Source organism: Papio anubis, chromosome 5 (genome assembly GCF_008728515.1).
Source record: "Papio anubis isolate 15944 chromosome 5, Panubis1.0, whole genome shotgun sequence".
Classification (NCBI taxonomy): Eukaryota; Metazoa; Chordata; class Mammalia; order Primates; family Cercopithecidae; genus Papio; species Papio anubis.
In genome coordinates, this window is record NC_044980.1 from 126,455,781 (window position 1) to 126,527,869 (window position 72,089).

Genomic DNA, 72,089 nt, shown 5'->3' on the forward strand with positions numbered 1-72,089 from the left:
TATTGCCCTGGGCTCAGAGTGGGCCCCATCTGTGAGTGCCACAAAAGCCTGGATATACCTGAGGGCCTAAGGCCGAGTTTGCCTGGGTGATCTGCCATGCACCTCCTCCGCACCTACACTCCACAGAAATTCTTTAGTCTCCTCCTCTCAATCAACAACATTCATCCACAAAACATTAACTTAGCATGTGCTATGTGCCAAGCACTTTGCTGGGTGCTGGGGCACTGGGGACTGTGAAACTCAGCATAGTTCCTGTTCTCCTGGAGTTCACAGCCTAGCCTGGGAAACAGAAGCTGATCTGCACGCTCCCACATAAACACAAAAGCATGAGCTCTGTGTGGGAGCACACAGTACCCTCCTAGTGCTCCAGGTGCTCCAGGTTCCTACTTCCAGCACCTGTGACCATTCATCTTATGTCTTAGTTTCTTCAGGCTGCCACAACAAAAATACCATAGACTGGGTGGCTTAAACCACAGAAATTTATCTCTCATGGTTCTGGAGGCTGTGAAGACTTAGGTGTCAGTAAATCTGGTGTCTAGCAAAGGTCCTCTTCCTGGTTTGCAGATGGCCATCTTCTTCTGTGTCCTCACATGGCAGAGAGCAGAGAGAGCAGGAAGCAAACTCGCTTGTCTCTTTTATAAGGGCACTAATCCCATTATGAGGGCTCTGCCTCCCAAAGTCCCCACTTCCTAATATCGTCAGCTTGGGGGTTAGGGTTTCAACATATGAATTTGGACTGAATACAAACATTCAGTCCATAACACCTTGTTTTGAGCCACTGTGTTGTGGCATCAGATGAGGGCTAGGACCCTCAGGTCCCTCCCATCCCAGAGGCTTTCCAGCAGATACAGGGAGTGAAACAACAGACCTGCCAGGCCTGCCATGATGCTGCAGTTGACTGCAACCCTCTTTGTTAGCCACTTCTTCCCCATGATCATCATCAAGAATGCCATCATAGCTACCAGCTTCTGAGCACCCACCAGCAATGAAGCTTTGCTAGCACATTCTCAACTTCCCCTCTTGGTTGCAAACTGTTACCCTCACTCTGCATACCAGGTTCTGGCTCACATTCGTGATCTCTGGTCCCAGGCACCCAGCACAACAGCAAGCACCCTCACTCACACTATAAGCTTAAAGAGAACTCCACATGTCAAATGTCAGAAGGAAGGGCAGGTTTCCCTTCTCAAATGTCAAAGTAAGCAGAACATTTATTCTCCTTAAACCATCATTTTCTTCCAAGGGATTTGTACATAAACATAGTTCCCACTCAAGCAGTCCTCTCCCCTAGGACCAAAGAGGTCATAGCTGGAGACCTTACTCCACTGACCTAACGCGGACAGCAGCTACAGTAAGGAAGATGCCCGGGATGCCACTGAACCGAACATTCAAGTCCAGCTCCTGCTTCAGCCAAGCTCTTTCAACCTGTCATCATCAGGATCCTGAGGCTAAGCTCAGAGCCAGGTACTGCTCCTGTCCTCAGGGGGCCCCAGACAAAGCCAGGACAGCTAGAGACCAAAGACAACCCCCTTCCCTCCCTGCACACCAGGAGTATGTAAGAATGTGAGAAGGGGAGATGGGACAATATGGAAGTAAAGATGTGAGTGGCCTCCATGGAGGCCAGCCTTAGCAAGGTCTATGCTGCCCCTGAAATGGGACTCAGGTTCCAATGCCTACTTCTGCTGGCTCTGTTCCTGATCAGACCAGCCCACCTTCCTCATTCCTTCTGTTCTGAGATAAAGCCACACTTCTCCCAGCACTCCATCTCCATTTAAACTCTGGGACAGAGTCTATGCTCAGTATTTTCTATATATTACTTAATGTAATCTTCACACACACAAACCCTGTGAGGTGGCTCTTATTCCCACTGTGTCATCTAAAGAAGTTGCAGAGTAGCCTTTTCCCATGGCTGGTCCATGGAAGTCTGCAGGGAGAAGACAGGGCTGCCTGGCTCTGAAGCCTACGCTCCTGACTTCCATATTGACCTCTCTCCTCCTTCTTTGCTCACTCCTGGTTTTCAGGGCATGCAAGTGACTGGGGGGTGTCTTTGGTCTTCAGCTGTCCTGGCTTTTTCTGGGGCTCTGAGCTTTGCCTCAATATCCTGCTGAAGTCCTGTGACTGTCCTCTGGGCATCTGCCCCATCCACTGGCCTTCCTGCAGGCCCCTGGGGCCCACCCCAGGCCTGTGCCCTGTGCCTCTGCTCATGCTAACCCTACCGTAGAATTCCCCTGCCTGATCTCCCTGTCCTCGAAGCGCCAGAGCCCTTTATCTGGGCTCACCTCTGGCATGTTGTACTCCTCATTTTAATGAGTCATGTCTCTCTCCCCTATCAAAAGGTCACCTCTGATCATTTCTGCATTGCACACTTCTCTGACATGTGGCTGGCCTTCACAAAAGTATCTGTTGAGTGAATAACTACACGTGGATAAGTGAACAGATGGACAGATAGACAGATTCCCCAGGTGGCTCCAGTTCATCTGGGTTAGGCAAGAAGGGCTGTGGGGAAGGAGGAGGGGGAAGCCCCAGCTATGCAGCCCCCATGAAGACACCCACAGCCTCTGCGTTAGGTGTGGGAGTGGGTGCAGGGATGTGTGCATGCTCTCATGTAGATAGGAGTCTGAAAATTATGCTGTGAAATCATCAAAGTGTGAGGCTGAGAAGTTGTCCTTTCTGAGCCATGGCCTGGGGGCCCTGAAACCCAAATGGACGCCAAGCTTGCCTGTGGGAGAGGAGCCCCAACACCCTAGCATGAGGTCCTTGAACCAGACAATGCAGCTACCTCAGCCGCAGTGCCCAAAACACAGGGCGATTAGGAGGAATTAGTGGAGGGCAGGGGGAGGGCTTGGAAACCACCATGGCAACTGTGGGCACATCTTTTGTGTGGCACTCCTCTTTGTCTCTGCCAGTGACTAGCAGGGATATTATATAAGCAGCAAATGTGCTCTCTGTTGGTACTGAGCCCACACCGCTGGCAGACCAAGGGCTGGGAGGCACCACATGAGAATCCTGCTCTTCCCCTCTACCACCCTGAGGAAGGACTCGGTGGGGCTAGCCAGGGTCAACTCAGGCAACCCCAGGTGAAACATGGCCCTGCCCAATTCAGCACCCACTCTCCAGACGCAGCCTCTCCACCAGCCACACTGGGCAGCCAGCGTACGGGATCAGCAGGTTCCTCCCCCTGCCCCATACCATGCTGACATCTCCCCGATGACAAATAAACACACTCATCCTCTCTGTCTTGGAAGCAATGGAAAAGACCGTCTCCACCCCACCTTCTCCATTTGCATGAATTTCCCAAGAAAACCCAAGGCACATCAACAGCTAACGAGGAGTGAAAACTGAAGCCCCACTTGTCAGAACCTCTTTATTTTTAAGAGGCTGAATTTATAAACTCAATCTGAAATGGGCCCCTTGTGGCATGACAGAGAGCTCCGTGTAGATGGCAGGCTTCAGCAGTCCCCTCTGCAGGCTCTGGCCCTCAGAGGCAGGGGAAAGTGAGGGCCCGTTGCCCATGGCCCAAGGAAGGGTCGCCACCTTCCCAACCTCGCATGAGACAATCCACCAACATGGCCTGGCAAAATCAGCAAGGTGCCAGGACCAGCTGTGATTCTCAACAGATAATTTCCTGCTGGAGGACACATGTCCACTGTACTCCCCCAGTGTCTGTCCCTGTCACCAGGGGAAGTACTCCCAAAAAGATAGCTCCCATAGGGGAGGGCTTATCTCCAAGTCTTTATCCTCAATAGGACAGCTTTATTTCCACTTGGGTTCTAGCATTTTCTGGAGGGCAGATTCTTTTTTCCCAATTAAATTCCATAAGGATTTATTAAGCACCACTGTGTGTGGCTTTCATAAAAGAAACCAAACAGAGCGAGCTTTCTCTGACCCCTGACTATCAAAGTCAAAGCGACGGAGAGGAAGCAACTACTTCATACCCTTGCTTACAACCCACACCCTGCTCACATCGAAAAATCATTCAGGCAGCAGCAAGCAGCACCCTCCAGAGACAGGAGAACAGGATCCAGAATCCAGGGGCCGCCAGAAGCTTCCAGAGACGGCAGGAGAGCATCCGTACTGAGGGCTGAGCCTCCCCAGACAGACTCCAGGGAAAGTAGGAAGGACAGACAGAAAGGGACAGTCATTGTGGCAATGAAGAGTACAGTGTGAATCACAGACCTGAGTCCAAATCCCAGCTCTGCCACTTATCAGTCAGGTGACCTTGGCGGGGGGCACTGTCTCCCTCAGCCTCCATTAGCTCTTCTGTCAAACTGTGATGGAGCCGTTGTGACTATAACATGCGATAATGCGTGATTATTATGCACAATAATGTGTGACTATTATATGAGATCATGCATGACCATTACATGCAATAATGCATGACTATTACAAGTGATAATGCATGCCAACATGCTTGGCATAGCACCTGCAAAGATACAGGGCTCCATATATGGGAGATGATTTCCCTGTTAGGTAAGTGAGGAGATCTCAGGACTGTCCTAAAAGGCTCCTTGAGAATCTGGAGCTCTCAAGCATCTCACATCAATGGCCAAAGTCCCCTCTGGGCTGGAAGGACTGACAGCTACAAAATACAATGAGACCTCGGGAGGCCAGGCAGTGGTTCTGTGAGACCTGGTGGGTTTCCCTCAAAGGAGACAGACCCACCACACTCAGGTACACCACCTTTGTTTTCTATTCAGAGAAGCAAATTTATTCCTGCAGCCACAGTATGAACTGCTCTGACCTGTCGCTTATAGGATGACAGTGACAAGCCAATGCCTTGAGGGACAGCATCTCAATACAGCCAGAAGGAGAGGCAGTCAATGGTGTCCTGGAGGTCAGGGCCCCCTATAGCCCAGGCCTCTGGACCCCAGCCCTCTCACCAGTCCCTCCTTTCTGAGGGCAGAGTGTGACATTTAAAAGAGCTAAGAGGAAGGAAGGTGCCCTCAACATGACAGTTGGCATGATGTCACTTAGGCTCACCAGTGTCCACGCAGGGCCTGAGGAATCCATACTAGATTCTACTTGCTTCAGCCAGTCAGGCCATTTGGAGCTGGGAAGCCAGGAGGAAACAAAACTTGCGAGAATCAGCCTCTGCCTAAAAGCCAGACACTTCCCCTCTGCTATAAGGACCATTTGCATCAAAAAGCACCCCAAGGAAACTCCGCCTGCTCAGAAATGAGTACTTACTACACACCAAAAACTGTGCTTACCTCAGCTAACCCTCGCAACTGCTCTACGAGGTTGGTATTAGTGTTTTGATTTTATTCATAAAGAAATGGAGGCTCAGAAGAGTTAGGTACTTCCCCAAGGAGTAGTGCTAGTCTGCTTTCACTGTATAGCCAACAGCTTCAAAAACCCCAGTGCCTTAACACAACATTCATTCTTCCAGGTCTGCAGGTTGGCTACAATTTAGGTAATCTAGCCTGGGCTCGGTTGTACCAGACTGAACTCCAGACTTCTTGTTGGATTCACATCTGCCCATGGTCTTCATTCAGGCCTCTGCTGCAGGATCAACAGCCACATGGGGTGAGCTTCCTTCACACCAAACACCATGCCAAATCACCACACCAAACCATCACACCAAACACCACACCAAACCACCACACCAAAACACCACACCAAACCACCACACCAAACCTTCACACCAAACACCATGCCAAACCATCACACCAAACCACCACACCAAGACACCACACCAAAAGCTTCTGCTCATGACAGGTCTGCTCATCTTCCAACAGGCAAGGTGAGTGTGCCTGATGGGGCAGGTGCTCTGCCTATGCCAAGGGTACAGATGTATCACTGTATTCCAGGACGGAGTACAGCCCCAGGAATGATACCCAAACCTACTGCAAACAGCCCCCAAGGGGCAGAGGCAAAAGAGGTGAACTCAGGCAGCTCATTCTCATTACTACTCTGCCATCCCAGCCACCATGTGACCTCTCAAGGCCTCAGGTTTCTCATCCACACAGGGGGTAACACATGACCTACCTCACTGGGCTTTCTAAAGCTTAAATGGAGTCTGAAGATGAGTCTTTGAAGGGACCCAGGCCTGCATTTAGAAAGAAGTTATTCCCAGCCTTCATTTGGAAGTCCCATAGGACTCCAACTCTTTCACGCACAGATGTCAGAATGACAAAAAGGCAGAACTGCCCCACAGAGTCGAGAAGGACAGGCCTCTCTCTGCTCATTCAGACACAGGCTGATCTTTAGGTACATTTTGTGTGGATAAGAAATGTCAGTGTCTCTATCATAATTATGATAACTGTCCAGGGTTGACCAGGTTGACTGCCCCGGGGGGACATTCCATATTGAATAGGAAAAGCAGGTGAGAGCCAGTCATGGTGGCTTATGCCTGTAAACCCAGCATTTTGGGAGGCCAAGGAGGGCAGATCACTTGAGGTCAGGAGTTCAAGACCAGCCTGGCCAACATAGTGAAACCCCATCTCTACTAAAAATACAAAAATTAGCCAGGCATGGTGGCAGGTGCCTGTAATCCCAGCTACTCCAGAGGCTGAGGCAGGAGAATCACTTGAACCCAAGAGTTGGAGGTTGCAGTGAGCCAAGATCATGTCACTGTACTCCAGCCTGGGCAATAGAGCAAGAGGCAGTCTCAAAAAAAAAAAAAAAAGAAAGAAAGAAAAGAAAAAACAGGTGAGAACCTGGTCAGAAAGACACACACACACACACACACACACACACACACACACACCCCACAGGCCAGCCTCAGGTTCCCTGAATGGCATTGCTGAGGAATGCAGGTGACTATGGTTGGAGGACACAGCTCGGTACTGCACAATAATCTGTTACTCTTCATTGCTGGTTCTTAGTTCCTCTGTACACACCTTCTGATTGGTACCTTTTGATATTTCATTTTCAGATCAAAGTAGCAGCAGGGGTCAAGCTTAGAAATGGTAGCAGGAACGCAAAAAGCATAGGGTTCTTTATAAAATGCACATAGTAGAACATGTTTGCATATTTTCCCCAATAAAACACATGAGTGTGTGCCCCGTGCAAATGCCTGAGCTCATCCCACTCAGTTCCACAGAGAAAAGCCAAGAGAACAAGTCCTGTAATATCCCTGCCTGGGTTCAACTGATGCTGTGAGCACTCCATAAGGAAACCTATGAAGAGCACGTAGCTCATGTCCTGGCGCCCAGGAAATCCTCAGTAAACTCCACCACTATCATGAATACCAATCTGCTGCTTTGACAGGCAGCCCCTGAAACCATCCCCCACCCCAGATTTCTCTCCAGCTTTTGTACAGATTCTGGGAACCAGATATCCACATGTCCCTAAGGAACACATTTTAGTACTGAGCACACATCACTGCAATCTGATTTGAGGCATCGCTGTGTAAACATACGACCCTTTAATTCTATTTCAATTCAATTATGCAAATCTCATCACACATTCGGCATCAAACCATTTTTCTTTCCTCTCAAAATCTGTCCACCAATAGCCAACTGAACCTAGTATCAAACCCAGACTCAGAGTGAGCAGAGTCCCAGCATCTTAAGCTTAAGCACTAGAGAAGGCTATGGCTCCTCGGTCTGTGCACAGGGCCAGGCCAGCGGCAGGTGCTGGAACCTCAGAGTGTTGGGGCAAGAGGCAGGACCAAGAATACCCCTCCAGGCCCATTCACACTATGCTCCATGGGGCCCTCAGAGTCCAGGGGCCTGGGGACCTCTCTGTGTTGGGGAGCAAGAGGGCTGAGTGGGAACAGGCAGGAATACAGGGCCCATCCTCCATCGTCCTTCAACACCACTTACCACTTGCCTGTCCTCTAGACTGGGGCTCCAGGGAAACTTTGGTTTGGAAGAAGTATGCTTTTATAGATATAAAAGAAGTGGTTAATTAGCCTTATTCTAGAATCCTTCTTCTAGAAGTGGAGAACTGAGGACTGAGTTCCAGGGAAGGAAAGGAGTTAGGTAAAATCTTGGAGAGTCTAGGAGCCAGAGCTGAGAGCAGACTCCAGGGCAGGGCTGTTAGTGCGCAGAGCCCGGCACTCACTGAAGAGGCGGGTCACTGGAGCTTCCTCCACAGGTGCCAGGCACACAGCTGCCACAGGCCAGCACGTGCCCATGGCTCTGTCTTCTCCCTACATGGGGACAGGAGTGGAAGGTGCTGTGGACAAGGCCCCTGACACAGTCACAATGCTGCCCCACCATGCTCTGTCGGTTCCCATGACAGGGAGGCCCTGTGGGCAGGAGAGTCGCGCCACCTACTATGGGGAGACAAGAGGCCTGCAAAGTCTTAATATGACCTGTCTTAGCTTATTAACTGGAGATGGATAATATCTGACAAATGACAGGAGATAAATTGTTAAGCAATATGCAAATATGTCTGCAGCAGGAATGGAAAATTACTATACAGTAAAAAGCTTTTATGGCTGCAAGAAAATTCAGAGGTAATTTGTCTCTGCGTCTCCTCCAATTCCAATCTCGCTGTTAGCTGTGGCAGAATGCTACATCCGTTACCATTCCAATTAGATCATTTTAAAGGGGCTCCTGCATAGCCATCAACTTTGAAGGGCTGGGAGGAGAGGGCATTTTCAAAGCCAGAGTCCGCCCCTCCCAGGGCTCTATCTCTCTATGGACTGTCACTTAGACAAGAGTCCAGATTAGATACTAGGACTATCTCTGCCAAATACATACCCATCTGGGCCATTAACAATCACTGCAGCAGGCCCCACTGACGGTTCTTTGCCAGACACTTCTGTAGAATGTCAGATAGGTTGTACCCTGGCTGAAGAGAGGGGCCAGCCAGGATGGAAAGGTCTTTGTACCTGAGGAAACTTCCAGAGAGGAAATGGAGCCATCTGTGAAAGAAGCACCTGCAAGAATGCCCAGGCTCAGCCTGCTGCAGAAACAGAAAATGAGACGAGGCTCTGCAGGGTCCCAGGCAGGAAGAGAAGGCCAGGAACTCACTGAGGGCACAAAAGTAGGCCCCTGAACTGCAAAGCCCAGTGAACTTCCAGAGAGAAATGCCTCAGAGAGAGGAGGGGACTCCAGGGCCGAGCAAGGGATGCTGCTCCTGCCACTCCAGGACACGCAGCTAGCACAGGCGGCAAAGCTTGAACTTCACTCTGCTCAGGCCCCTTGATTTTCCTTTGAGAGGCAATACAGGAGAAAAGCCTCTGAAGGAAAATTGCGTGTTCAAAACACACTTGTGGACACCTGCTACTCACCACACCAATGTGAGGCTGGGCTGTCCTAGGGGTGGAAGGGTGGAGGGACAGGGAACACGACTGGGCATAGGAAGAGGCCATCATCTCCACACCATCAGAGACAAGATCTTGACTGGCGGCAGAGGACCCTCTCTGGAGTGCTGCAAACAGCTCTGTCTATGTGATGGAGGAGGAAACTGGGAAATTCAGCTCCATAACGAATTTGTTTCAGGGCTTGATTCCGCTTTAGGATTTGATTATTTTGGCTAATTGTTCTAAGAAATTGTTTTAGCAAATAACTTCATGGAATTGACTGGCAATTGTGAGAACCTGTGGGCACAGCCCTGGTGAAGGATCTAGAGCAATAAGCAGAGATCTAAGAGACCAACTTTATGGTTCCCGTGTCTCCCTACAGGCCAAGGCTGGGGTCAGTGACCCAAGGGTTCAGGCCCCCAGGTAGAAGGCAGATTCACAGACATTCAGCTCAGATTGAACCAGGAAGTGGAATGCCAGTCCTAAATCCTAGATCCCCATCAAAGCGGCTCAAAGGTACCAGGCTGCCCTTGTTCTTACAAGGCAAAATGCACCCAGGTGACACCTGGATATGGCCAGGGGCATGTCTTGATCCAAATTCACAGCAGTTCAAAGGTTCCTTTCCTCTGTGAGGCTCCCCAGCCTGGGCATGATAAGGTGTCATCCCCAGTGTGGGCTTCACTCTACCCTCTGGGATGTACCCAATGCTTGTCCCCACTACTTCAGGTGACTGCCTGAGGAAGAGGCCAGTTCTGCCAGTACTAACCTCTGCTATGTTCAGGCGTGGTGTCAGCCGGGTCACATACCACATCCTAATGGCACACCCACTACTGTCCTAAGATGCGACACCAGCAGAATCAAGGTTCATCTGTGATATGCAAACATGAAAACTCATTTGCCTGTTCCCTGGGAATTATGACTTCAGGTGACAAGACATTTCTTCCATGGGGCTGAATGGCACAGGCATTTGGATACTGGCTAAGTGCCTCATGCCTGTGGTGGGTTGTGAAGGTTAGTGGAATATATGTTTTTGTTGTTGTTTTGAGATGGAGTCTCGCTCTGTCGTCCAGGCTGGAGTGCAGTGGCACAATCTCGGTTCACTGCAACCTCTGCCTCCCAGGTTCAATCAGTTCTCTGCCTCAGCCTCCCAAGTAGCTGGGATTACTGGTACCTGCCATCACGCCCAGCTAATTTTTATATTTTTAGTAGAGATGGGGTTTCACCATCTTGGCCAGGCTGGTCTTGAGCTCCTGACCTCATGATCTACCTGCCTCTGCCTCCCAAAGTGCTAGGATTACAGGCGTGAGCTACTGCGCCCAGTTGGAATATATGTTTTACAGATTAATTCTAGCCATAGTCAGGGAAATGGCACAGAGCCTGCCTGCAGGCTCCACACACCTCCTTCTGGAATGGTGGGACCCTGGCTCTCCTCTGCTCTGGCCGCCACCAGGCCTCTGTGCAGGTTCCTGCTCACCTCCTGGCTCTGAGGCTGCCTCAGTTGGGCCATAAATCCTTCTCACAGGACCCCTGACAACCACCACAAGACCCAGGATCCCCTTGTGTGTTCCTGTGATCCTGCAGGGATCTTCCTAGGGGATTCATCAGGGACAACCCAGCAGACTAGGTGTATGGGACTTGGCAACAACAGAACCCCAGTACCTGTGTGAGCAGCATCTTCAAATCTCTCCATCCCTGTGATGGGTCCTCTGAGTTCCCAGCCCAAGCCCTTTCCCCTCTACTCATCATCTCCCTCACATTATTCAGGATCCAAATCAAGTTGCTTCTCTTCCAGAAAGCCTCCTGCAACACATACACACACACACACACATAGTCTCTCTCTCTCACACACACACAGACACACACAAACACTCTGTGACTCTAGCACTTCTCAGCTATTTGAATCATGTGAATGGCAAGGAACCTTAAGCACCTTGTTTGCATTTCCTTTCTCCTCTGTGTTTGGCCATCTCCCCAACTACACTAGAATGCACGGGCTGAGTGCGCCCCTGCCAATGCTCCCATAAAGTCTGGCAACAGCATAGGTGTCCAATAGCACCATAATAGGAAGGAGGTGAGCACAGAAATGGAATCAAGCCTATCCCTATCCCTTGGTCTGTATGGTCTTGGATGCATTATTTAATCTTTCCAAACCCTATCTGCCAATTACAGGCAATAATACCTACTTAATAGGGTCATTGGAACAACTAAACAAAATTCATATCAATTATTTAGCACACAGGGCCTAGTTTATAGTTAGCATTCAAAAAATGATATCTATCATTATGCTTTAATTACTTGTATATCACCATTATGATCAATACTGGAAAATAGATGGATGATACCTTTTACCAAGCATGGTTAGCAAAAGGATGTTCTGGTTCATTAAACATCTTAGTTAAAAGAAAATTACCAGAGCTGCTTAACGAGAATTACCAATTTTTTCAAGGAGTAAAATAAAATACACTACAACTTAATAATTGATGAGACTGAAGGCGTTTAAGACTCTCAGAAGGCTTTTAGTCATCATGGTGAACGCTGACCATCTTTTGTACTGGGAAATTTCATAAATGCCATGTGACAGAGTTTTCCAACTGCTAGAAGGACGTTTTATCCACCCTTTACTGTGCAAATTACAGACTTGCATATTCATAAACACTCACAAGCGTGTACTTCTGGCCAGCCCACTTCCACGAGGCTCTTCCACTTCCAACCAACACAACGGAAACAGGATGGTTTCATCCCATCCCTCCCTCCTGCTATACCAGAGCCCTTGAATTTGGAAACCATGCAATATTGCTCCGGGACAGGATGACCTGGAGGAGGAGTTGTAAGGCAGTGCAGATGGGCCCCACCCAGTAGCAGCTTCCATGATTCTCTGGCAGCTCATCATGTCTCCACTGGGCTCTCGGGAGGCCACAGCCCACACCCATGCAGATGGGGAAGGAAAGGCACTTTCTCTCATCGCATCTTCATGAGGTCATAAGCACAATGTCATTCCTTTTATCAGGAGCTAAGCATCCATGAGAATCTAAGGCTTAGGTGAGTTTCCCTCTTCTACAAAGAGGAGTGGTCAGAGGACCAAACTAGTGCCTGGCTAAGGAGCACTGGGCAGCTCCCTGACTCACCTCTTCCCTGCTGCTGCTCTCCCAGTCCCTAACAATCCTCTGGCAGGGTTTGTTTATATTATAGGTATGATTTCATGCCCCTCTTCCTCCAGGATCCTGCCCACCAGCAGTTGCCAAGTTCCACGGTCTTTGAATGCTCCCCTCTCACTGATGTCTTGCCTATCACATGGTCTAGGAGGCTGATGAGGCCCACAAAATCCTCTGGAGCCAGCCAGCGGCTGTTGACATTTCAAAAGGTCAATCAATCACTCCATTTCATGGAACATAATCATCTTCCGGGACCTAAATGCAACAAAAAAATCAAATAGCGCCAAACAATTGTGGAAAATGAATGATGCACACGAAGGAGGAAGGCTGTCGCTGGCTTGGAACGCATCCCTGTAGCCTGGGTCAGGAACAGGAGCCTGGGGCCCAGAGCTCCGCACCTGAATCCCACTCCTTCCATTAGCCCTGAGAAAGCCCTTTCCTTTTCTCGGCCTCAAGGAGGAAGTGAATTGGTTTTGGGATGCTGTGCTCTGAGGACTAAACAAACCTTTCTTCAGAGGAGGAAGTATAGGAAGCTGGTAAAGTTCATAAGAGCCCACAGGGTACTCTGTGGGGTGGGAGCCACCAGGCTAGAGCAGCTCTCCAGAGGCTGCAGCCATCCATTTGGGTTGCAAAATGGGCCCCTCTCACGCCCGCCTGGAGCCCTTTCTGCACAGTGCTTCCCTTAATTCCAGGCTTCAGGTGTTGCTTGAGGCCCAGGCACGGGGGAGGCTTCCTTGCATTTCAGGGCCCTCCCATCTGTACTCTTAGGAGGCATGTTCAATTATCAGGTTAGAAATTCATCTATGGATTCCTCGAAAGCTGGGAATGTGTAACTCCAATGCCTGGAACAGAGCCTAGTACATGATATTGTCAGTAACTAGCTGTGGGGTAGAAAGAAAAGAGGGAAGGAGAGAAAGGGGGTAGGAAGGGGGAAGAGAGGGAAAGGGGAGAGAAAGAGAAGGGGGAGGGAGAGGGCAAGGAAGGAAGGAAGGGAGGGAAGGAGGGAAGGAGTCAGGGGTGGGGAGGGGAGGGGAAGGAAGAAAAGAGGAAAGGACTCAGTTCATTAAAGACGTCCAGTTGCCTCCTCCTCTCTAGAATGAGGTGGCTTGCATGTATTTGGCTCTGGCTACACAGCTTCCAAGGTAGGTTTCCTGGCAATGCCCTTTTCATCTCCTCCAGGACCCCCTGTGGGTGGGTCTCTGCCCTATTTTGTCATGGTTGAGGCTGCTATACTAGGGCTACTCCCCAGGTGGTCTCTGCCCTTCACTATGTGACCTGATTACTCTCACTGCTGGGCCTGAGTCATGAACCAGACCCACTGGACCTGACTGCTCCTCCTCCCAGACCCTGGCTTGTCCTGCTTCATTGGAGCAGACACAACCTGCCTCACAGGCTGTGTATGGCCCCAGTGGCACATGGAAATCCACAGAGGAGGGGACAGTCACAACCCTGGCCATGTGTTCCCTAGACACAGAGCCAAAGGAGCTACAACTCTCTCTCCTGACATTACCTCCCTCTCTGGTTATTCTCTCCTTTTAAAAATTTGAGAACTAACCAGTCAATGTGGCCCAAATGTAGGCAGGCCCAAGGAGTCACCTATGATGTGGGGGCTATTGCCTTGGTCTAGGTCTTCCTGAGATGGGGTTGGGAGAGAAACATAGCGGGCCTTAATTTACAGGGAATAGGAGAGCCGGTGAAGTTTCTCTCCTCCACCAGAAAACCAATTCCAGGAGAGCAAGGGCCTTGATGGCTGTATTCACCACTATATTCACCCCAGGCAGTCTCTGGCAATAGTAGGCACTCAATAAATATCACCTATTATGATTGATTATAATAACAATCCATAACAAACTTCCCCAGGGCATTAAAAAGAGATCTGAGTTATACATTATTTTATACACAAAACTGTAGACACATGGACTGTGTCAAAGTGAAGCACAGCTGTCACATACAGGCAGGAAGGCCATCTCTCCAGATTACAGACCACCCGGGGTCACACCCATTTTGATCACTTTAGAAGGAACTAAGAAGACGGGGAGGAAATGAAGGATTTTTATAGTGACTGGACCAAACATTCCCCAATCAAGAGCCCATCTATTCACTGGAATCAGCTCCAATCTTGAGACACCAGCTGGCAGTTTTGTCAGATAAACCACATTCTCTCTCATATGTGCAAACTCCACATTTGACTTCTATAATACTTGAGAGATGAGCTCTACAAGGACTGGCTTCACTTACTCTGAAAACACTGGCTCCTTCAGTATATTTTCTTCAGTCTATTTTTCCTGCCTTGGCAGCAGGAAGAGCACTTTCAGAGATGTTTATTTTCCCTAATGAAAAACAGCCAGCAGTTGCTCTTGGCATGCTGAGTGGCTCGGGCCCCTCTGGAGCATTTCAGAGCAGGCTGCAACTCCTATGTCCACCTTCCTGGAGCAGTGACTTGTCCTAATCATGCCATCTTTTCCTTCTTCTCCTCCCTCACTGCCAAGATGACCAGAAAAATGATGGTTCCATCTCAAGCCACCTGAAGGGCCAGAGACTCCACTGTAAATATTAATAGTTTCCAGACATAGCATAAGGCTCATCCATAATGCTCATGCCCCCAGTCAGTTCTAAAGGAGGTATCTGTGAGGATAGATCTCACTTTTATGTAGGTGATTAATATTATTTCTATTGGCTTGGAGATGAAGGGGCTCTGATACATCTCTGTATATTTGCAGAAGCCCAATATGCTCTCCCTGGGGCACACTGGGCAAGAGACCAGAAAGACACTGAGTTTAGGAAACTACCCCTGCAGAGCCTGAGATGTGTCTTTCCACGCTCTGCAATCCAGAAAGATCTGCATCCAGAGGATCTCAGTCAGAACTGACACTGGCATGGATGGACTCAGGGAGGAGTGCCATGAGGCAGGGGTCAGCCCACTGCACGGGAAGATGGTGCTTCTCTCTGCCCTCGACATGAGCTATCAGCTCTCAGCCATCAGCCCTCCACAATGCCTATTCCTTGGATAGAGGAAAAATGGACTCTCCAATATGCTCACCATGACAATGGTTGGTTGCACCTGACCAGACCATCCCTTCCTGGGGATTTACAATCTGAATACAAGTTGGGTCCTCCACCAGGCTCAGCCCAAGAGCACCTATCTTCATGAAGCCTTCTCTTGGCTCAAGTGAACCAAGCATCCCATTTGCCAGGGGCAGCCTGGGTTTACACTTACTGTCCATTCTATTTATCAATAGTGCCCCCTGTCACTCAGGCATCCCGGTTTGAATAACTGGGATGAGTGTCCTTTTACTTTCTTACCCCAAATCCTCAGATGCATGCACCCATCAGATTCACACTGCTTCATGGGGCACAAACCCACCTTCCTGGGATTTGGCAGTTACCCAGGGAATGGAGGCCACATCTCCTTTCTTTTCTCCTGGGTACTCCACAGCTCTTGGCCCCAGCCTGGCCATGCAGAGGTACCACTAGAGCTGGTTAAAAAGCATGACCCTGGCCTAGGTACTTGGCCGTGCAACCTGGTTGTTGTATAAAACCGGTCAAATCATAAGTAAATTGGCAAAGAACCAACGTTTGAGGACAGTTTCAGCATCTGCGGGTTGGGAGACAGTGGAATGGCTCAGAACATCCTCATCATGTGAGAAAAGAGTAACCAAATAAATGTTCACACAGTACCACCACCGTGCCGCCTTTGTCCCAAGACTTAAAATAAATACTGTCAGGAACAGTAAAATTTGCAGGATGAATGAATGAACAAATATACGTACAAATGAGCAACTGAACAGGGGAAACCTTTGTCTCTAGTTGCACTCTGTGCTCACAGAACCTCTCTCTTCTGAGCCTCACAGCTTCCCAGATTCTGGTTGGATGTGCACCTGGTCATGTTCTCAGTCAGAGAATTTAAGTACCAAAGAGCAGTAAACCCCTGTTGGGTCCCAGTGCTGGGAAAATGGAGGCCCAGGTTCCCAGGGAGCTCCGTCTCTGGAGGAAGGAAGACAGCATTTGGGATGGGATGTAGCTTGAAGACCAACCAGTTTCTCTGGTTGGACACTTCATTCCATGGACTTTGGGCACATTGGGCAGTTTCTAACGCACTGTGTGAGGCAGAGGCTAGATGGAAACCCAGCCCTCATGACTCAGGAGGCTGCAGTGCAGAAGGAAAGGCACTGACTGGAAATCCAGAGGGGAGGGAAGGAGAGCCAGGAGCTCTCACCCGGTGGCTGCTGAAAAGGCCAGTGATGGAGGGTGCGAGGGGCCCCACCAGCCCAACAGACTTGCTAGCTAGCACCCGGCCTCTTCCCATGGGAAAAGGCCACTGTTCCTACCATATGTAGGAGCACGCAGTGCTCAGAACTCCAGAAAGAAAGGACTGTTCCTTTGTACTCTGCCAACGTACTGGTGACAGACACAGAGTTGAGCACCATGGCTATAGAGAAGAAACAACTGTCATTGGGAACTTCCTGATCTGATCTAGTTTTCTAGGTCATGGACTCTTTGGGAAAACTCACAAAAACCATGATTGCTGCCCCCTCCAAAATATTTTTGTGTGATACAAACCCCTTCCTGCATACCATTTCACAGACCAACCTTCCAAGACCCAACCATGGGTGCTGGGTGAAGAACCCTTGGGCTGAGAGGAAAAATAGTGGACGAACAGGAGTGCTGCCATGTTCTGGGCTCAGGGCTTTAACTCTTCTCACAACAGCACACAGAGATGTTGGCTTCATTTCACGGATGGGAAAACTGATGACAGCTCAGAGAGGTGACATAACTTACCCAAGGTCACACAGCTATAAAATACCCTGCCCAGGGCTTTGCACTATTCTCATCACCCCCAGGTCACCCAAGAACAAGTGCAATACAAGGGGCTGTGTGATAACCAGAAGGATGAGCTATCCTATTCAGAGCAGGCAGTTAAAGTCCACTGAGGCCAACTCAGAGCTGTAACTCCCCATCACCATGCAATTTATGCAGACGTTTCCCATTAGCTCTAATGGATGTAGGGAGCATAAATTCCAGGGCACAACTCCAGACAGGCTCTTGTGATCTGAATGCCACTAAAATCAATGGCATCATCCGGTATTAATGTGGCAATTGTGGCGCTTCATAAATAGGCCTGTGGGCTTGGAAGGAGAAGAGCGTGGGCCCTGTTGCTGCAGCCTGCTTCCGTGGTGCCCCATCTGGTGGGAATGGTGCCCCTAGATAGGCAGTCTGGCAGAGTGGGCTGAGAGCTGATTTCAGAGCTGGGTTGACTGGGTTCAAATCCTGGCCCCAACTCTTTCCACCCATGTGATTTGGCAAGCTATTGAAGTGCTCTGAAACTCAGTCTCAACATCTGTAAAGTGGGGATTAATGAGTTAACATGGGTAATCCCCGAGAACAGTGCCTGGCTCCAAGGTAAAATTTCACTTCGAGAAACACAAAAGGCTTGCGAAGGCCATTCCCAAGGGAACCTCCCCACTGGGTTACAAACCCAAGCTGAGGCTAGAGCTATCAGGTTGCTCGTGGATTTGTCCTGGAGCCCTTCTAAGCAGATGTCAGCACTGAAGTTCAGTTGGCATAAGGGCCAGGATTCCCAAGGGGGCCACTTTGAAGGCCAACGCCCATGAGGCTGTGTGGCATCTGGAGGGTCAGGTGGGAGAGTGAATGGCCGCCCAGCTCAGTCCCTGCAGGAGGTCCAGGTCATGTGTGATTCTTGTAACCATCCCACTTCTTTCTCTCCCCCACCACGGGACAGATGAGCATGTAAGAAGCTGGTGCCAAGACCCACTAGAAGGCCAGAATTCCATCCTACTCTTGACATCAGAACCAAACCAACATTTCAATCAATATTTTGAAAACTAAATATACAAAGTGATCCTGTTATCCCAGGATAACAGGTACCAGAAACAGAGCCACAGCAAATCCACACAAAACAGGTACAAAACCCATAGTGAAGGGTGAAGAAAAGTTTTATTGAGACTTTATCTTAAAAATTAAGATAAATTTATAATGATATGTTTACTTTTATCTTATATTTTAAAATCTATGTGATAATTGCAACTCTTCTAATTATTAGAATGAACAAAGAATAAATTATGAGTTGGCATAAGCATCTAACATTTGCTTTAGACAAACCCATAAAAAAGCAAAGCAAATTGCATGATCTGATAGGAAGGAAATAGCTCAGGACCTGCCTTGCCTGGCTTTAGCTGCCCTAAGGCTGCCAGGCTAACCCTTGCTGCAAGATCCAGATCTGACTGATGCTACCTTTGCACTGTAGAAAGCAAGCACCCAGTGGTGATGCAGATAACTTGAGATTGAAAGAGAAACAATAAAAGTTCCCAGGATTCCCAAAAGGCAGGATAGATGCACTGAATCAAGAAGTCATGAGCTCAAGCTAGCTACCAGACAGCTTTTGGAGGATCCTTCCATCTTCCCAGGATACTCTCTGTTTGGGCCAGTCCAACTCCCAACTAGGGAGCTTCATCTGGCTATACAAACCAAGCCACTGAATCCCGGGTGGGAGAGGATGGGAAGTGTTGAGTCTTTGATCTCTCTGTCTGAGCAAGATCTGAGAACTTTGGAGAAGAGACATGACCAGACTAGAAGAGATGGGATAGCTTGTTTTCTTCCAATGTTGAAACTCAGGAAGCAGCAAGAGTGAAGTCATTTCAATCCATCATACGCTGTAGTGGTGGGCAATGTACATCCACACATCGGCTCTCCCATAAACCAGGCCACAAAGGGCGCGTGGACGCTGAGCCCCTCTTACAGCTAGAACCCTGGAGACACAGAGCTGTAGCCAGGGTTTTTCTCAAGCAACAGGGCACGCTCCAGGAGGGACTTGCTTTTCACAGACCCTTGTCCACTGACCCACAGAAGAGATGAGAAACTGGACACAGCACCAGGGGCCTGTCCGGGCTCTGGGTTTGAGTTACACAATAATGATCTGGGCAGAGGCCACTCCACAAAGACATGCCTCCAGCTCAGCCCAGCCAAGACACACATGGAGAGAGAAAAAAATGAAATACCAGATGTGACTGTTGTCCAACATGGTCCCCCCTCTCTGGCAACATAAAATAACCTTCGCTTATCAAGCCTTTTCTACAAACCAGGACCTGGGCTCCATTTAATCTTCTCAACAACTCTATGACTCACTTACTCATTTGACAAATGTGAGAGCTAAAATGCACGCCTGGACAGTGGTGTAGCCCCAGATTCTAACTTATGCAAAGCCCATGCTCTTAACCCCGAAGCCTGGCGATCTCACCAGGAAGCTGAGAGCTCCGCAGATCAGATGCCTGAACAGTGTCTAGTACAGAGGAGGTGCTCAAAAATACTCGACGCCTCTTGGCTGTGTCTATACTTTACAACAACCTGGAGAATTGAAAAATCTTGGCAGATAATTTAAGCTTTGTAAAACTTCTGCCAAGCTGTGACGTGAGTAAATCTTGACTGTAGGCTCTTGAAGGTAGGAACTGAGTCAGATCCTTTACTCTCCCAGAACACCATATGCCTCCCCTACTTTGCATGGAAGTGTGGTCTTGTGATTCATTAAGTAATGCCTGTCTCCTCCACTGGAATATGTGTTACCCCAGCGTCATTTCATGATTGGTACATAGTGGGCAACAATGCATATTCCTTGAATGAGGAGGCTAATAACCGGCAAGGAGGCTGGCGTGGCTGGAGCTTGGCCAGGAAGACAGTGAGCTCCAGAACTGAGACTTATGCACCAGCTGGGTCTCCCAGACATCCCTTATGCCCTTGAGTTTTCTCATCTCTTCAGGATCTCTCCATGGGATCAGGGCAGCCTTGGCTTCCTGGTTCAGCCACCTTCAGCATAGACATTACTCAGTCAAATCTTCAAAATATTCCTCAGTCATTTAAATATGAAAATTTTGTCCTGAACTGAAGAAAATGCTCTGAAAAATTGTGTTGTCTTTCAAATGAGCAGATTCCTTAAATTATGAGAGCAAACAAATTAGGATAGAAGATCTCCAAATAATTGCATAAACTCCAATTTCCTATGTTTTAACATAAACATCAAAATAATAAACTCACGCATATACAGGGAGAAAAAAAAATCCAGCCTGAAGATGTTGCAGTCTTTAGAAGCTGAAACCTAAATGACTAAATTGGCAGTTTATTAACAGGAAAATTATGCTAAGTAGCTTCATGTTGATGTCAAGAATTTTATGCAGCGAGTTATGGCGTGGTACCCTGAGTGCTTCATTTGCATTTTCTCATTTAGAGAGAACAATGGCTCCAAATGAGTGCATCATGTTCACATTACAAACCCAAGAACATTTGCACAGACAGAAAGGCATATCTTGATACCATAGTGATTAAGCCTTTTGTTCATTATGCTTCAGCATAGACTTAGGGGAAAGAGGGCAGATTAACTTCACTTAGGCTGGTAATGAAGGGACCTGGGCCAGAGCTCTTAAACTTCTCAAAGTACAAGCAGTTACAGCCCACAGGACTCCTTATTTTTCAGGACTCCCCTGTTTGATTTTGCTCAATGAGAACTGGGATCTGTGTAATAGGTAAGTAAATACACACCCTACTTCACATCGTGGAATGCCTTGCGAAATCCCAAACATTGTGAAGAATAGGAAGGAGACTCTCATATAGCCCACATCTGCTAAACCTGGGCTGCTTTGCTTTCCCCACTCAGCTCCACAGAGTGGGTACTTCCCAGCCCCTGGCTTGTTCAATCGATGCTTATTGAAAACACACATTTACTGAGTATCCTCATTGTGCTTAGTCCTCAGCTGAGTGAAGGAGCAAAAGAAAGCACCATGCCAACTCTTTAAGAGTTCAAGAAAGAATTCTTAGATGTGTAGCACTGCTAGAAACCATGTGGTCATCGATAAGCAAGTGCTGGTTCAAGTGCCATTAAAGTGTCCAAATGTATGTGCAGTTAATCAGGCCATGTACCATGGATGAATCGTTAGAAGAAGTAACACTTGACTGAGTGTCTAAGAATGGATCCAATTTTTAGCTCATCCAGCAAGAAAATGGAAGGCATTCCAGATGGAAGAAACTGCACAAGCAAAAGAATAAAAGCAAAAGTGAGCACAGAATCTGATGTAGACCATCAGGAAGAGTCGTGTTCATTCATGCAGGCTCATTTCTCAAAACCACAGGCTATCAGCAGAGATGTGCCTCATCAGTTTATACACTTTATATAAGAATATATAGATATTCTTATATAAACTTAACCTATTCAAGACTTAACATGGCAGAAATAATGCTATGTGTTTGCCAAATCTCATTTCATACCCCTCCTTAACTGGGAACATGTTAAACTGTGTTTTAAGCTTCCCTACAGTCAGGCAGGACCATGGAACTACTTCTGTGTAAAAGATACTAACTTTTGTCATTTAATCACACAGAGATTTGGAGGGTGTTTGTCACTGTGGTATAACTTATTTTATCTTGACTAATACATTGGAAAAACCATATTCATTACTTGAATCCTGACTTCATAAATTTATACAATCATTCCAAAAATATTTAAGAGCCCACTGTGTGCCAGGTACGTTAGGCATCGGGAACACAGGAGTGAGCAAAACAATAGTCTCTTATAGTTAAATGGAAATCATTCCCAAATATTAGCTTTTATGAATCACAGAAACAAATTCCATTTTTAAAAGAGGGAAACTTTACACAGAACATTTCTTAAATTACAGAATTGGAATAATAGCCTCCAATCCAGTATTTCATTCAATCTAAGTATCTATCCCTTGGCCAAAAGCCAGTTGGACTTTTGGCAAATCCCTTATCTGGTTCCTAAAAATCAGGAGTCTGCCCTGAACCAGAATGACCCATCAGGCAGCACCTCTTTGGCCTGTAAATGGTTTCTCCTAACTCCCATCACAGAGCAAAAATCTGGAGGTTCATCATCACACACAACTATTCAAACTAGTTAAAGGTTGGAAACAATCCAAATATGAATTGACTATTTCCGACCTTTAACTAGTTTGAACAGTTAAAGTTCCAGCAGTTGAGTGGATAAGCAGACTGGTATATCCATACAATGGAATACTATGTAGCAGTGAAAGGAGCCCTTATACTCCTTATAGGGTCCTAATTTTAGAACTTCGAAAGAGGCCTGTGAGAAAAACATTTATTTTCTCCAGGACAATACTAGTATTTCATTAGGATGGCAGAAATATGCTGATTGTTTTAAATTTGATTGGTACTATTTTGTTTTTTAGAAGTTCTTTATTTGGGGATAATTTACACAGAGTAAAATGCACATATTTTAAGCATAATGTTGATGGATTTTGATAAATTTCCACTCTCGAGTAACCAGCAACTGCAATCAAAATATAGAAAGTCTCCATCACAGCCAAATGTCCCCTAGTGCCCCATTCCAATCCCACCAACCCTGGAGCAAACAATAATCTGCTTTCTGTGGCCATAGATTTGTCTTTCCCAGAGGTTCAGATAAATAAAACATTACAGTACCTATTCTTTTATGTCTAGCTTCTTTCATTCAGTATAATGTTCTTAAGCGTCATCTACGTCATTACATCCATCAGTAGTTCATTCCTTTTTATCGCTGAGTAGTACTGTATCATGTGGATACACCATACTGTCTATTCATTTATCTGTGCATGGACATTTGGATTGATGCCAGTTTTTAACTATTATGAATAAAGCTGCTATGAACTTTCATGCATACCTTTTAGGGTAAACATGTGTTCATTTCACTTAGGTAACTACCTAGAAGTGAAACTGATGTGTATTTTTAACTTTATAAGAAACTGCCCAACTGTTTTACAAAGTGGTCATATCATTGTACATTCTCACCAACAAGGTATGAGAATTCCGGTTGCTCCATATCCTCTCCAATGTTTAGTTTGTTTGTTTGTTTGTTTTTTGGTTTTTTTGAGATGGAGTCTCTCTGTCACCCAGGCTGGAGTGCAGTGGCACAATCTTGGCTCACTACAACCTCTGCCTCCCAGGTTCAAGTGATTCTCTTACCTCAGCCTCCCGAGTGGTGTGTGCCGCCATGCCCGGCCAATTTTTGGCGTTTTTAGTAGAGACAAGGTTTCACTGTGTTGGCCAGGGTGGTCTCAAACTCCTGACCTTGTGATCCTCCTGCTTCAGACTCCCAAAATGCTGGGATTACAGGCATGAGACACTGTGCTTAGCTAGTATTCTTTTCGTTGTAGCTACTCTAAAGAATATGCAGTGGTCTCTCCTCGCGGCTTTATTTTTATTCATGCATAGATCTTCACACACCATACACATATAATTTATTGTATAATGTCTGAATGTTCCAAACTTTAGAGTTTAAATACATATACTCATGCAAGTTTATTTTCTAATGTCTTATTTTGATGTAGAAAATTTATTCTTGATTGACAAATAAAGAGAAAGCATTTAATTATCTGACAGGGAGAAAAGGGAAAAAGAAAATAGAGAAAGGGAAATATGATGATGTCATAACATCATTTTCATTAATTGTCTTCAACCACATTTTGATTTTACAGATTTGGCCTTTGAGTGATTGTGGATTTCTATGTGACAGCCCTAATGGTCACAGATATTCACATAATTAGCAAGCATTTACTCTTTTGACTTGATTATTATCTCCTATTCAAGTAAATGTATTACTGCCATTGAAACCATGTACTTGCCAATAAGCTATTTGCTGTTCAGTTTTAGTTCTTTTTAATTGCTAAATGTAAAGAATAAGCAAGATATATTTTACAAGCTATATTAGTTCAAAATACATAAATAAAATGTAATCCAAAATAAGTCATTTAACTTTATGATAGACATAAAAATATTTTGGAGGGAAAATCTGGATGACTGCCTCACTTTTGAATTTTTGGTTTTATAGATATAGTGAAAGTAATCTTCTGTTTTTGAGTATCTCTTATGCTTTGGCTACATTTACAAGTCAGAGTAGTAACTATTCTTACTTACAAATCCAATCTGACAATGCTAAGAGTTGGACCTCAGAAAAAGCTGCTAAATTACATGCTTAGTACACACATTTGAAGTAAAACGTTTCAGTGATTCCATAAAGGATCCCTTAAAGTTCTTTAAATGAGTTCTTACTTGAACTGTACACAGAATATTAAATACATAGAAAAATAAATCTTTAAGGGATCTACAGTCTGCTATGACCAATAATAATACATTATAAAAGTCCATTTGAGGCCAGGCACGGTGGTTCATGTCTGTAATCCCAGCACTTTGGGAGGCCGAGGCGGGTGGATCACCTGAGGTCGAGAGGTCGAAACCAGAGTGACCAATATGGAGAAACCCCATCTCTACTAAAAATATTTTAAAAATTAGCCAGTTGTGGTAGCACATGCCTGTAATCCCAGCTACTCGGGAGGCTGAGGCAGGAGAATTGCTTGAACCCGGGAGACGGAGGTTGCGGTGAGCCAAGATCGTGCCATTACCCTCTGACCTGGGCAACAGGAGTGAAAAAAACAAAAGTCTAAAAAAAACAAAAGTCCATTTGAATATATTAGTGATGAAATAGTTCCTTATTTATAAATATAGGCATTAATACTATATCTTAATACTCTGAAAAAGAAAAGTAGTATGCCAATTTTCAATTATTTTTATAAAGCTCCCATGTCCTATATTACATTTAAAGTTGAAGATGGCAGTATTTAGGAGCTTTGGAAATACAGGATAAGATTGGAGTCAAGTCTTCTGACTCTAAAGCTGTTTTTCTTTCTAGAGTTGCTACTTCACTTTCTTTATTAACTTTGAAGTAACCTCATGGATATCCATATTCAAGCTTCATTATGGGAGAACTGGCTTCACATGTATCCACAAAGATTCTAATTTAAGTTTAATGACCATAGAATTTGAGATAGGTGTATAACAGGCCTATAATTTAGCAGCAAGAAATATCATCTGTTAGATCAGAAACTTAGTAACCATAAAGGAATGCAATGATACTGTTACCCATTAAAAAAGGAGATGCTTATATTAGAAAAAGAAAATTCTCATTTTGTATCAAGGAGAAAATGAAATAATAAAGTCCTTTGGAATACACTAAATATAATTTGTAATTCAAGTTCTTTTTGTGGCAACCTGTAAATACAAACTCTCAATACATGTAAACAAATAAATTAGTTTTCTATTAATCTGAGGTGGACTTTGCTTGATAATCATATTTTCATTGAAAATGATAGGACTAACAAAAATAGAATCTATTCCCTTGAATGGACACAGGTCAAATGGCCTTTCCTCACCATGTCCAAGTACACAGGACAAGGATTCCAAGTAGTGAAGAATTTTACCAATAATGAAGAAGTTCTATAAATAGCGAACATATATCACAAGAAAATAGATTAACTTCTTCTGCTTCATCCTTGGAAACACTGTGTTTTCTACCACATTGGCAACTTGGGGAAAAAGAGTCATCATCATTTTTCCAAGACAGTTTTTCAAGATATCCTTGAGCATCTACTGGCTCCATGTATCTTAGATCATCTTCATGCCACTGAGAGTCATACTCTTTTTTTTCTCTTCATTCCCTAGAATTTTCCATGCCTGATCAATTTCAATGAATTTCTGTATACAGTCCTCCACTATTCCTGCTGGCACATCTGTACTTTGTTAATATGAATGATACATTAATATAAGTTTTTTATACTTTTGTTTTAGGTTTGACACATTTTGGTCTGTCCCCCAAAATGCTATATCAATTATTTTCTGGCATCAGCTCAAATGCCATTATCCACTGAATAAGAACTGGGCCTTCTCAGATGAGCAAACTTCATATAGCAGTCACCAGTGCCCACTCTTTGCCTGCCACTGGCTGGAACTTAAAACCAGCTTCTCTTCCTTGTGGTTTTAATTTGCATTTTCCCAGTGATTAATCCTGTTGAACATCTTTTTATGTGCTTATTAGCCACTCACATAGTTATTGTGTGTGAAACAATTGCTCAAATATCTTTTGCCCATCTTTTTTATCCTCTACCCACAACAACTTGTTTTTGATGTCACAACTTACATATTTTTATATTGTATATTTTTTAACAACTCATTGTAGCTTTATTTTTGATGACTTTTTGGCTTTTAACTTTCATAATAGAAATTTATATGATTTATACACCAGTGGTATTACAGTTTTCTGGATCTGGCTACATATTTACCTCTACCAGTGAGTTTTATACTTCCATATATATTCATGATGGTAATTATTGTCCTTTTATTCCCACTTTAAGAACTCTCTTAAGCATTTCTTGTAGGGCAGTACTAGTGGTGATGAATTCCTTCAGCTTTTCTTTATTTGGGAAAGACTTTACTTCTACTTCATTTCTGAAGGACAGCTTTGTTGGGTATAGTGTTCTTGACTGACAGTCTTTTTTCCTTTTAGCACTTTGAATATATCATTCCATTCTATACTGGCCTGTAAGGTTTCTGCTGATAAGTACACTGATACTGTAATGTAGGTTCCCTTATATGTAACTTGGTGCTTTCCTCTTGCTGCTTTTAAAATTCTCCCTTTGTCCTAAACTTTTGACAATTTGATTTTGTGTCTTGGAGAGGACCTCTTTGGGTTGTATCCATCTGGGAACCTTTGAGCATCATGAATTTGGATGTCCATATCTCTCTGAACACCTGAGAAGTTTTCAGCAATTATTTTATTAAATAAGTTTTGTGTCCCTTTCTCTGTCTCTTCTCCTTCTGTAACTCCCATAATGCAAATACTTGTTTGCTTAATGGTAGCTCATAAGTCCCATAGACTGTCTTCACTGTTTTTCATTCTTTTTTCTTCTCTGACTCAGTGATTTCAAAAGACCTATCTTCAGGTTCACAGATTATTTCTTCTGCTTGATCTAATCTGCTGTTGAAGTTCTCTATCGCAGGGGTCTCCAAACCCTGGGCCATAGACCGGTACCAGTCCATGGCCTATTAGGAACCCGGCCACATAGCAGGAGGTGAGTGAGTAGTACTTCCTGAGCTCCACCTCCTGTCAGATCAGCAGGGGCATTAGATTCTCATAAGAGTGCGAACCCTATAGTGAACTGCACGTGAGGGATCTATGAGAATCTAACCATGTCTGATGATCTGAGGTGGAAATGTCATCACAACGCCATCACCCCACCACCCAGTCTGTGGAAGAATTCTCTTCCATGAAACTGGTCCCTGGTGTCAAAAAGATTGGCGACCACTGCTCTATTGTACATTTTTTGCTTTATCAATTGAATTCTTCAGCACCATGATTTCTGTTTGGTTCTTTTTAATAATATCTCTTTGTTGAATTTCTCATTCAGACCATGAATTGTTTTCCTGATTTCATTAAGTTGTCTATTTATATTCCCTTATATCTCACTGAGTCTCCTTAAGATCATTATGTGAAATTCTCTTTCAGACAACTCATAAATTTTCATTTATTTGGGGTCAGTTAGTAGAGAGTTACTGTTTTCCTTTGGTAGTGTCATGTTTCCTTGCTTTTTAATGTTTCTTGTGTCCCTGCATAGGTGTCTGCACATCTGGTGGTATAATCGGCTCTCTCAAACTTTATAGAGTGGCTTTCAGAGGGGAAGACTTTCATCTGCAGATGGGCCTGGGGGTTTTGGCTGAGCAGACTCTGGTGGCTCTTGTTTCGTGTGGGTGAAGGGATGTAGACTCCATGCAGCTTCTTCAGTTATGATAAATATCAGTGATGAATGCAAGTGCCTCAGTGGTCTGGGCTACAGAAGTTTGTGGCCATGATGGTGGCTACATAGGTATTAGGTCAAAGGCTTTAGTGATCCTCCTGTTTTTGTCTTCCCCACAGTTAGGACTCATAAATGAGGTGATTTCTCTCTTGGTGTTGGGTCTTACAGGGTATACTGGCAACTGCAGCAGCACTGGGATCTAATGCACAGGTGCACAAAGCAGCTGTAGAGCCAGGGTCTGGATTTAGCATCTTGTGAAAATACTGTAGCACCTGGGATGTGATGTACAGTTTCACTTTTGAGGCACAAGTAGATACAGTTCTTCCACTAAGCTAAGGTCTTTATTCTGAGTTATAGTCCAGATACTTGGGCCCATGAGGTTGGGATGTGGCTGTGGTTCTGACCCCAGGGCAGGAGGGCAGCAATAGCATGGCTCTGGAAAAGAAGAGGTACTCCAGAGTCTCAGGCCTTGAAGAGCAGAACATAGCTGTAGTTTGGGATGCAGAATCCATATGACACAGTGGGAGCTTGGCCTTTGGGGGATGAGGTACCCCACAGTGGTGACTCTGGGTCCTGGGGTAGTGGGACATGGCAGTAGCCCAGGCTCTGTGAGGCCAGGTGCAGCAGCAGCAAGGACCCAAAAGTGGCAGGCTATCACTATGGCTTATGAACCAGCAGGAAGGAAGCAGCTCAGCAATGACTCCACTCCTCAGCGAGGTGGGATGCCTCAGCAGCTCAGACTATGGGGCTGCTAGTCCAATTCCAGGTAGGCAGGGGATTGTGGCTGTTCAACCTGGAGGGCAGAGTGGCACTGCTCAGCCAAGGCTCTGATTCCCTGAGAAACAGGAGCATGCATCTACTTAGCTCCAGGGAGTGTAGCTACATGGATCAGTGAAGCCTTTTGATCCCTGGGGGATAGGTCATCATGTCAGCTGTGGCACTGGGGAACCCAACTACTCCAGTGTGCTGGAGGCCTAAGGTCCACATTGGCTGGGGAACAACTTCAGCTCATCCCTAAAAGTGTACCAGAAACTGGGCTGGGAGAATGCAGCAGCTCCATGGTAGCTTGGCCCTAGGGGTTAGGGCATAACAGCAGCTCAGCTCAGGGATGGTATACTGCCAGGTGGGCATGTTGCAGTGGCAGCAAAATTGGGCAGGCTGTGCTATCCTCAAGGATGGAGGGGTACAATGGCTACTTGCCCTAGAGCAGGACACACCCCAGCAGTGGCTCCCATTCCAATATGGCACAATGCAGTCACAGCATGGGGCACAGTGGAGGTTGGGGAAACAGTGTCAGCTCCCTCTCTGGGGGTAACTCAGTATGTGGCCTTGGGAGAGATCTTTCAGCTGGGCTTAGAGCCTGTAAGAGTCTTTGGTAGAAAAGACTGCAGGTGTCTGTGGAGGTGACAGAAGCTGCTGGGATCCTCTTGCTTATCTTTTCCCTGCAGAAAGGAGTCCCTCTTGGTTCCAAAATGATCCTAACTAAGGAGATCGGGTGGCAGAGGCAAGGCATTTCCTTCCCTTCCCTATATGACCATCCTGGGTTTCTGTGCTCTACAAGATTTCTGCTGCTGCTTTGCTGTTCTCCAGAGCTCTCCTTTAGTCATTTTGGTTGAAATATAGGTGTTTATTCATTGTTTTGTGTTTTCCTGGTGGGGGACGGGACGAGCACTAGGAGCTTGTAGTCAGTCACCTTGTTGACATCACCCTTTTGCCCATTTTTAAAATGGGGCTGTCTTTGAGTTATTGAGTTTTGAATATTCTACATTCTAAAGGCAAAATATTTGTCAGAAATATGTATTGAAAATACATTCTCTCAATCTGTGGCCTGTTCATTTCATTAACAGTGTCTTTAAAAGAACATAGTTTAATTTCATGAAGTCAAATTTATCAGTTTCATCATTTCTGTTTCTTGGTTTTGTGTCGTAAGAATTTTTGCCTATCCCAAAGTCATGACTATTTTTCTTCATATTTTTCTGGAGGTTTTATAGTTTTAACATTTACATTTAGGTTTATAATCCATTTTGAGTTGACTTTTGTGCATGGCATAAAATAAAAGTTGAGGTTCATTGTTTTCCTTATGAGCATCCAGGCGTTCCAGCACTATTTGTTGAAAAGACTAACCTTTCTCCATCAAATTACCTTGACAACTTCATTGAAAATCAATTGACCACCTATGTAAGGGATGATTTCTGGACCCTATTCCGTTTCACTGATCCATGTGTCCATATTTATGCCAATGCCATGCCATCTTGATTACTGTAGCTTTATAGTAAGACTTTCAATCAGGTAGTGTAAGCCCTCCAACACTGTTCTTCCTTTTTAAAGAAAAAATTGTTTTAGCTCTTCTCAGCTCTTCCCATTTTCATATAAAATTTAGAATACTATCATTAAACGGTATTTAGGAATGTGGTAAGTTTCACTGTGTTGACTGTGGCAGAAAAAAAGCTGAAACTAGATCCAGAGATGAAAACTTAGATGCAAGTTGGAGGTTGGTTAGTTCTGTGCAGTGATGGGGAAAATGGCCTATTACCAGGATGCAGTATTATTCTGTCAGTAAATAACACAGAGATGTGTTCTCCACGAGCCACCCACTCCTCAGATCTGTGATTTGTTTTGTTCAGGAGAGGAATGTCTTTCAGATACACAAGCCACACATTTACATTGTTAACGGTAGAGACAACCAACCTTCAAAGTCCTGCCTCTATTTCACTCCTGTCTTTTACCAGGTCTTCTCACCTCTGGGTGAGTTGGCCTGGACCACATGTGGGTACTCACAGGAATGTGGAGGGTGGTAATAAAACACCATGATGGTTGAGGAGGTTGGAAAAGGATGAAGCCCTACATCAATATAAAGGGTTGTTATTAACAATGCTGTTTGTAATATTTGAAAGAGGGTGGGGTGTGTGTGGAACCAAAGCTGTCTTCATGACTCCAAAACTTCAGTCAGTCACATGAAAAGAGCAGTTTACCTTATGTTTGGCATCAGGTGGATTTCCATTTGTTGAAACTAGGGAGACTCAGTTTAGGAAAAGCAAGAGGGCAGAGTCTGGATCAGGAATTCTGTTAGCACCTTTGTCATTCTTGAGTTAAAGTGTGAAAGGACAGTCACTCCTCACCAGCATTCTTCTGTGGTCTGAAGAGTGCCAGAGTCCAGATCAAGCCAGCTAAGAAGAATGTTACCATCAGACCATCCTTATTATATTTACCTTCTCCAGAATGCTGAGTGATCCTGCTTACTATTAGCTGAGAAAATATCAAGGCATAGCAGATAGCATCTCCTCCATATGGAACGGATACCCATATGAGCAAGTCAGTGTCCTTATGCCTGTCTCCTGTGCCTGAGCCCACCTCACCCACACAGACGAGGGAAGCCAGGCTAGAAAGTGGTTGCATGACTCACCTCAGCCATGCCACATATCAAGACCTTACTGAGAACCCTAGATTAGGCAGCTGTGCTGAACATTTATGTACTTGGTATCCAGAGATGCCATTGACTCTGAGCACAACATGCCCCACAGTCCCTGAAACACTCCTCTTGCAAAAGAAATCCTGAAGCTGGCAGGTCCCCATCCATAAGGAAGGGCAGCTTCCCCATCTGTATCCTTTATGGGGAGTTTTATCTCACCGAAGCACAGCCATCCTCACTCTCCTCCAGAAGATGTTACTGCTACTGAAATTATTCCAGTTTCCTTTATCCCCATGAATGAGCCAGGAGAAGGCACAGAGGGGGGTTTTGTGGCTCTAGGGGCCATTTCTTTCCATTGTAGAGTTTAACATATTTTAGTATTGTGTGCACTGAAAATAACAAAGGGATAAATTCAAGAGGGGCCGGGCAGTTGGCTTCAAATACAGCCCCTTGTGTGGGAAAAGGATCCCAGCTGAATAATGCACCTTCAGCTTCAAAAAAGTATGAAGGGATTTAATTTGTAAAACCAATCAGACTTCAAATAATGAAAATAAAACCAGTTTGAACAATTCTTTCTTATGCCCCCATTCTTTGCTGAATGAAATTAAGAAAGGCATATCACCACTTCACATGCAAGATAAAGCACTGTTTCACATAAAAGCAGTTTCATTTTTTTCAAAGTCTGGATCCTCCTACGTTAATGTTTGAATTATTCCCGAGCTGCAAATTGGAGACCATGGCATGTCGGTGTATTAACTATGCATTGGAAAGCTGGGTGGCAGGTGGGGAACCATCACTTTATTCTCAACCATGTCTTCACATCATACAAACCACATCCCACATCCAGAGCTAACTACGTCCCAGACAAAGAGAAGATGCAGGGACCCAGAGACCAATCAACGTTCAGAAGTAGCAGGACAGAAAATGAAATGGAAAAGCTCCAGCAGGCAGCAAACTTTGCAACAACAAAGGGCATTTTAATGACTATAAGGAGATTTAGCTTGACCCTAGTGCAAGCTGAAATTCAGATGGCTACTTCCTGAAGGGTTAAAGAATCATTGCAGACAGACCAGAACAGTAGTTTAAACTTAAAAAAAAAAAAAAAAAAAAAAAAAAAGGTTTTCCTCTTCCATTGTTGAAGCTGTCATCTTGCTGAAGCTGTATCTATATAATAAATGCATCCTGAAGACCAGCAGGAGAAAATCAACATTCCACCCATCTTCCCACTGGGCAGACCTGGGGACCAGTCACCAAGGGCTGTGGTGTGAGGCTAACTGTAAAGGGACAATTGATGAATAATTTCTCCAAGAGCCCAGGGACTGGAAGAGACTGCCCTACAAGGTTGAGGTAGGACAAGGAGCCTCTTCAGGGTCAAAGAAGTGAAGGACCAGACAATATCTTAGCTTCTAAGTCCAGGAAGACTGCAAAGCAGGACACAGATTTCTGCTCACATCTGAATCCTGGCACCATTCCATGCTAGAGTAAAAAGGAAAGTTCAGTATGAATCAGTGGCCATCCTGTTTCAGACAACTGAAATAAACCCTTGGAACCCAGTGCCATGAAGACAGTGAGGAGACTGGGAACAGGAAAGGATTCCAGGATGCAGCATCGGGGAGCCAAGGGCACGGGGGCTTTTGCTGGCCTGAGGACAATCTATCACCATGCCTTGAAGCCCCATTAGGAACTGAGAGTCTAGTGGAGAAAGGATAGGAAGAGAAGAGCATCAGTAACTTACAGACAGGTTTTGCTGGCCCTTTGTGCATATAAGGAGAGAAGGGTGAGGTGAAAAGGGGCCAAGACGACAGTAGCAGCTGCCCAGCCTGATCCAGCACAAGGACAGGACCTGCAGAACAGGTGGTATTCCAGCCGTTTACAGGGACCTGTGCTTTACAGCCACTCAACAGATTTGTACTGTTTCAAGCCTGGGAGCAGCTATTTGAGAGAAATGGAAACAAAAACAGGGATCATCACTAGCACATAGCAGATTCTGAGCACTCAGCAAATAACTGTTGCATAGCCACATGGTCCCCACTGCTCAAGGACCTACAGTGAGAACCTGCAGAAGCAAAACTCTCCCAGGTACAGGCTCAGAGTTGCCAGGCATCCCCGTCAGTGCCTCTGCAGTTAGTATGCCTGGAGATCTGTGTACCTTCAACCAGGGAAGTAGCCTCCAGAAAACCTTCTCAGAAGGACCCACACTAGCATACGATTTGGAAACTAGGTGCTGGTGTAAATAAGGTCCATCCAGCTTTATCCCTGGAAGCCAGACTTCATGCTTTCTAAGGAAGACACCTCCAAATCAAGGGATAGGACTAAAAAGATGCAACTGGCAGAAGAATATGATTCCTAGATTCCTGAAGGAAAACTCCTTTGTTAAAAGGAACTGGAATCAGTCTGCATGACATATGATAGTCCTCAGTGTGGTACATTTCTCCTTGGAAATTGCAACATGGTATGAAGTGACTTAGGGCCAGAATGGTCTGTAGTCAGACTGGATGTCTAAGCAAATAAAAGAGGTAGGGAGAGTATCAGATAATGTTCTTTAATTGTGAGCAATGTATATCAGAAGGAAGGAAGGAAAAGAAGGAAGGGAGGGTGGGGGAAAAAGAAAAGAAAAAAAGGAATTTACCAGAAGGATAAAGTGTAGCTCAGCTAGTCAAAGGTCTTCAGAAAGACGGGATTAAATCGGCCCAATAACTGCCTTGGGTGACATGAGCTCCCAGGCCACGACCTTTGGGAACAGCTCTGTGGAAAGCTGCATTCTACATTCCGAGGCCAGGAGACAGTGTCTGATAGGCCCAGTTCAGCCAGGTGCTGAAGCTGGGAGGAACAATTTCTGGAATTAGGTGGGGGAAGATCCCTGAAAGGCAAGAGGGGTCCTCTTACCAAGGAAATAAAAGAACCCCATCACATACAACCCCTTGGTTGCCTGGCACATGAATTCCTGCATATGTAGATTCATGAACACACACACACACACACACACACACACACAGAGAGACACACTCATAACCCTGTCCAGGCAGCCATATAGCTGAAGGGTTTTGGAGGCAGATTGTCAAGGTTTGACTCTTGGCTTGACCAATGCATGATCTTGGGGGAGCCACTTAAACTTTGTATGTCTCTTTCCTCATTTGTAAAACAGGTATAATATCCCTACTAAGTGTTGCTGGGAGGGTTAAATAAATAATGCATATGGAATTTTAGCACAGTGTCTGGTACCCAATTAGTGCCCAGTAAGTATTAATTGTGAAGGTTTTCCACACATACTTTTTAAAATCCCCCAACACCTAACATTGTATTACCATCTCATTTCTTCTCAAAAGGAAACAGCCCCAAACCATTTCTAGTTACTGCATTTAACTTCAAGCCCAAGATCTCTGGATAACATTCATTCCTCCCACCTCAATATTCTACCACCTACAGAGTAAATGGTATATTTACCCACCACCAACACACCTTACTAAATGAGGGAGAAGAGAAGAAAAAGAAGGAAAATTTCAGGAGTGTATGATTCAGAAGGCAAGGAGATACCTAAAGAGTCCTGCTCTTTGCATTACCCCACCCCCCAATCCTGAGGGGAAGATGCCAGGTTCTGAAAACACCTGACTTTAGGTTTGAGAGGAAAGAGTCTCTCGAGTGGAGGGGCAGGCTCAGTGGGAAGAGCCCTGAGGACACCTGACACTCCTGACTCTAATTCTGGGCTCACCAAACAACCTTCAGACAATTCAGGCAGTTCCATGGTCCCAGAAAATGCAATGTGGCCACCTGCCATCTGGTAGACTGCTTGTCCACTTTTCAGATAGCTGACTAGTAAATTGACTTTGACTGTGGGAGCCTGAATGAGATTGATGTGAGGTTAGCCTGGCTGAAGCAGTCCTTTTTGGACTTGATTTCCTGTATATGGACAGACTGAAGGCAGATATCAAAGTCATGTGGGAAGATATAACTCTGCCATTCCTTATTTCTAGGGCAGTGGCCAGAGAGTTCCAAAGTGGAGGAAGTAAAATTCCTCATCTGTCAACTGTGCCCCCTCATCAAAACTCTCCATATTCTTCTTGAAGAAGAGCCAACTATTTTTCCTCTAACTGTGTCTTATTAAGCCCCTTCAGTGTCAGGCTTCATGACATGAATGAAAGTGAATTAGACAGGACTCAGGAGACCTCACTTTTATTCCCAGCTGTGTGATCCTGCCAGCACACTGCCCTCTGAGGCCTCGGATCCCACAGCTGCACGATGATGGGAAAGATGACCTGGTATGCTGGGCCCAGCCCAAATCACTCCTGATCCTACACAAGTCTGGAGAATTCACATCCCAGCTGGCTGTTCCTGGACAACAGTGTCCTTCATCAAGTCCAGCAAAGCTGCTAGACGCTTTCTGGAAGGAAATAGGGCCAGGCCCAGATGGCTGATTAAAAACAGAAAGTTCCTGTGATGGCAAACCAGCCATCGAGGAGAGGCATGCAAAGTTAACTGACACATCTGAGCCTCCATTTACTTTGAGATGATTTTTAAATTTCATCTTGGCTAAAGAAACCAGCCCATCTGTCTGGCTTCTGGAGCAATTAGAGAACACAGTAGAACTTGAAAGTCAGAAAGTGAAACAAACAAACAAAAAAAAAGAATGAGAAATACAACCAAAAATGGGGCACTTAATGCCTTGGATGTGTCCAAGAGAAGAAAAGAGATGGGAGGTGGACCCTGGGGAGTGAATGCAGACTCTGGACCTGACTAGAACACTTTAGGGCCAGATGGCCTCTCCGATGCTGCTCTGCCTGAGAAATCCCAGGCAGTCTGCATGTGGGGCAGGCAGAGAGCTGGCCCATTTTCCCTTTATAGACTCAGCAGAGAAAAGGGGTAAAGAAACAATGGGCACAATTTAGGGTGGGCACTTGCTTCTTGCCTGATATCAGGGCCGACACTGGAAAGCTCTCTTGGGGAGGTTGTGATCAAGTCATCTGCGTCCATGGAAACTCCAATTATAACCCATTTGTATTTTGGTCTGGACAGGACTCGACTGGACGAGCCCTGACCTGAAGACAGGGATGGAAACAAAGCAAGTCATCTACACTCTGGAAAAGATGCAAAACACTGTCTCAACCCATCTATACTGCAGCCTACAGAAGGAGCCACATCCCACAGGAGGAGAGTAGGCTTAAGAGGGGAACATCACAGGGAACCAGAGGTCAAGAGATACCTCAAGGCCACACAGCAAGCTAGGAACACAAACACTCTAACACATGGTCCAGTTCTCTTTTCACACAGAACCTGGAAAGTGGAAGGGAGGTTTCTCAGGGAGCTGATAGGCTGGGAGTTTACACATATGCAGGAAAAAACAGACTAGGTATTTAGAGCTTGGCTTGAGTCGGGGGCCAAGGGAGTCAGAGGGTCACAGTTATCTTTATACTATGCTCTTGAAAATAGCAATAAACAAAAAAGGAAAAAAGATAAAGCAGGACAGAGGGGCTGCCAGCCGGCAGTGGGATGCCTACTGAGTCACAGAGCATCCCTCCAAGGTGCAAGGAGCAGCTGACCGGAGATGAAGCAGACAGACACTGCCGGGGTGCTGGCAGTTTTCCTTTCAATCTGGTCAGACTTACTCCAAAAGAAATAAGCATTTTCTAATTATCTCTAAAATTGGCATTCCTTCCTCTCCCTCCTTCTAAGATTCCAGATACTCAAAAGTTTTTCCAGCCCCTTTTTTCCAGAGGGAAGGAGAGATCCAGCTCAGGCATCATCTGATAAATGCCCATCCCGTCCCTCAACCTGAGGATGGTCCCCAGGGACTCAGGCACAAGCAACCTGTGTGCTTCCCACCAGGCGCCTGGAGCTGATGGCTCTGTCCTAAGAGTAGGATCCCACTAAAGTCAATCTAGAGCCAGGTACCTCTATCAGGCAGGCCCCAAACAGGCTCTGAGGAGCAGGAAACCTGTTAGGTAGTCTGTGCTCACCTGGGGCCCCCTGAACCTGTTTACTAGAGCGAGAAGAAGGGGAGGTGTGTGGTGCAGGTACCAACCTGGGCCTGTGTACTGATCCTTGCTGGGTCTGCACTGTGGGTCCCCAAGGAAGATGGCCCTGCACAGGGCGTCAATCCACAATCAGCAGACCCTCTAGAACTCCCAGAAGAAGAGACACTGGGCAGAACCAGAGGGCTGGAGACACTCCAGCAGGTAACATCTCAATTACTCCCTGCACATCTCTGGGGCCTGTCTGCACCATAGATGCTTTACTTCCCTAGTCCAGCTCCAGGAACAGGGTGAGAAACTTCCAGAAAACCCATCCCTCAGCAGGTTCTATCTCCCCACTCGTACCCAGCGAAAACTACCAACTCACCAGTACTGCTGACTACCCCTTGTACAGCCTCCTCCCGGGCTCCCCTTCTCACCCACTTACATCAGTCACTTACTTCCTGCTGCCCGCCCAGCTCCAGATCCTGTGCCTGCCCACTACCACTGCTTTCCTCTTTGCTTTTCCATATGCCTAGGCCCTCCGGCAGCAGTGAATTCAGCCCAAGCCTGCTCGGCCCACAGTGCAGGCGTCCCCAGGCTCTCCATCCCCACCTCCAGTCGGCTACCCCTGATGAAGGGACCACCTGAGGTGGCTCAGAGTAATAGCCAGACCCAGCCAGTGAACAGGCAGATGGATGCTGCTGGCTTTGACTTCTCACTGTGTCACCACCTGACCCCTCATGCCACGCATGGCTTCTCTATGCTCAAGTCCTTAATTGCATTCCTTCCTGGACAGTTCAAGTTCTGACCCCCACCTAGCATAGTGCTTCGGCCCATGGGCGTTTCTCAGATACTTGTTGAATTCACAAATAAATGGCATTTATCCTCAGGGTATTTTTTCCCCCAAGAAATATATGTGGTACGTATCTCTGAACTTTTGTACATAAGAATCAGTCATTCTGTTGTCTTCACTCACATGTAAAAACCAACTTCATTGGTTATAACACTCTCATATTCCTAGTGTATCCCATGGTGGGTAATCTAGTTTTTCTGACTACATGTTTGCAATGTAGGTAGAATTTTCCCCTCCATCCTTGAAATTCAAAAGTGTTGCCCGACCATCTGAAACTCACTGATCAACATTAACACTCCCATATGTGTTATACCCAGACAGTGGGTACCTCCTGATATTCATAATCACATACACAAAACACTCCCGTGAAGTATTCTGGCTAAAAATACTGAACCCAAATCAAGGTTCTAGAGTGAACTTCCATTTACAGGAAATAGAAAAAGCAGAAAAGCTAGTTAAATGACACTACATGGAAGTTAACAGAAAAATCCAGATGGTGGGACATTCTGTAAAACAACTGACTCTATTTCTATAGCATGGAAGAATAATAATAAAAGGAAGGGTGTGCTGTAGATTAAAACAGAGTTTAAAATAACAACTCCATTAGCTATCTATCACCGCATGACAAACTACTCCAAATTTTAATGCTTAAAACTCAACAAACATTTATTAGCTCATGGTTTCGTGTGTCAGGGGTTTGGAAGTAGATTAGCTGAGTCACAGTGGCTTGGGTCTCTCGTGAGTTTGCAGTCAAAATGTGAGCTAGGGCTGCAAACTCATTCAAAGGTCTGACTGAGGCTTGGATGCTCTTCCACGTGGGCCCATTCCCATGGTTGGAGCATTGGTACTGAGGCCTCAGTGCCTCCCTATGTGGACATTTCTGCAGGCTGCTTGAGAGTGCTAATAACATGGCAACTGGGTTCCCCAACAGAGAACTCTCCAAGAGAGCACAAAGTGTAAAGCCAAGCATCTTCTATATCCTTGGAATGCAAATATTGTTACCTCTGCCTTATTCTTTGTTAAAAGAAAGTCACTAGATCCAGCCCACATTCAAGGGGAGGGGAAGGAGTCTCCACCTTCTGAAGGAAAGAGTGTCCAAAAATGTAAGAACATCTTAAAACCACCAGAGCAAGCAAATGTAACATAGTGACTTTTATTTGGATCACAACTAAGACAAACCAATTGTAAAGGCATCCTGCAGTCAGGGAAGTTATATTATGGATAGGTATTATACAATACCAAAGATTATTGTTAATTTTACTAGGTAAGATAATAGCATTGTCGCCATGTGAGAAAAATACTCACATTTTTACAGATGTGTACCAAATATGTGGAGGTATTGAGATTTGCTTTAAAATACTTCAGCAAAAATTAAAAGAAAGAAAACAAAGGGAAAGGAGAAAAAGAACAAGAGAAGAAAAGGGAATAGATGAAGCAAATGTGATAAAATTTTGATGACTTAAAATCTGGGTGACAGGCACATGATGGGGAGTCATTGCACTAACTCTCTACATCTATGTATGTTTGAAATTTTTCATAATTGGTTTTCAAATTATTATAGCAGGCTATAGCTAGTTATAGATCTCATTTCACTTATCATGCTTGGAGCATGATGAGCCCTTTCAGTTTGTATACATGTCTCATTTCTCAGCCCAGCATTTTCTTCTATAATATCTTTATTTCTTCTATTTCTTCTGCTCTGCTCTCTTTGGCTAGTTATCTATGTGTCAGATCCTGGTTATCTGTGTGTCAGATCTCCACTCTCTGCCCTCCATGTCTGTCACTTTTCCCCTCCAACTCCTTTGCATTGAGGGGGAGCATCTTGTCGGCAAACCCTCACCATCATGGGTCAACAAGTGAGAATGAACAGGGAGCTGTGCAATGCAGGAACTCAAAGAACAGGGGGCCCCATGGGACTGTCCAAGGAAGCTCCTTATCACAAAGTGCCCCTCATGCTCTCCCACTTCCCAACAGGCCTTGCAGCTCTGAAGGAAAGTCCCTCTTCACAAACATCCATTAGAATGGAGTCCCCTGGCATGCCCTGAAAGCACGTCATGCCTTACCCATCCCACAACCAACATGAGTTTAGAAAAAAAAGGCCAGTTGGGTGCGGTGGCTCACACCTGTAATCCCAGCACTTTGGGAGGTGAGGGGGATGGATCACGAGGTCAGGAGATCAAGACCATCCTGGCCAACACGGTGAAACCCCATCTCTACTAAAAATACAAAAATTAGCTGGGCATGGTGGCGTGTGCCTGTAATTCCAGCTACTCGGGAGGCTGAGGCAGGAAAATTGCTTGAACCAGGGAGTCAGAAGCTGCAGTGAGCCGAGATTGAGCCACTGCACTCCAGCCTGGTGACAGAGCAAGACACCATCTAAAAAACAAAAACAAAAACATAAAAGGCCACAGCTCACTCCTCATGATGGCTTTTTTTCCCTTCATCATTCCCTTCACCAAAACACTTGCCTGTCCCCAAACAACATTTGCCATTTTTAATCGCTGTGGCTGCCTTCCTGCTTCTGAGTCATAGTCTATTAACAAGGGTCTGAGGATTTCTTTGCAACTATAGAAATAGAAAAACATATTTACCAACCTGCTAGCATGGGTCTATTTTCTCAGAAGCAATGCAGGGCCTCTGCAAGCTGAAGAGGGACCTCACATCTCTATAATAACATGGATTCTATTGTTGTGACCCCTCCATTTATATGGTCCTAAGCATAAGATAAATATCTTCCTGAAAACCTGCCACAGTGCTTCAGCTCTCCCGAAACAAGGAGAGAGAAAACAAAACTGTATCATGGTAGAGTTGTGAAAGCTAGAATTCACTTCTCCACTACCCATTTTCTGACTCAGTAAGACAAGTCTCCAGTCTCTGATATTGAAATGCAGAGGAAGACAACAGTGGGAAGAAAGGTTTGTTACCTACACCTGACCATCCCTGGCCTGGAGGCTATCAGTTGACAAGGAGACAGGACGTGCACAGTGCCTGGAGGATGAGGGGACCAGGAACCAACTGTGCAGGGCCTTGCAGACCATGCTGAGGAGTCTTCCAAGGAGTATGGGCCTTGGCCTATGGTAAAAGCAAGCCGAGGAGGACATGTTCAGTTGTATTCCAGAAAAACCTTTCTGTCCACAGTGCAGAGGAGGGACTAGAAGAGGCGGAATTGATGGTAAGAAGACCTCTTAGAGGTTGTTTTCAAGTCCAGGATACCAATTATTACTTCAATTCTGGCATTAATTACTTTAATGCACAACCCACTCTTGTGGATACTTCTGAACCACAGGCTCTGAAGGAGGCAAGAGAGGCTGCAATTCCCCTAACTTTTCCTGGAATGGCACCTCTTGTCTTCCATTAAAACAACAGCAGAAGGAATGTGAGATTTAAAGCCACAACCTTGATTCTGCTAATCTGGAAAAAAGAAAATTATTTTGAAACACTGGTGCCTTAGTGGTCAGTCATTTGTGACTTATGAGTCTTTCTGCCACCAACCTGGATGCATGAGGAGCAGGTGGCAGCCTCACAGTCCAGACGAGAGACGCCAGGGGTCTGTGAACCAGGGGTGCACAGTGGAGAGATAAGTGAGGGAGCAGACATGAGACAAGCTGAGGACGCAGAGCCAAAGGCACTGGTGCCTGGGTCCCTGCTGAGCAGCCCCTCAACTGCATTGCAGCCTGCTGGCATCCCACCTGCAGCTTGGCTCCCCAGGAACAGCAGGAGACAGGTTTGCAGATGGACTGCAGCCTCATCAGCATCAGTCATGGGTCCAGCAATGTGAGAGGCTGGCTGTGGGAGATGTGTGCATTCTAATGCTGGAGATGTGCCCACAGAGAACAAGGAGATCTTTTTTTAAAAATGTTTGTGGGTACATAGTAGGTATATGTATTTATGGGGTACATGAGATGTTTCAATATAGACATGCAACGTGAAATATGCACATGATGGAGAATGGGGTATCCAACCCCTCAAGCATTTATCCTTTGAGTTACAATTAATCCAATTATGTTCTTTAAATTATTTTAAAATGTATAATTAAGTTATTATTGACCATAGTCACCCTATTATGCTATCGCATAGTAGGTTTTATTCATTCTTTCTAACTATGATACATAGTTAGAAAAAATGGGTATATTTTTTGTACCCATTAACCATCCCCACCTCCCCTAATCTCCCCACCACGCTTCCCAGCCTCTGGTAACAATCCTTCTACTCTCTATGTCCATGAGTTCAATTGTTTTGACTTTTAGATTTCACAAGTAAGTGACAGCATGCAACATTTGTCTTTCTGTGCCTGGCTTATTTCACTTAACATATTGATCTCCAGTTCCATCCATGTTGTTGTTACAAATGCAGGACCTCATTCATTTTTACGGCTGAATAGTCCTCCATTATGTATATGTGCCACATTTTCTTTATTCATTCATTTGTTGATGGACACTTAGGCTGCCTCCAAATCTTAGCTATTATGAACAGTGCTGCAAGAAACATAGGTGTGCACATATTTCTGATAGACTGATTTCTTTTTTTTTTTTTTTTTTTTAAACGGAGTCTCACTCTGTCACCCAGGCTAGAGTACAGTGGTGCGATCACAGTTCATTGCAACCTCCACCTCCCAGGTTCAAGAGATTCTCAGGCCTCAGCCTCCTGAGTAGCTGGGATTACAGGTGCCAACCACCGTGCCCAGCTAATTTTTGTATTTTTAGTAGAGACAAGGTTTCACCAGCTTGGCCAGGCTGGTCTCGAACTCCTGACCTTGTGATCCACCTGCCTCTGCCTCCAAAAGTGCTGGGATTACAAGCATGAGCCACCGCGCCTGGCCTGATTTCCTTTCTTTTGGGTATATACCCAGCAATGAACATGAGGATTTTACTGTGTGCAGGAAGGAGGGGCTAAGGACACCCTTCAGGCCTCCCCAGCAGTGCCTGTTTCTCCGGGCTGAGGGTTATCAGTGAGCTCTTGGGACGCGCTGGAACTGTCTCTAGTTCATTGAGTAGAAACATCCCATCCGCATCCTAGCCAGCCTGTCTTCATCCGTGGCTCCCACCAAACCAGACGTAAAGAATCGCTGGACTTCTACCTCCCAACATCGCTCTCTCTGTCCTTCAAAATATGCAGTCCCAGAGCTCAGAGACTTACTGGATTATAGCCTTCCTAATTCAATTTCCTTGGAGTTTTCTCTCTGAGGAGCTCAGTGCTCTGAACTGTGAACTTATTGAGGTTTGCTCGTTTGTATGTCTGTGTTCTTATAAGAGCATTTCATAATTTAGACCTCAGTCTCCACTTGTGAAGGGTGTGGAGCAGGACATGGTCTGAGCCTCTTCCCTCTCCTCCTGTGACCTGAACAGGCCTGGCCAAGGCCATGTGTATGATGCAGCACCTAAGGATGGGCCACATGAATGAGCCTGTGTACTTGAACAGGCTCCAGATCCCCTCCTCTGCATGCACCCACTCTGCTCGGCCATGGCAGTGGACATGAGAGTGGCTCTCCTTCTGACCCAAAGAACTTCTGTGGCCTCTCTAGATGGTAAATCGGGCCCTGATGCTGTCTTACTGCTGCCCCTTGCTTGCCACCTGCTTTATCCTGGGGGAGGTAGTACACTTCCCATAAGAAAAGATCAAGTTTTCAGGTGGGGCTAAGAGATGACAGGAGCAAGTGACCACAACATGGACAGCCAGAAAGACCCCAGAGTTGTAAGCATTGCATGTAGGAGTCAGGGATGCCATTCTGGGTCCAGAACTACTGATAAATGGAGATTTTACTTCAACGAGGTACCAGAGCCAAGGCTGGGGCCCCACAGACCTAACCCACCCTTCCTCCTTATTCCTACTCTCATTCTTTCCATCCAGAACTTCGTAGGGGTCCTTGGTTGGGGGCCGCACAGGTTGCTGCTGTGGGCCTTAGTGGGCTGGGGTTTAATGATCAATTACCTTGAGCCAGTGCCACCCCCTCATGGAAGCAGCTGTGCCCCTCAGAGCCCACAGGTGCCAGGCAACAGGACGGCTACACAGCTGCCTACAAAGCACCTGTGATTTTTTTTTACTGAGCACCAAATCCAAATTCCTGTTAGACTCAACTCTCAATTTCACAGAAACACTCTAACCCAGAGGGAGAACAACAAATAATCACAAACTGCTGATGATCCAAAAACCTGCCACACAGAGCCTAAGAAACCAATGAGGGCTTTGATTTTTCTTTTTCTTTTTCTTTTTTTTTTTTTTTAACATTAAGTGGTTTTGTGATTGTGTGGGCCTTGTGCTGTCATGGAAATGAGCCCACCAGGAGGCACTGGGTAGCGAGCCACAGGCAAGGAACAGCTACAAAGCCAGACCCACTGCCAGCAGAGAATCAAGGCTCCGCCCAAGTGGGTCTTTGGGAAAATCTGTGTTTATCTCACCCAATCAGAGGGAGAGTCAGATCTGAACCTCACCCACCCTAGAAGAATTTCTGAGAAGAGCAGAAATCATGCAATTGGGTCTTTCTCCATCATTAAACCAGCCATCCCCCAGCGTAACCTAGGAGCCCGTCTAAATCTTCAAGGGTCCACAGGAAAGGCCTAGGCCCTCAGAGGAAAAGCTCACGTTTACTGAGCGCCAACCGTGTCCCAGGCACTGTGCTAAACACGTTGCATATACAATCTCCTTTAATACACGATCTCCTTTAATCTTTACAATAATACCTTCCTTCTGTGGAGAAGGTACAGCTATTAGCCCTGAGGCACAAATGAAGAAACCGAGGCTCAGAGAGGTTAAGTAGCCCACCAAAGAGCTCCCAGCTAGTAAGGAGGAGAACTGAGATCATAATGAAACATAAGCTCTGTTTTTTGTTGTTGTTGTTTTGTTTCTTTTTTTTTTTTTTTTTTTGAGATGGTGTCTTGCTTTATCACCTAGACTGGAATGCAGTGGTACAAACACAGCTCACTGTAGCCTCAACCTCCTAGGCTCAAGCAATTCAACCACCTCAGCCCTGCAAGTAGCAAGGACCATAGGGGTGCCCGACTAAATTTTGTACTTTTTGTAGAGACAAGGTTTTGCCATGTTGCCCAGGCTGGTCTGAGTCCTGTGCTCACTCAACCTATCCGCCCTGGCCTCCCAAAGTGTTGGGATTACAGGCATGCGCCACCGCGCCCAGCCCAAAACATAAGCTCTTAAGTGCTAAGCATGCCACCTTAGACAGGTGGAAGACAGTTGTTTCATTCTCCTTATACCTGGGATTGACACATCAAACCCTAAGAGTGGGGCAGGCATTCTCTCCTATAAGCACATGTCTGAAGGCCTGCCCCTGCCCCCCATCTAATGCATAAAGCAATCCAGGCCCATTTTGTTAACCCCTCAATCTTGATATTAAAACACATACGACACTCAAACCCATACCTCCAGCCTGGCCCAGAGAGTGTGTGCCAACCCGCCCCCACTCCTCACCGCAGGCCATGCGGTGTTGACCTGCTGATTGAAATAACGCAATTAGGGGATATAGAAAATCCATTCCACGTGGTGCCATCTGCATTCTCTTCTGACAGCTAATTTGATTGGTGCTCTGTAATCAATAAAGCACTCACGCAGCAGCCAGATAATTCACCTCGATTTTTTTCTACACCATTTATAAGTGAAAAACACTCCCTCTCCTGCATCTGCCAGTGGCCAGGGCCAGGTGGCGAGCCTCTGAAAAGCAGGCTCATGCAATGGTGGAGAATGGGCTAAAGGTGTATCAGTGCCGGATCCACAGGGCCATTTCCCACTTCTGGGTGGCTGTTCTTCTTGGCTGGAAGCAATGGCATCCACCCTGGTAGATGCCAGCCTAGAAGGGATGGGTGGCCCCATGCAGGACAATCTGGGCAGAATCTGAATCCTAATCTTTCCTTTTATGGGAGAGTTTGAAGTCAGCCTCTGGATGGATGGATGATGGATGGATGGGTGAGAGGGTTAACGGATAAATGAATGGATGGGCAGGTGGGTTTATTGCAAGCATATGAAACACCAAAGGAGGGGAAAAGAGAGCAAGGGTAATCACGCAAAAAAGAGAATGGGTTGGCATAACTAGAATGAATGGAAGACACACCCACCACCAACAACTGCTAATAGGCTTCCAGACACGCCTATGCTGATGACATGACCCTGGTCAACCAAGTGTCTTAAACCATATTCCCAGAAGCAGAACCTAAGACAAGGATTTGAATCTATGTGATTTATTCAGCAACTATTATCAAGAAAGGGGGATGAAAGAGCAAGACGGGTAGAACAAGGGCATGGTTGCAGCTGGAGTGTGGCTGCAGTCAACTCTGTGGCATGCTCTGAAGCACAAACTGCCCCTCAAGGCCGGCCCCACCTTGAGGAAAGTGACCTGGCCTTTTGTGTCTTCTTGTTATTCAGTCCCTGGCTATGGACTGTCTCCCCATGCAAGGGTGGAGGAAGTGGCAAAACTTTCTTGGCAGAGGGTGATTCCTAGAGAACCACAGCCTGTGAGCAGCAACCACCCATAGCGGCTAGGGAATGGGAGCATTGGCAAGAAAAGTGGCCAAGACAGGACCAAGAGCATCCACTCCATCACACAATGAACAGCAAGAGCCAGAAAGCCCTAAGAGACCACAGAGGCCTCCCTGCCCAGGTGGGAAACCTGAGGCTCAAGGCTGTCACAGTAAAACTCAGGTATCCACACTCCCCGCTCTGTGCTGTGGCCTCAGGCACTTCCTTTGTCTACAGGCCATGCACTCAAAAGCTAACACAGGATGGCACAAGGAGTCAGTGGCATCTCTCCCTGCCAGCTCTCATGACCGAGGGCAGCGTAAAACACTGTTTAGGAGATGTTTCTATCCTCAAGAAGACATTCAGCACCATGCTTCAGAACTCAGGCTGGCTTCTCACAACTTTGAAAGAGTGCATGACTCTTCACCCGCTAGAGGCATCATCTCCCCAGGACAAACAGCCCTCCATCATGAAGGACCAACATTGCATGAACTGGTGCTGGGCCCCACCGCAGGGAAATGTGAATGTGGCATTTTGCCCACATGGCTTTCTTGCACAGGGTCACTACATCGGTGCTATGGACCCCTGCACCCTCTTACCTTTGGCAGGTCCACATGGTGACACAGCAGCTCATTAATTTTGAACACAAACATAGTCAATCATCCTGACAGTTGGCCACATGATGCCAAGAAACTAGCAAGGCCACCCTGTGGAGTATGCTGAGCAGACCGACATGTGGCCGGGCACACCCAGGCACCATCAGAAGTGTCATCTCATGCCCCCAAGCCCCAGCTTCCCAAAGCCCTGACGGCATCATTGACGCTGGCTAGGCACAGCCATTTACAACCACAAGGGAGATGTATACAGAGAGAGAAAAAAATCAATGTCCCCCAAATTAAAAGGGAGGTGATATATAAGGAAACAAAAGCTATTTTCAAGATTGGTGACAGAGACACCTACAAAACTGGAGGAAGTGAAAGCTCAGATGTGACTGTCACTGGGCATCCTTTCAGCAGTAATACCAAGTTGGTAATACAGAGCAACATACTGACGTATGTGGGTACCTGGTATCCCTCAACCATGAAAGGTCCTCAGCTCTCAGAGGGCTGACCCTGAGGAGACGGAAAGGTGGAAAGGACACCATGGCAAAACCAGATAATAGGCAGAACAAGCTACTGAAAATTAAACTGTTTCCTCCTCTGGAGGCTGAGGAGGTGTGAGGGGGTTAGCACTTTCATCTGATCCTATGAACTGGAGACCCATGTGGGCTCTGTGGTGTCCCTGAAGGAACAGGGAGCACAGCAGGCTGGGGGTGTTCAGGCAGAGCACCTGCCTGGATGACAGGAGCGCGGAGTGGAGATCAAAGTCCCCGGACTGCCTGGTGATGTCCTTCAGGCAGATCTACCGTCATCTCGCCAGAAAGTCATCCCCGGGTGTGACTGTTTGTGGCTTTTCAATTCTCTGAGATTAGCAAATAAAATATTTGAATATTTCTTTCATTTAGGGGAAAAACAAGAGCCTATCAAAGGAGCCATCTCTCTACCAGGGGAAAAAATTCCTTCTGCCTCTCAGGAGAAAAAATCCAAGCACAGCTCAGACTCAGGGAGCCCTGGGCTGTTGTTGAAGGTGGGAAAGACCTGAGAGACTGCAGAGTCCAAGCTCTAATTTTGTAAGTGAGGCAGCTGAGACTAGGAGAAAGCAAAGACCCAAGGTCTTCAGGTGGGTTAATGACAAGAATAGGCCTGGAATCCAGGAATTTGGAGAGCATTTCTTGAGAAAAATCCGAAAAAATATTCAAACTCTTTGTTGTTGGAAAATCCTCACCTTGCAATATGTATAACATAGTGGTTCTGGTACGGTATCTTTAAATACATGGATTTGGAGTCACAGACCAGGGACTGAGCTGCTGGTTCTACTATTTGCTGCCTTTGTGACTCTAGGCAAATCCATTCACTTCTCTGTACCTTGGCTTCTCTACCTGTACAAAAAGATTGATGATGATGGAAGATAACAATGTCAGGGATTTGTGTAAAAACTAAATAATGCAATTCACATGAAGTGATTAACATATTGTCTTCTGTGAGATCTAATGGTAAATTCTCAAATAAATGGTAGCCACTGCTATTGAGGAACCTGTTTTCATTAGACTTATCTGTAAACAAGATACTAGCAGGCAAAGCTTTGGGTAAACTCAGCCATGTCTTTTTGGTGATGAATATTCATTGCCTGCCTTTCTGAATCTAACCTGCTTCAACAGCTCCTGATTTCCATTTGGTTCCCATACCCCAAAGATGGAGCTTATGAGCTCCTTCTGTCCACCAACAATTGGTTCAGGAGTAGTCAGGTGACCCCAGCCAGTTCAATCAAAGTGAATCTCAGGGACTGCTGGGAAAGTTGAGATACAAATGTTTCTACTCCCTGCCAGACATAGAGGAAGAAGCCCATGGCCCTAGGAGCAGCTGGCAGCCAGTGGAGGCCCATCTAGGAAAGAAACTGTCTTTGGTGACATCATTCAGTTCCTGGATCAGTCCTCACCTGAACTTACATCTGGACTTTTTAACTCACTGAACCAGCACATTTCCTTCATGCTTTAAAGCTAGTTTGATTGGGAGGAGGAAGGGGAGTCACCTGGAACCCAAAGATTTATAACCATCCTAATGAACTTAAATGCCAAAGCCACATCTTCCCCTTTTCTAAGTTGGAACTTCTCTAAGCACAGTTGAAACTTCTGTCTTTCTTAAAAACAAGCCACATGGAATCTACCCATTCCTCTAAGACCCCAGTCAGGACCATGATTCTGTGGTTTCTAGTCCTTGTGTCAGGTATGAGCCCAGCTCCTGCTGCATGATAAGGGCCCCTTGTAATCCAGGCTCTGTGATTCTGTAGCCCACAGCCCCCGCTGTGCCGCATGGTGCTGCAGACAAGGCTGTCACTAGGCACCACGACATTGCTTTGTAGGTCCTGCCCTGGTATAGAGTGTGTGGGCGATGACACCATTGAGCAGAGGCAGCTGTGACTAAACTCATCTCTTTGCTCCAGTGGAAATCAAAGCTCTGGCTGCTCACCCTTCTTCCTTGGAAGCATAATATTACACCACCCAGGACAAAAAGCCATATCATCAGCTTTACACATTTTCCTCCATCTGTTTCCTCCTTTCTGCCATTCAGGTTGAATGCAAGCAGGCATGCACTGGACTAAGATGCACCCTTCCTGCTCACTGAAGTGTCGGTGGGACGTGGGAACTCGGAACAATTTCCTTAGAGTATTTTAAAGATTCCACTCGGGTTTCCATGGTGATTTTACAGAGCCAACATTCAGTAAGTGTTTCCTGGATTGAAAGTATTGAAAAGTAAAGTGAATTGGATATTCCCATACCTGGTCTGCATCGCCATGGAAAACTACCTGGCCCATCGAAGGGACAGGCTGGGAGTTGGAGGCAAGGAACTGCTATCAACATTGGGGTCAAGGCTGTTTGTTTTCAGGAATGAGGAGCCAGATCTGGCCTTCTTCCCAAATGTACCAGGAAGATGACATCCTGTAAGAAACCAAGGGTGCTTATTTTAGAAACAAAAACCTGTTTTTAAAAGAGACACTTAATGCTAGCTCATCCTGCCATGAGCAGAAAGGTTTCCAGAGGGAGGGCCCTTCTCCTCAGCACAGGCAAAGCCCTTTCAGTGGACATACGCCGAGCACCTCCTATAGACCCAGCTTCCCTTCCAACTGGATGATCCTCAAGCTTTGCCTTTATTGGAAAATGTTTTAGACCCAGATTAGAATTTAACAGGCAAAACAGCTGAATAAGGGCAAAAGTGAAAAGCCACCAGCTCTAGCAGGGAATCAATAGTGCATAATTCAATAAGCACATAAGAAGTCAGCCACAGAAGCTGCTGGTGGGAGGAGAGGGCTGTGTAAAATTTAAAAATCCACACATAGTATATACATAGATTAATGTTCTTTTAGCCAGAGACCCAAATAGATACAAATGTTGCCTTCCCTAAGGGGGCCAAGCCTATAGCAGGTGGGCTGAATTGCAAATAAACTATATCCTTGGAAGAAAAGTGGAATTAAACAGGGACTCCAGGTTGCCCTGCCCTTTGACCTCTTGGCCTCCTCAAACTCATTCATAAGAACTTTGCTCAGGGCCAGAGCTGCCTGGCAGATTCATCCACAAACCAACTTCATTCCGTTTGCTAAAACTGCCACTCGTCAGCTTTGTTAAAACTACGAACTGTCATTTTGTCAATAGGTACAGCCCATTTCTGAGGTTAGATCGATTCCAGAACAAAGTTTTGAGTGACAACATTACCCCTGCAGGGCTTCCAGGAGCCTTTGCTTTTGCATCCCCCTCATGTTAATGGTAAACAAGTTCCCCGTGATGGATATACCTGCAATTAACATTGAAGGGACAGTTAATGATTTCAAGGCACCATGATACAGGCCTCATATTTCAAATTTAAAACTCGCCTTTCAATGTAGGATTAGTTTTCAAAGCCTAGAAATGAATGCTAATAAATTAGGCAAAACAAGTTTTTTAACACCTGAGAAAATAAAGCAAAGAAAATTAATATTAAGGACTCCACTCAGTTGAGACAGCCCCATTATCCTTGAAAACCTCACAATGAGGCTTTGTCCTAGAGGCTGTCTTGTCACTGTGTTTCAAAGGATTTGAGATCTGCAAATCACGGATTCAAAAGCATACAATATATTACTCGGAAAAGCACATCAGTTAGAAAGCACACTTAAGTATGTGTGTGATTCTCTTTCTCTTTTTTAGCCTAGTGGAGATTATAAACAAAAGTTCATGAAACTACATGGTCCTGTCCTTCTCTCAGACGGGCATAAGCAGACAGCTATTTGCATATTTCTTAGGAAGGAAAATTGAAAACTTACAAAGCAAAAAAAAAAAAAAAATGCACTTTATATCTGAATCATGTAAATCAGTTTGTCTTCTGAATCTGGAAAAAGTGCTTTCCAGAAATAGTGAGCAGAAAGGTTTCAGAGTGAGGGATCTCACTCTGGATAGAAAAAATAATTTTTTTCTCAGACAGAAAAAATAATTTCTGGCTCAGAAAGCCAGACAAACTGCTCACAACAACCAAATGAAACACCAATTATAAGCTAAATGAACAAGAACCAGAATAGACAGAAAACTGGTATGGCAAAAAAGACATTGCCAGTATACAAAAAACGATTGCATTTTCACCAGGAAAGCAAACAGAAACTGGATAGACATTTAGGTCTATTCTAATTGTCTAAATGTTTTTGCCTAAAACAGCAAATCTAACCATTGAAAATAACAGTGGCCAGTCATTGTCCACTGCTAAACTACCTGAGTTAGCTCTGAGAATAGCTGGCAGATGAGAGAATACTCATTCAGGATATTCATCCAGGGGGATGAAATAGCAAGCATACTTAAGTGTGCTTGTTAACTGACCCAGGCATCCTGATGGACTTGGAGAAAATGCCCCCAGTGACTCCTCCTGGCCACCAGGAGCACTGTGAGGGGAGATGAGAAGCTTCTCTTTGGCCATAGAGCACCCAGCCTAGAGGCTGTGGCTGATCGGCCTCATGCTACCCCTGCCTGTTGTTTCTATTGCTCTAAGGTGGACCTTCTCCTGCAGGCCTGCTTTGGTGCCTGTGACCTCCTGCCCTCTGCAGCAGTAGGCACAGTGAAGGCAGGGCTGAGAACCCTAGGGCACAGGGACAGATCATTGCACTAAATTTGCCAAGCAAATTATTCTTAATTTAAAAATTTGAGTTTTCCTTCCTAACTTCAGCTAGCTTTGGCAGGCCTGTGGAAGCTAAAGTACTACTCCAGAGAACCCAAATCTAGTGATTCCATCAGAGCTGTGGCACCTGGTAATTTAGCAACCCTTTATTGAAATGCTAATCAATCCTGATGGCAAATCCCATAACCCAGAGTAAGAACTGTTAGTAGCAACCTCTCATTGTACAGAGACCTCAGGTTCTCCCAGATTCATGCTCACGGTAAATTGGCTCAGCCTACCCATCCCAGCCAGATGTATGAATCCAACATGAGGCTCCCAAAGTCTATTATTGCCAATTAAAAAAACAGGTTAAGAGAGTATGTAAACCAAGCTAGATTATGTAATCAGGCTCTAATAAGATCAGCGATTAGAGAATGAATCTGGGTTAATTTTCTTTTTATTTTATTAGCACCTAAAGAGCTGCTGGGAAACTTCTCCGTGTCCTTGGTTGCCTCCTCCCTCTTCTCCCTACCTTCTGATCTCACCTACGTCCTGAGGGCAGCTGGGAGTGGGGCTGGTGTTGGACTGGCTCTGGAGGATGGTTTTAGACAGATTGATCCAGTGGGTGATGAGTGGGGACCAAATGGCTGATACACCCAGTTTTGAAAACCCAAACCCAGGCCGGACACAGTGGCTCACGCCTGTAATCCTAGCACTTTGGGAGGCTGGGGCAGGCAGATCATGAGGTCAAGAGATCGAGACCATCCTGGCCAACATGGTAAAACCCCATCTCTACTAAAATACAAACATCAGCTGGGCGTGGTGGCACGCACCTGTAGTTCCAGCTACCCAGGAGGCTGAGGCAGGAAAATCGCTTGAACCCAGGAGGTGGAGGTTGCAGTGAGCTGAGATCATGCCACTGCACTCCAGCCTGGTGACAGAGCGAGACTCTGTCTCAAAAAAGAAGAAGAAGAAGAAAAAAAAACCTAAACCCTTCTTCAACCAACTGCTGCCTGCTCTTGTGAAGTCGCTGGGAGGAATTTAAGCATAGGAGACAAAAGAGAGGCCAGGTGTGGTGGCTCACACTTATAATCCCAGCACTTTGGGAGGCCAAGGCAGGTGGATCACTTGAGGTCAGGAGTTCGAGACCAGCCTGGCTAACATGGCGAAACCCTGTCTCTACTAAAAATACAAAAAATTAGCTGGGCATGGTGGTGCGTGCATGCCTGTAATCCCAGCTACTCTGGAGGCTAAGGCAGGAGAACTGCATGAACCCAGGAGGCGGAGGTTGCAGTAAGCCGAGATGGTGCCACTGCACTCCAGCCTGGGTGACAGAGTGCGACTCCATCTCACACACACACACACAAAATAAGACAAAAGAGAGTTCCTGAATTGCTAACTGGTGATTTGCAACCCCTCCCCACAAGATACTCAGGGAGCTGGGCAGACTGGTTAGGTTGGAGGTTTTTGCTCTCAGCTGGAGGCAGCAGAGTCAGCCCTAATGTGTTTCTCCTGAAATACAGGCACACTCCACATCGTGACTTGATGCAGTCAGGCCTTCCTAAGGTGGGGGCAGCAGCCCCAAGCCCTGACTACTCAAGCATTTGGAAGGGAAGAGAAGGCAGAAAGAGAGAAAGAGAGAAAGAGAGAAAGAGAGAGAGAGAGAGAGAGAGAGAGAGCACATTGAGAATATGAGCGAGACAGTTCCAAGAGCAGCTCTCTCATAATAGTCACGGTCAGAGATGCAAAGCCCAGAGATGCAAACCTAGGGGCTTTGGGTAAAGAGCAGACGCATAAGACTATGAACACAGACCCACCCTCTCAAGGATAGGACAATTTGTGCTTCCGGCAGGAGGAAATGCAGGTCAGAGGCAGAGGAAGCTCTCTGGGAGTGGGTTGGTTGTAGGTAGATAATAGGTTAGAAGAGTTGATCTTGACCAGTTAGTGCCAGACAGAAGCCACTGGCTGAGCTCTGAATCCCTTAAGGAATTCAATGATGAATGAACATCAGAGAAGTGGCACTGGGAACCAGGGACAGGGGTACGGTTTAGGGAAGTGGCAAATGAGAAGCCAAAGTGGAGGGAGTTAAGGCATGGGTACACTTTCTTGGAGGGATTCAGAAAGCATAGACTTCTGAGTGACCAGGCTTCACTCTGAGACCAGCCTGAGGGTTCCTAGCCAGTGCCACCAACCAGCCTGTTATTTTGTATGAACCAGAAAATGTGACGCCCCTGGGCAGATACAGTCCCAAGGGCACACAGTTGATATTGCAGTGAAGACTGGATTTCAGCCATTTGCTCCCTCAGCTGAACTCCTCTGGGCAGTGTACAACCTGTTCAAGAGTCCAGCTGTTCAGTGAAATAACAGCCACAGGCTGAAAGCAAGAACCAAGGCCCACACACATGATGCTGACACCTAATAACATGTTCACATTTTGCCCTTTCCGAAGCCTCCCACACCGTTACCTCCCGTGGAAGGGATAAAGCAGGGATTACTGGCCTGTTTCACTGATGAGGGGACAGAGCTGGAACCAGCCTCATAGCATGTATCTGGCAGTCAAGCTCTTCCCTCCCACAATCACTGCCACCCTTCTCAGTCCTGTTGCGAGGTGGAGGTGTCAGAAATAAAAGCATCGCATCATCACTAAATCACCCTGAGCCTTAGAAATGACTTGAGTAGGGTTTAGGGCAGAAATGCTTAAACCAGGTATTAAAACAGCTCAAGTGACATTGTGAAAATCTCATAAGAAAATGTTTTAATCCACTTCCTTCTTAAGTTAAATGTGTTCTGCAGAGGGGAACAGGCCACAAAATCCTCTTCTCCCCAGGGGGCTCCCAATCCAGGTCTGTAGGAATTCACTCCACCACGGTGTGAGCTGACTAAAGATTCATGGGAGGGGTGAGCTGGGGATGAGATGGATAAAATCATATTTTGAGCCATAAAACAAGTCAGAGTTAGGTGACCTTTTTCACAAAATGGCACCAGGAGAGGACAATACTGGAAGGTGCAGGACCCAGAGGGACCCTAAGAAATCATTTTTCTGGTAGGTAACCTGACCTACTAATTATCTACGAAATTCAGGGCAAGTGCTTGCTCCACAAAGTAATTATTCAAAAAAAGCCCAAAGCAGTGGTGAATTAAAGCAAAATGTTGGCGGAAGGTGCTTTTTGGAGAATCACTGCACACTTTCTGTGCCCATTTCCTCACTGCCCTGGCCTCTGAGGACGTCTGCCATTTATGAAACAAAAAGATGTTCTGACTCCCAGCTTCCCTCCCTCCCATCACAGCCCAGGCCCCCCAGGGTGTGGCGCCGAAAGTGACAGTCAGAGGGTTGGGACCAGCAGGAGCATCACCGTGGGCGAGGCCAGACGTGCCTCTGAATCACAGTCTCGGGTCACGGCCCATGAGGAGAGAGGAACGTGAGGGAAAACAAGTCCCTAAAGCGGGTGTGAGAAGCCCACCTCCAGGGGCCTGAAGGAGCCCAGCCACCTCCCTGTCCCCAGCTCCTAACATGGCCATTGGCCTTAGGGATTCTTCTACTAAAACACCCCCAGATGTGGGACCCACTGCCCGGCACAGGGTGGGCCTCAATAGTGGTCGCCCCTGTAATTAGTCCTGGAAGCTCTCCCTCCATGGCTGCAGGGCTGAGGCACAAGACACCCCTGCCCTCTGCCTGCCACACGTGACCACTGATCTATGCTGACCAAGGTCAGAAGTCTACAGCCCTGAGAACGCATCCCTCCCTCTGCCCACTGAGCAGCCTCCCCCACCCAGTACTCCAGTGGGCCACTCTGCACTTCCACTGCAGAAAATAATTTGCATGTCTTCACCCTCCCTGTCTCCCAAGTTTGCCCCTTATCAAGGCCCTCCTATCCTTCACCACCCTATGTGCACCCCACCTCTGCATGAAGCTTCTTCTGACCCAGCTCCTTCTCCCCCCAGCCCTCAGGGTTCTCCCCCACTCAGAAGCCCTACCTGCCAGTCAAGCCTGTCTCAAAGGCCCCCAAGCAAGAGCTCTCACTCCTTGCTCCTTCAACTCCAAGAAGACCCCAGGAAACAGGACACAAACCCTTGCTTCTCAATAAGAGTTTTGCAGGCCCTTCGGGCTACGAACAAGGCACTCTGGAAGAATTCTATGTCACAGAAGGCAAGGCACGTTCATCAAAGTCAATACACAGTGTATTTCAGCACCATTTGTCATTACAGTGGCCTAGTTATCAACTTCCCATCTTGTAAATATATTCCTCTGGGAGTAACTTTTTGTTATCTAAGGAAATTGTGAAATACTAGTGTTCAATGGAACAGTTGTCAAATCTGGCTTTGGAGTTCCCCATATAGTAGGAATTAAATGTTTTCTTCATCTAGCCATATTGAACAGGCAAGATTGCCATGGCCAGTCATTAGAGAGACAGATGCTCCCACGTTCAGTGGGGCGTCTGCAGCAAGAGGCACAAATTCTGGTAGCAGATGGAGGGGGAGGGAGCAAGGATAATCATAAACAAACTGGAATTATTGACTGTCTGAGAGGTGTCGGGCAAAATAGACTGCACCTAGAATAAATAGTCTTTTTAAGAAATGCTTTTGGGAGGTACAACAGCAATTTCTTCTTTCTCTGCCCAAAGCTCTCTGCAAGAGGGGCACAGACCAACTGTTTCTGCTGAAAGCTTTTTGGAGTCACAGGTGGGTTTTGGAATCTTTACCTCATCAAGTCTGATAAATCAGTTGCTAATGGATCAGACAAAGGAAGACTCACTGGCAGGTCAGCAATGTTATCCCTTCTCCACCGTCTCTGCTGCTAATGGAGGCTGGATGGCAAAGGCTGCCAGAATGTTGGCGGGTATCCTGCAAGCCCTGCCCTCCCAGGCACACTCGAGATGCTGTCTACCTGAGATGCTAAGCCAAGGAAGGGGCTGAAACGGCAACCAAAAACCTAGACAGGTGAAGGGATTGGGCCTGCCTTTGCCCAACCTGCTCAAAACACTCTATCAGGACTGGATCCTTGGTTGTGGGCCTCATTTTGGGTAGAATCTTAAAAACCAAAGGAGTATCTATCTCCAGCTTCAAAGAGCAAAGTCAGCAGCTTATGATTAACCCAGCACTATGGGCCCCTGACTCAGACCCTGGGAGTGACAGGGAGGGCAGCAAAGGCAACGGTGCTATGGCTGAGCCTACGGGTTTTCCCAGTAACTTGTCTGGCCACAATCCCCCTCTCATAAGGTCGGGAGTTTGAGACCAGCCTGGCCAGCATGGTAAAATCCCGTCTCTACTATAAATACAAAAATTAGCCGGGAGTGGTGGCGGGTGCCTGTAATTTCAGCCACTTGGGAGGCTGAGGCAGAAGAATCGCTTGAACCCGGGAGGCAGAGGTTGCAGTGAGCTAAGATTGTGCCACTGTACTCCAGCCTAGGTGACAGAGTGAGACTCTGTCTAAAATAAATAAAATATAATATAATATAATATAATATAATATAATATAATATAATATAAAATGGCTTCCTTTCCTAGCATTCGTGGAAAATAACTGAGTGTGGAATTTTGAAAGTCGTCTTCCACTGCCTATATAACAGTGATCATTTGTTACGCCGCAGGGGTCATGGGGGGCAGTGGGGTCAAGGGTCAGTGCTGCCAGCACAGACACCCCAGAATCCCACACAGAGAAAAGCCACCACAGCCTGTTACTAGTCAACCAGCTCTCTCCCCGTCTAATGAGGTCAAGTTGCAGTATTTTCCTGTGCTCTGAGCCCCACACTTCCTTTCTTCGTGTGAATGTGGGTTTTCAAGAAAGAAAAGAAAAAACAAGACCTCTTTGTGATTCTCATACTATTATGATTCTAAGTATAATGGTTGTTAAGAAATAACCCCTTTAAAAGAAAACTATACCACAATGAACCAGCTTCCCTTACATAATCAGAAAATGTAAATATGTTATAACAACAAAAAGAAAGAGTCTTTTTGTGGTCATTCCAGGACCAAAGTTACCTGTATGCATTTTTCACAATAAAGGCAATCCAGGCTTGCTCCCAAGTCCACAAACTGAAGGGCAGCCTTCTCTTCTGTTCCCTGCTCGGCATCTTGCAAACAGGGAAATGAGATCTGGAGGGTTATTTTGGCTCCTTCTAACCAGAAAACTGGACCCTGCTGAGAGCCACAAGAGCCCCACATGGGCATGTGTCCACTGGCAGGCATGGTTACTTCCAGCCAGTGACCTAACAGCCTTCATCACTGATGCTTGTTCTTCTGACTCCTCTGAAATAAAGGACAGTGGGACCCAGCAGTCCCCAATCTCAGGTGGCTCACATTGCCTGGCTCCCCCATCAAATTGGCCACTCAGTGAGCTGGAGAAGATTCACAGACACTTATATGGGAAACTGAGCTAAGCCAGGTGGTAACTCTCACTAGGGGCTGGCATGGGGACTGGACACATGGGTCCTGCCAGCTGTATCACTCAATAACTATTTGACCCTGGACTTATCCCTTCTCTGCCCTGGGTCTTTGTGTGTCCACATTTGGGGTGTGTGTGTGTGTGTGTGTATGTGTGTGTAGTGACAGGGAAGGTCTGGCCCAGACTTTCTGTGGCCATAACCAACCCTCCCCATTCCTGCATAGCATCAGGCAGTGAGTGGCTGTCTGGGCACACCAGTACAGTGAGCCGTAGTGCAGCCCAGTGTTTAAACTATAGACTTTAAATGCAGATAAGCCTAGGTTCAAGTCCCAGTTATGCCCCTTAACTTCTCTAAGCTGCAGTTTCAGCCTCTATAAAATAGGATAAGAAAGGAGAATGCAACAAGAAAATGGCTATGAGTGTTAGCATGACAACCAATAGTGGGGAACCCAGGCAGGAAGCTCTGCTGCACCATTCGTGCCCTGAGGATATTGCAGCCCCATGTTATGCCAACAGAGGAGGCAACTTATACACAGCACATGAAGTAATCAGAGCCAGACAGGAGAATTCGACTTACAATTCAATCATCTAACTGGGCAAGAGAGCAAACCGGAACCATCTCAGGGAGCCTACTCATCATTTTGTAATAAATGAGTGAAGAAAATAAATATAAACTATCTATTTTTATCCTAGTCATAATGAAGTTTATTAGAAGGTATGATCGCTATGAAATAGAACTGACAATGATGAAAATTCCACACTGTACACTTTGTTAGAGCTAAAAGAGATATATATATATATATATATCAAAATGTCTTAATAAAATTTAGATCTGCAAATATTTGTCCACGTAAATTGGATTTGAAAGAAACAGTGGCCACACAAAAATTCCCAATGGCAGAAGTTATAATGGATACCGTCTGATAGATGTATTCAATTCTCCCTGTATAGTTTACACAAAACAGAATTAAATTCTTTGAAATGACTTTAGTAAAATTAGTATTAGAAATAAGTTTACTAGACAGGATAGAGAACTGATGAAGGAATTAAACTAGTTTAATGAGACTCACCTCAGAAAACCCATTATGTCTGCATTCATAAACACCAAGCCCAAGAGAGCCTGGTCAAAATATCTGCGTTAGGTCCATGCTCTGGGGACAAAATACCCACTGCCCACTAGAGGGCAGTATCCTGAGCCCAATGGAGCTCAGACGTGTGAAGACAACATGTTGATTCTGCTCTAACTCTAGAGCCTACCATTTAAGACAAACATTCCTGGACACCATCCGCCTTTCCAGCCATCCCTCCCACCTTCCCCCACGTCTTGAAATCAAACTGGATTATTTTAGCCTGGGTTCTTTCATGTACATTATCAACTCTGTCTGGCAGGTCTTCCCATACCCCACTTCCTACCCTTCCTTCAAGACCTAGCTCCAGCTCTTCCTCATTGCCTGTGACATGGTCTCCATCCCCCTGCAAGCCAGACCTCACCCTTCCTCGTAGGCTCCTCCTCTCAAAGTCACCAATGACCTCTGTGTTGCCAACTCCAGGGGAAACTCTCAGATTGCCTTCTCTGTCCATCACTCCCTCCTTCTGGCAACCACTTCTTTCCAAGTTTCCATGACCCCTTGAGCAATGCAGTTCCTTTTGACCAAGGGCAATTCCTAGAAAGGGATGCAGCTGTGAGCTGTTATCAACCGACGCCCAGGCTAGCACCCTCACTCTGTCCCAGTTGCCTGGAAATATCATTTTTATTTTCTCTAAACATTCTGATGACCAAGAGCTGGTCCTGGGACAATAAAAGCAGCAATAAACCTGCCCCTCAACCTGCTATAGCCAGAATACCACCATTATCCTTCCTCCACCAGCTCTCTGGGCTCAGAAATGGCCCCAAACCCAAAGCAGTAAAACCCAAGCACCTCTTCCATCAGACCCTCACATCCTCTCCTCCTCCTGCCCACCACCTCTCACACATACTCTAGACCTCACCCACATTTCAGCATACCTCAAATCTTGACATAAATGTGTACTCCCCTTTTTCTGCCTGATGGCCTTCTACTTGCATCTTCAAAATCCAGCCCCAGCACCGCTACCCAAAGCACCCTTCCCCATGTAGATCATAGCCGGCTCTCTGCTTTACAGGAGGACTGGTTCTTAGCACTGGGAGCTGAGACTCACCTTCCACAATGCTTTGGACTCCAAGGGGAGCACCTGGTGGGTATAAGCATAAAACAACCCTATTCTTTCTCACAACTATCTCTCTTCATCAAATTGTGTTCAGCCCATCTTCCCTGCCAAGGGAGAAAATCTCTGGCAAATTTCACAGCTGTTTGGTCACTGTCATTTACCCATATCACAAATATTACTGAATGCCTACTATGTCCCAGGTTGCAGCAACACATCAATGAACAAAACAAGAAGCAAAATACAACACAACAAAAACAACCTTCTTGCCTTCACAGAGCTTACATTCTAGTGGAATACACAGGCAGTAAGCAAAACAGTGCAGAGCATGTTAAGTAGGGAGGAGGCAGCTGGCAAGAGTGGGTTTATAATTTTAGTCAGTCTGAGAATAGTGGTGTTTGGGTCAAGACTCTAGGAGGAGAGGAAAGGAGATGCACAGACACCTCAGGCAAGGCATTTCGGGCAGGAGGAAGAGCAGGCACAATGTCCTGGGATGGGATGTGCCGGGACACCAGGGAATCTGGGTGGCAGGAGTGAGGTGGAGGGGGCAGGAGCAGAAGATGCAGCAGAGAGGGTCTGCCGGTCCAGTTCACACGGAGCCCTGCCATTATAGGACTGTGGCTTTTACTCTGTGTGGCAGAGAAGCCACTGGGGGTTCCAAGCAGAAGAGGGACCTGATTTGACCCATATATTAAGAGGCTCAATCTGGCTGCTAGTTGAGAAGAGATCATGGGGTAATAAGTGCATAGCCTTTTGGTCAGAGTTTTAAAGCTCTAAATTCGACTAGTTTAAGGTTTCCTTCCCCTAGTTCCAGCCCACCATGGGAAGAGGGGTTGTCAGGGGCTTCTGCACACCCCACCTTGGTCTTCACTTCTTCTCACACTCACTGAATGCACCTGGCCCTCCGGCATGGAGGTGGGGGAGGGAGTGCGGGATAGAGGCAGGGAGGGTAGAGCTGTGATTTGTCATTGGTGCTGTCTGGACATAGCAGGTGCTATATCCTGAGCCTTTCTTCTATGGGCACTGTGGTGAGGTTTTTTTCTAACAGATCTTTCACCATCCCTGGGGGGTTGTGTTGGGGGGTGGGGTCTCTCTCTTGCAGTCCTCTGGTATGGTTAATGCCTCCTCCTGCTGCCCACTTTGGAACCCCCTCAGTAAGCAGTTTCTGGGAATCTACCATGTACAGAGGAGTCAGCTCATACCACCCCAGACAATGGTCTCATGTGAAGCCCCTCTCAAGTGGCCCCCATCTAACTCTTCTCTTTCAGCGGGAGCCCTATCTGCCTCACCAGACTTACAGGAATCCTGGGCAATTTGCCCCCAGAAACTCCAGAATTGCCAGGCCCCTCCCATTTATCAAATCCTGCACAAATGGTCTAACCCAGTGAGCTTCGTATGTAACTTCGTATTTTCTAGTAACCACATTAAAAGAATAAAGGGGTAAAATTAATTTTAATAATTTTCTTTAGCTCAGTATATCTAAGATGTTGTCATTTCGGTGCGTAATCAATATAAACATTTATTAATGAATATTTTACTTCTTTTCCATACTAAGTCTTCGTAATCCAGAGTGTATTTTATGCCTGCAGTGCATCTCAATTTGAACTAGCTGTATTTCAGCGCTCAATAGCACATGGTGATTGGTGGCTACAATACTGGACAGCCCAGGTCTAACGGCTTGCTTTAGAATGTGGGATACTTGGCAGCTGAAATTTTGTTCTCCACCTCAGAAGCCTTAGCTAAATGCTAAGAAGACAGGAAAAGATGGATTTGGCATCATGCTACATGTTTGCTGAGTTAACTGATTCCAGCAGCCCCACCCTCACGGAGCACTCGGCATGGTGTGGAGGACAACCTAGGGTGCCCTGAGCTTCTCTCAGAGGAGTGAGTAGAAGGAGCTGGGAACACAGAGCTCGGGATGCGAGACAGTGAAGACCTCAGACAAAGACACCCGAGGCTCTTCTAGTTGACTCAGGGATGCGTCATTTGCATGATTTCCACATAAATTTGAATGTTGAAGTCAAGAGGTGGTAACTCCACAGATGTACAATATAAAATGGAGCTAACTAATTTGTACCGCCTACAAGGATTTTAAATCCAAGGGCTTGACACATTTGAAAGGCAGTCAATCTCACTGCTATGGAATGAGAGCAGCCTGGAGCCCTGTGAGAGCTGGTAAAACAACTCATTATGCATGTTGTATGCACACACTCTTAATACACGGTTTGGTTACTTTGAGTCAAGGGAGTCGGTATAGGTAATGTTTGCTTTTATTTCCTTTGATTATGAATAAAAGCAGTAGCAGCAAATACTTATGGGACGTACTTACCATGTACCAGGCACTAAGGTCAATCCTTTACATCAACTATCTGATTTCATCCTCCTCAGCCACTCACTGAGGGATGTGCAATTATTATTCCCATTCTACAGACATGGCAGCTATAATTCAAAGAATTGAACCTAGGAAGGTTGAGAATAGATATATCACTGAATTCATCAATTTTTAGTTACTGTTAAAGTAGTCTTATCATAAATAATCAATTAGAAAATACAAAAATAAATCTGATTCACAATATCAACAAAAAATATAAAATGCCCTAAGGAAAGTGGGGAAGGACAAGACCTAAACAAATAAAACAAGCAAGTTTACTACAGGGCACAAAAGAATATTTCAATCTGTGCTGCTGGACAAGAAGAACCAACACTCTTCTCCCCAAGTAAAGGAAAAGATGTTGCCTATTCCCAAAATAAGTATAAATTCAATGCAGATTTAGTAAAAATCCTAAGGGATATTTGTGACATTTTCCTACAAGTAATTGATATTCTTTATAAATAAAAATCCCTTACAAGTCAATAGGAAAAGACAAATACTCGGCATTATTTATCGATTGCAGCATTACAGATTACCCTCAAAATTTAGCTGTTTGAAACAATAAACATGTATTATTTCACACAGTTCTAGGCGTCAACATTTTGGGAGGAGCTTAGCTGGGTGGTTCTGACTCGGTCTCCCACAAGGTTGCAGTTAAGATGACACCACCAGAGCAGTCATCTGAAGGCGTGGCTGGCTGGCAAGTTGACGCTGCGGCTGATAGCAGACCTCAGTTCTTCATAGAGCTGCTTGAATGTTCTCACAACATGGTGGATACTGTCCCCTCAAGCAAACTATTTCAGAGGGTGGAAATTGCAAGTTCTTTTATGAGCTAGACTTAGAAGTCACTTTTTACTTCTACCACATTCTGTTATTCAGAAGTAAATTGCTAAATCCAATCCCCATTCAAGGGGATGGGAATAAGGGTCCACCCTTTGAAAGGAGGAGAGTCAAAAAACGTGCAGGCGTGTTTTAAAACCATCACATAGTCCAATAGAAAAATGAGCAAAAGATATAAACAGGAAATTCTGAAAAGACTGATAAGTATATGAAAAACTTCAAGTTTGTTAACAACCAAGAAGATGCAAATTAAGCAAGCAAATCTCAGACTGGCAGAGGTTAAAAAGAATGCCAATACTCAGTGGTAGAGGTGGAATGGAAAATGGGCCCTCCTGTACATGCGTAGTGAGAGCATCACTTGGCACAGCCCTTTCAGCGAAACGTGGTAATTCGTATGCACCGATCTCAACATGTAACTACTTCTGACCTACTCATGCGACTCTGGGAATGTATCCTGCCCCAAAAAATTCAGAAATGTGCTCAAATATTTACCTACAAAGCTATTTATTATGGCAATGTTTGTAACAGAGAAAACTTGTTAATGGCCTTAAAGTCCAACAATAGGGCCCAGTACTATGTGATATATACAAATATAGCACTATACAAGTATACAAAAAGCTTTAAACTATATACAAAAACATATGTACAATATAATCCTATTTCCCTGATTCTCTAACTGTGTACCAAGGCACCCTGGGTGCTGCAGCTATTCATAGGATGCCATGGGATATTTTAGATTTTTGAAGGAAACACAGGGCTACTTAACATTGTTGGATGCCACATGAACTACTAGCTTGAGTCAGTTCACCATTTCAACACTAAATGATTCTACACTCTATTGTAGATGAGATGAGAGGTGACATTTTTGTTTCCCACTGTGCTTCTCTGTTTAATAAGGATGGCAAAAAACAACAAACAAAAACACATAAAATGAAAACACTAGATGCCAAGATGTGTTTTATGTTTGACCGCTATGGAAAAACCAAACAGGCTGAGCACTTTTTCTCCAGCTCCCACTTCACCCCTATCCAGGTTCCTTGGTTCTCGCAGACAGTCTATGAGGACAGCAAGAGAGAGGGCCCGTCCCTGGAGATTGCACAGGGTTTGCAAAGACAGGCTGGTCCTGAGAGCATCAGCTCGGTCGTGACTGTACCCCAAAGAGGCATCAGGCCCTTGGGGAGGTTGGACAGGGACATCAGAATGGCCAACCTTGACTGCAAGTCCGTGGATTGGTGAATGGAAGCCACAGAGTCACTAGATGTCTAAGGGCCACAGAGTCATTTCAGGGCTCCTGCTCTTCCAGTCTCACCAGAATTATGTGGTTCCTGGAAAGGAGGCAGAACCTCTACTTTCCAGGAGTCACTGACTGGCCACTGACTTCCTCATGGCCTTCACTGTCTGGTGCAACTGGTGGGTCTCTGATGCCTCCATGCCATCGTGCAAGAAAATGGGACCCCAGGGTTGAAGCCCCATCTCTATAGACGCACCACATTTGGGCCTTATCACTTGACCTGGAGTGTCCAGTCAGGGCAATCTCCATTTAAGGGTGATGGGGGTAGCTCTCTGCCTCTTCCTTGCCCAGTGCACTCTGTCGTTTTCCCCAAATCCCATTCTATACCATGGTCTTGGGCTTTTAAAAAATAAAAGCCAACAAGAAGTCAGGCAGGTGACTTCTGCTCGCAGCCTGGCCATGCAGGTCCGCTGAGGCAACAAAACCCCAAGTCTGCTGCCTGCTAGAGTGAGAAAAAGGAAGAGGGGAAAACTTAGGAAAAACAAGCAAGAAAAATGAATATCTCAGAATATGATTCAGCCCACAGGCAATATTTGCTCAGCCATGATGGCTTGGTGTGGTAGTGAACCAGAAGAAGGTGAGTGGTATTTCATCCACTGACCTCTAGATTCAAGCAAGTCACACCACAAAACGGAGAACAGCACGGCCAGCTCCAGGCAGAGGGATGTGGAGAAGTGACCTTCAGGCGCAGCATGGCGGAAGCTCCTTGCACACAGACTTCATCCCGTTAGAGCTAAGCCATAATTGATCACCGCAGCAAATCAATGTGAGTGAGGTCCCTCCCAAAGCTCTGTACAAACTGACTTCATAATGAAATATGAGCTTGTGAAGTTTCTCATTTTGTTCTATTCTGACATTTCTTGCAATGTGATTAAAATATAATAAGATCAAATAGAAAATACTATTTGCTCAATCACCTCCAAACCTAACACAGTCAATAGTCCAATTCCATCCAGGAAGAAAAGTCATTTCGAAGACTCCATAAAGAAGCCTACATTTAAATTTCATGTTCTCTGCTGTTACTGTGAAAAATTACATGTTTTAAATATAGGACAAATACAGGGTAGGCCAATTCTTGTTATAATAAATTTTATCCTAACATTCTCGGTAAATAAAATCTCCAAGCTCCAGCCAATGAATGGCTGCTTCAAGGTTCATTCAATAATACATAATTCCAGTCCAAATAATGATTTGCTCAGTTCCTTTGAAGTCTAATTCAAGCCCCATTTCCCCTGAGAAAACCCAGATTCCCAACAATCGTTTTCTTCTTCCAGACTTCTTAGAATATACACAGCCTTAAATGTGGCCTAGCTGTTAGGTTTGTGTACCTTCTCTTCCAAGCTTGACACAGCAGCCCCTCAAGGTCAAGGGAGGCTCTGCCCTTTCTTTAACATCATCCAGAATGCCTGAATTCCTGGGTACCTGGCCCAGTGTTGGACAGGCTGGAGGTGCTTGACAGCTCTTTACTGATTGAAAGAGCCTGTAATGATGGCATTTAACCCATGGCAAGCTTTCTAGCCATCCATCTCCTGTGCTACTAGTCCGCATCACACCAGTTATTTCTAGTGAAGACATTATGTTATCCTCTGAGACCTCGACACACACAATCATTTTACACATTGTCAGCTGCATCTATTAATTTTCTTACTGTCAGAGACAGTTAAGGGAGCCTTTGTGGAAACATCTGAGGATTTGTAAAATGGAAGCCTGTTTGTTTGGCTTCCCCTGACACACAGGCTAAGAAACTGTGCAATTTTAAGTACCAGAGTGAGCTGAATGACTTACAGATAATTGACTGTGGGAGGCAAGAACACAACTTGGAAAGAGAATTTTCTCTCTTCACTAGTAGTTTCCAATCCACAGACCATATGAAGAATGAACCTAAATCTTCAGGTTGGATTTTTCTAGATCTAGATCACCCTTAACCCCCAACATACCACAGACTAGTCCAGCCTCTAGACCTGAGTGCCCCAACAATGCAAAGAGGGTCTTTCCATGCTTTTAAAGGGAACTATGGTGACTGGACTAAACAAGTGCCCAGCACAGGTCAGCTTGTAGATTCCAACCTCTAAACAAGCAGAGAACTAGCCCTCAAGTCACAGCCCCAAACTTTTATTTTCACCTCCTTTGGGCTGTAGCCCCAGAACATAGACTATAAAGTCAAATAATCAACTTTTAGGACTGAGAGGATCCTTAGAAACTAACGTGTCCTGGCCCTGTGTGTCAGTTAGAGAGCACTCGATGCAAGAATGAAAAAAGCCAAATCAAACTGACTTGAATGATAAAGGGATTTATGGACTCGTATGTACAGAAAGTCCAGCTCCATTTCCTTGTAATCCTCTCTGCTCTGCTGCCCTCCATGTGTTAATTTTATCTTCAGATCAGCTTTCCTCATGGTCCCAAAATGGCCACCAATAGCAACCAGGACTCCATGCTTCACTTTTTACATCCAAAGGGAAAGAAAGTGTCATTTCTGAGACCACTGAACTAAAGCCCTAGGCTTTGTTCTGACTGGACCATCTCTGTCTCTCTATCCCTCCAGCAAGTGGGGAGTGGGATTTTCCTGACTCACTTGGGCCAATCAGGTCCACCCAAACCATGAAGCTACTGGACCTGGGAAGGGTGAGATGGATGCTGGCAAGGCACCCATGGTGTCCATTTCCTCCTGCATCTGAGCAGGGCAGCACTAAGCCCTCCAACCTTCATCCTCTTCCTAACAGTTCTGTCTCCTTCCTTGCAAATGGCTTTGGGTCCAGGAGCACTGTCTGTGATGGCATTCAGTTTAAGCCAAACCTCAGGAGTCCTAGGAATGCTGAGAACCACTCATCTCCCCTCCAGGATTGTGAATCCTGAAATCACCAACCACTTTGGACACGAATTCCTCTATTCACTAGGACATGCCCAGTAGCCCTTGCAGGTGTGTCTAGAACTCTGGGATAGGCCACTGGCCATGTTTATCTACAGGAGCAGCCAATTACTGCTCTGCCATTGAGAGTATGTTAAGCCAGTCTTGCTCATCTCAGCCCTTCAACATCTTGGAATTAATTAAGTGACTCTAACAACTGACTCTTATTCTCTAAAAAGGGCCAGATCATCAGCTGAGGGCACAGATGGAACCCTAGCTCCTCCTTCCTTGGTTTCCTTGACAAACAATTCCCCTCATGCATTTATCTGAATTACAGATGAACCTCTCATGACGGTCCCACAGCCCCTCTGAGCCTCCTCCGTGCATTTTCCAGGCAGACCTGGCTCACTGCGAGCATCTGCTGGACCAGCTGACTGCACAGACCCATAATCCAGACAACAGGACCCCATCCAGCACATTCATATGGGCCTTTGTTTCCCCACATGCCTTCTTCATTTTATAGTTTATAAAGCTTCATCACAACTCCTCCCCAACTCCCCCATCCAACCCTGGGAAAAGGAAGAACAGATACTGCTAACCATTCTTCAAAAGAGAGAGAGATCAAAATATGAAATGGGGAGGCAGGTGATCCGCGGTACCCCAAGGGCAAGAGGCAGACCCAGACCCCAGGCCCCTGACCCTTCTCCACCTCCACAGACTGCTTTGTTCAGGCAGCCCCTGGCAATATTTCTGGAACAGAAAAACATGGCAGCAGACGGCCCGTGCTCTGTCCACCAGACTCCAAGCCAGCCCAAGGCAGCTGCTTCCTGCTACAGAGAGTCACTTCAGAAGTGCTTTGTGCTACAGTCCCTGCCTGCGGCATCCAGGGCTGGCCAGAGCCCAAGCCCTCCCCAGGCTCAGAGGTAACTGCTCAGAGAGTGAGCTTCAGAAAATCCAATTTGTCTTTCCTCCTGCAGTCTTTGCTTTGCTTATTGCTTTGAGATTTCTTTTGCAGTGATGTGGGTCTTTGATTCACAGTTTGGGTCTTTGGTGAATACAGCCGTTTCCTTCCTCCTTCCTGCCCAGCTCCAAGCCCAGCCTTCCTAGAAAACCAAAGTAGCCTCTTTCCTTCAGGAAGATGCCAGGCAGAGGGCTCTGGGATCAGAGCAGCCCAGGTTCAAGTCCTGGTGTGGCCATTTTCTTCTTTCACCTATTGAATCATTCAGCCTACAAATACACAGTGGGCCCCTATGATGCACCAGGCATGATTCCAGGAGTTGGAACCTGGGGACCCAGCAGAGAACAAGCCAAAGGTCCCCCTTCATGAAGCATCTCATCTCCTGAAACCATGCCATAGGCAAGCCAAAGAATTAGCTCCCCCAATTCCTTGCAAATCCAAAGAAAAGCTCTAGGCTTTCTCCCCCAAAACAATGCACTTAAGCACAGGCGCATTAAACCATGTGCCTTTTCAGAGAGCTGGTGGATCCCTGAAGCTCACAGGCGGACTCCCGGGGGTCTGAGAACACCAGGTTAGAAACCTCTGAGCAAAGAGAAAGCTGGTACAAGGCCCTCTTCAGTGGGCAGAGCTCTCTAAGGGTTCTGTTCAAATACCACCATGATCTGTTGAATTCCTTCCATGGATCATAGTCACATTCGACCCCAATCTTCAGATCTTGACTTTCCTGCATTCCAAAGACAGATTCTTACAGGTGGGCTTCTTAAGATAAAAGAGTAGAAGAAATATGCATTCTGGAATGTGAACTAACTGCCCTGTGGGATTTGGGGGTAGAACATCCACATCAGACTTGCAAATTACCTTTTCCTCACATACGTGGGGTAACAATTTTCTCCAGGTGAGCATGAATATGCTGCGCTTTATGCAGTCCCTATGCTCCGGAAAAGTTATACCTGAATCAAAACCTTGCAAATAAAACCACTTAACATGCACTAAGGGAGCTTGCTACTTTGTAAAAACTGGCAATGAATTCTTCTGCGAAGCAAGGGAAACTTTGAAATGTGCAAATTATTTCTCCCCTTTGTTGAAGTGGTTTCTGTAGAATGGGTAACTATAAGTGAATAATGAAAATGGGGAGAGGGGGAGGTCAAAGCATAAGGTTTCTATTTATCATGTATCTGTGCATCCAGGAAGAGTTTTTCATAGAAAATATTACTTTGTATTCTCTGTTTCAAAAACTAAATGAGCCAGTATACAACTAAATTTTTTGATGTGAAGAGGACAGACAGAAAGTCTGGGGACCTAATTCATCACGAAGGCACCCACCGTGGAGAACAGAACAGGAAAAGGGGCAGACATGCAAAAAAACTTGAGTCCAAAACAGCACTGGGTGCAGCCAGCAAGGGACACCTCATCGACTACTGACCAGCTGTGATCTCAGGCCAATATCAGGGCCTGTACCCCTGCAGAGCTCAGGGGATCAGCAATGGAAGAGGTCTGGCTATCAGTGTAAGAGAGGCCATCAGTGATTCTTGGGAAGGCCCTTGAATGGCAGGAAGGGAGGAGAGGTGGGTGAACAGAGGCAGAGCACAGTGGAAGAAGGAGGCTACAATAACAAGAGACAGGCACCAGCAAATGTGGTAGGGAGGGGTAAAGGATTGGAGCCTATTAGGAGGTTAATATGGGGTGAGTTTCCAAAGGAAAAGCAGAGATAAGATTATGCCATCACACTGAAAATTCATTAAGCAGCAGCAGCCATTTAGGAAGGCAGAGACCGCTGAATTCCAGCTGAAATTAAAATTGTAATCAAGTCAAGAGAGCCATGCTGAGAGAGAGCAGCCATGGCAGGATGGAGCAAGAGCTGTGCAGAAAAAGTTCCCCACTCAGATGATGGCCGCTCCCTTCAACCTCTCAGGCATATTTTCAAACACCTACCAGATATGTACCCACACTGAGGAGGGGACCCATGAGGAGGAGTGACTTTGCCAGATAGGTGCCAGGCAGAGTGTAGGTGCTCAATAAATGTTGGATGGGTGAATTGCTGCATAAATGCAGGGGTCAGCAAACCTTGGCCTATGGGGCCAGGTTCAACCCATGGTCTGTTTTTGTACTGCCTGACAACTAAGAATGGTTTTCCCTTTTTAAAGGGTTTTAAAATGGAAAAGAGGAGGACGATAAAGAGGAAGGAGAGGAAGAAGAAGAAGAAAGAGGAAAAGGAAAAAGAAGAAGAGAAGGAGGGAGGGGAAGGAGGAAAATATGTGACAGAGACCATATGTGTCCCACAAAGTCCAAGACAGTTGCTATCTGACCATTTACAGAAAAAGTGTGCCTACCACTGAACTAATGAGTTAACACCTTGAATTTAAGACTCACCTTGTATTTTCCTATCCCCATAGACACTATCCTAATAAATGATTCACTGAATTTATTGGTTGCCTGGAGAATTTTAAGAGCCCTTCTTGGCCTCTAGCTTGGAGGACAATTCTGAGGGGAGACTCAATCGGTCTCCACAGGAAGGCTGTGGGGCACTGTGCCACTGAGTCTCAGGTTGAGTGCCCTGGCAGAGTGAGAGGAAAGAGAGGGTCACAGTGACCTGGAAGAGCTGGGGGTGGAGGATTAATGTCGCCAGCATTTGTTGAAGATCTAAGTGCCAAGCTCCAGGTTAGGCATTGCAGGAAATAAAAACGTAAAAAGGCCTCATTCCTACCAACGAGACAGACATCAAATCCAACAAACAATATGACATAGAGAAGGGAACCAACAGAAAGTGTGGTGGGAGTGCTGGGTGGGGTCTTTTGATGCTTCCCATGCAAGGCCACCTTTCAGGTGAGCCTAAACATAGCAGGACTCTAGA

At 45.9% G+C, this 72,089-nt stretch overlaps 1 pseudogene; it reads right to left on the reverse strand.

Moving 5' to 3' along the window:
* Nucleotides 1–24,749: 24,749 nt before the first annotated feature.
* On the reverse strand, nucleotides 24,750–40,358 carry LOC101023737 (annotated as a pseudogene).
* Between the last annotated feature and the right edge of the window lie 31,731 nt (nucleotides 40,359–72,089).